Raw genomic sequence first — 72,089 nt, forward strand, 5'->3', positions numbered from 1 at the left:
TACGATAGTTCCGGGCTGTCGCGGGGAGCCTATTATATTCTAAATTCGTCGCTTCAGCTCCTCCGGCCGAGAGGATAAGCAGGGCAACCTTGGGTCGAACCGTGATACCGATTTGCTCGAGTGTCCCAGCTTCTTCTGCGACATCACGGCGCTGGTCGTCGTTAGGCAATCTAGTGCCTGATTCAGGCTCAGCGTGGCATTGCATGTGCCGTTGATTGGCGCACCCCATTTTTCGTTTGGGCGTCCTTATTTAGAACAGCGTCCAACGTTCCAGTGAATGGAGAGCCACAGGTTTTCGTATCTTGTTTCGTGTTTGTTCCTCCAGCTGCGTTGACGTTTGTGGGTAAAGGAAGGACACATTGGCAAAAACAAAACTAGCATCGCAGTTGGTGTTCTTATAAACCGAGGTAGCTATTTGTACGTTAGAAAAAATGCAATTCCCACATTCATGGCAACCGGCAGGGGTGGATATGGCTCTCTACCGACTATGTTTACTACTTCTTGTTCAAACCCTTCCTACATTTGCCACACAGGCGTAACATTCATTAGATTTGCTCGTCTCGCTGTTGATACAAATCTTCTGTCCTTCGCAGAACCCCGAAGCCAATCATCATCAGCCGCTGCACTCCGGGACACGAGTAAATGTCGGGTGAGAAGGACATTATACGCCAACCCGAATACTGACTCCAGGCTGACGTTAAGAATCATTCACGAGCGAATACCCCCCCTCAAGACTTCGACCAGCCAAACGAGGAAGCGGACAGTGTGTGTGTGTGCGTGTGTGTGCAGAGGGCCGTCATATTGTGGCCAACCGCATTCGTCGGAAATGAACGAATCCGCAAAAGGTATCGGTCCTCCTGCTACTGTCGTTGGCGGACAGGGTCCGGTTGCCGGCACGGCCTTAGTGTCCGCCGGAGGGGGCAAGAATGGAGCTAGCCCGGTGCTGACCGACGAGAGGGGGGCCGCCACCGGGTCGATTGTTGCCACGAGAGTCGCTGATCGGCGGACGACCAGCTTGTCGATCGGAAGCTACGATTCGGATGGAGATGAGCTGGGATCCGCTTCCGGCGATAGGAGAGACTCAAGCACGGACCTGAACGATAGTAGCTCCTCCAGGTAAGTGGTGTGATGTTCAAGTTGTCTTTTTTGTTCTTCTTTGCTGTAGCTGTGTCAACCCATTTGTTGTGCCTTTACCTCTTGACAATATGAGTTCATGTTCTCGGAAGTCCTTCAGCTTTACCGCTCGATGTCCAGGTGGTGAAGACCTTTGTGATGGAAAATTGACTTCGAATGGGTTTCGTGTCGCTCCGGTGATTTGCTTGTGCCTCACATATGGGGCTATTGGCATATTTACACTCGTCAATATACATGTTTTTACCAAGACCGCTGTTGAATGTACGCTATATGTGTTGTATGACATTTTATGTTTCTATATTCTATTTTTTTTAACTTTTTTATTTTTGCTAGAATACAATACAATACATTGATGTCAGTAAAATGCTCGTTTGTGAAACGAGGTCGAAGCGCACATTTACCATCGGCCAGCGTATATTTGCATTAATCTATCGATTCGATCGAATTGTTTAGCATGCAGATGAATAGCAAACAACGTCCTATCGATGGGGGCTTTAAATTAACCCTCCGTCCACCGTGGCGACCGAGCTGTTCTAGATGTTCGTTTCCTAGTTAAGTTTCATAGAAAATGAGTGGAGAAGCAATTTTACAAATGGGCGCAATTCTAAATTATACTCGTTTCCCATTAGTCCCCTTATCGTAGGACATTATCAGCGTGAAATAAGCATGTGCGATATTTGTTAAATGGATCGATGGATGTACCGGCACTAACAAGGATACTTCCGTTGCCAAAGATCCGACTGTATCTTGAATAATGACTTAGGTGGGATTATAATTTAGTAAAATCATGCGTGAATTTCGTTTCGAATTTAAAACAATGGGGGCTGGAATCCTTGGCGCTGCTCATTCGAGTGAGGATTGCTTCCAATTTGTGCGTGCCATTTTCGCGTGAAGCACCATCCGCCTCCATCCGCATATGGGAGGGCATATTTTCCGACCAATCACGATGGCACCTCTTAACTTTTTGGTAGATGGGCGCTTGTTACCCAAAACATTGCTGCTATCACCAGTTAGTACATTTTTATATCAACAACGTTCGGTATAGTGAGAACGGACATGCCCGTCTCCTGTTCAAGAGATGTTAATTGTACTAGTACAAAACTACTACTAACTTTTATAGTATATTTAAATATGTTTAAGTTTTGGAACTAAGGTACGAATACTTATATTTAAACCTCCAAATGAACCCCTCCCTTAGTCTGGTTTTAAAAAACTGTTTGATATGAGATCATCGTGAAATCGGTCGTGCAATTTGCGCCAAATGATAGATAAACGGCTTCCTATCCTACCCAAACCTTCTCGACTGCTTCAACCAGTCAAATGCCAAACGAACGGTATCGGCTGCAATATGACTGACGAAACGGATCCGACGGCGTTCGTTTTGGCCACGCTTTGACTCACATTCAGTGCTTGCCAAACAGCTTTTGCCAAAAGTTTTCCCTCCAACCTCCGTCCGGCCGTGCTCACGATCCTCACGGTTCCGTCGGTTCGGTTACCGAATTTCCCACAAACCCAGCGATTCGATGTCAAGCGGGGCTCGGCGGGAGACAACATCGTATCGCATCGCATCTCGTTCATCTGGCGTGCGATTAGGGTTCGGTGGTGACGGGAACGAGACAGCACAACCTGTTCAATAGTCAGCGTGTCTGACGAAAACACAGCATCGGCGGAGCTCGTCGGATATGAGTGCCTTCCGAAATAGGACCGATCTTCGGCCGACCGACGGCAGCTCGCCCCATTCCTCATCGGGGGGGTTGTTTGTGTGATGCCGATGAGCTCAAATCCCCCTTACCAGAGCGGGGGGTTGGTTTGTGGGTTGCTAAACAAGGGGCGCAAAATGGAAGCAACATTCGCGTTCGTCAACAAATGGCAACATTGTGGGCGAGTTATGAATTTATTACGCGGGCTTCGCGCGCACTTGAGCCACACACATAGGCGAAAAACAGCACACAACCACAACCTCCCGTTCGGCAGCGTCCTCCCCCTTGCCACTTCAAGGGGGGAGGTGCCCACTCGTTAGGGGTTGATAATTGAGTGCCGCTAATTTCGTACCGGGGCAGTAGCAAATATTCAAAACTCACCCTCTCGTGGTTTGGTGAGTGCAGCGTTTTTCGTTCTTCCACGCCGTCCGTCCTGCGACCGAAAGGAAATCTCTAGAATGTGCGCGCTCTTGTCGTCAGGGCCGAGGGAAAAGTCGCTGCCCGGCCCGCGTTGTTGTTTTACGGTCGGAAGTTTTCCTTCGATGGTCTTCGATTCGAGCTTGGTGATACGATAACTCGTTTTCCGACATTATTATGGTACGTTCATCAGGTTGATGTGTGTGTGCGTGGGTATTATTGTTTCAAGTATTCTAAAGTGCACCCAGGAACTCATCTAAAATAATCCCAATACGACATTCACCAACCTCCCCGCAATCTTCGTCCCGTGGCTTCCGCTCGGAGTCGGCGAAATTAAAATAAATTAAGCTCAACCTACCATCGGTTGTGACCGCGGGGGGTGGGGTGGGGGTTGTCAAACTCGTCTGAGTGATACCGCCCACCACCCCTTCCCCCTTCAGATGGGTGGGAATTAGAAAAGCTCCATCGTTCGGATCACTTCCACAGGAGCCTCACTTTCTGCTCACACACAGACACGTGAGCCTGAATCTCAAACGTTATCACCAACCCGCGCGCCTTACCCTCTGACAATCTGTCTCCTGTCCACCCGCCTTATCTGCACCTCCCTTTCCGCACGAAGTGGGAGAGCGGTCCGTGCTGAGAGCCGCGATTGCACGGGAGCCTGACGGAAGCCCGAGTCCGAACGGCGTGTCCAACGCGGTTGCCGCTTCAGTCGTATCTCGCACGTGGTACTATCGGGAAGTCGTCGCCTCGAGTCGTTCGTGCCGTCGATCGCAAACGCCAACCGTTTGGAATTCCGCGACGTTTCGCGAACCGGTGGCCTGTTTGAGCTTGAGTGTGTGTCTTTGTTTTTTTTTCACATGTGTTTTTCCCTTAACATCTAGGTGCTTCTTTGTGCTGCGGTATTTAGTTGTTTTGTTTTGTTTTTTGTTTTAGTATCATTCTCTAATCCTCAATCCGTTTGTTGTGGACCATTTTCGATGGGTGGGTTTTTCGTAGGTCGTGTGTGAAGCAAGGTGAAGAAACGTTAAACACGTAAAACGGAAAATTAGTGCCTCAAGTGAAGAACGATGGCCCTTGTGTTTGTTTGCGTGTGAGTGTCTTGGGCTATTTACGTTCTCGTTCTATTCCGCTCCGATAGTCGTACCTGGTGAAGGAAGTGATATCGTGTTCCTTAAAATACGCGAGGATACCTCTTTTAGGTGTTGCTAATCGTTTTTCTTTTTTTCTAAATGTGCCTGCAAGTCAATCACTTCCTATGTCCGGTGTTCGGGAGGGAGAGCCGAACTGTGTGCGGAAGCAAACAATCCCACCTGTTGCGTCACGGCTTATATCACCGCGATCCGCACTGTTAGTCCAGCTTTAGCTGGGAAGAAACGACCGAAGAAACAAAAAGAAAACTGAGCCTCGAATGTGCTTTTGGCGTTGTGAAATTTCTTTCCTTGCTCGCATCTTTTCGGAAGGGTCGGGTCAGTGTCTTCTAGACAGTTTTTCGTCGTGCCGATACGAAGCAAACCGCGTGGGCGTCGCAGCGGCAGGAAGAGCAGGAGGAGCAGGAGGGTAGACACGGATATCCACCCTGCCATTCTGCTATGTGCCATATTTTCACGCTCCTTAGAGTCGTCCTTGTCTTACTGACGCGCCAGAGAATGCCGTTGACAGCAAACCAACGAGAAAAACTGTCGTGGAAAGTTACCGGTCTCCGTTGTCACACGCTTTTGTTTAGAGAGTTGAGCCGTTGTGGTATTTTTGAGGCTTTGATTACTCGGTGGCGATTAATTTTTCATTTTGTACCTTGCAGGAAAATCGTGTCCTTATTTTTAGCAACATTACTATTTGGACATCTAAGTATTTGTGATTTGTTTTGCTGTGTTATAGTTATGTGCATTGCAATTGAAGAATCTACCGAGTTATCAGTTTGAAAAATGGTTCCTTGTTGAATGCACGGATGAAAGGTGAATCCCTAATTTTCAATAATTATTTACAAGCCATCAGGAGAAGCTTGTACTGAAGGAATACCATAATCTAATCTGGTTATAAGCGGAGTGTTTAAAATTCTTTAACTTAGCCAACCATTGGCCACTATTGCAAATACTTGATTGAAACATTTATTGTGACAAAACTATACACACATAATATTTGAAGTGTTTGCGCTGCATCGGTTCATGTGTATTTGGCACTTTTTGCTTGCTTGAAGCCTTTCGTTTTCGTTTTAAATTCACGTATCGTATTAAATTCACCATAGACCAATCGAGTACATTGTTACTGCCAATGCGATAACAGAGTTGGTAAAAACGGCAACGGAGATTACAAAAACTTCCGACAGCTGAAAAACGTTGTAAGCATGTCAGTTTTTTCATGCGATTGATTGGAGATATTTAATACGTTCTACAAATAGGCCATTTGGTACCTCCAACAAATCCTAGAGAATGAGGAGGCCATGTGTATATGGTTTGTCAGTATGTATTTATGAATGTATGGGAGAAAAATGAAAAGGCTCCGCGTTGAGTTCGCAGAACGTTCGTATTTTTTACGTCCTGATAAAATACAGTAGGAAAAAAGCTAGATTATTGTTTACACTAGAGACGAGTATTTATGTTTGTGAAAAAGCAATAACTCGTGTGCGTCGTAAAATATATAAATATGATGTAACCTGAATTTGTAACAATTCCACATGGGTTCTACAATTTGAGATGGACTATGCTTTAAATTGTTATCCAGCTGGTGTTTGTTTTTCATTGGGAATTACTTTCATTTAAAATTTGATAAAAAGAAGGAAAATATTATGGGTTTAAAGCGTTCAACGCAAAGCGAAGCGTTGTTTGAAGTTTTTAAACTGATTGACATTCAGTGATGATTGAATATAACTGGAACCTAGAAGAGATCCTTCGTGCGCATGATAAATTAAAAACCAGCTCTGTGTAGAGTGATGGCCCGTCTTGAGGCTGCTGTGTGTTTCATTTTTTTTGTGAATTTGTTAATTAATTTAATTGATCCTGCCTGTAAATAGGCCTACCGTGGGCCGGTAAAGTGATGTTGAAGAAAAGCTTCGCGGAAAACCAATTCCCCAGGACGACTTGGCATGGAAAACATTCTGTTGATCAAAAGAACTGATTAAAAGGTGCTTCTAGGAAAACGATGAATCCGGCACTGCGCATTGCATTAGGCCTTTTGATACTTCTTGGGAAACTTTGATCTGTTTTGCTTCAACATTGTGCAATTTGTTGTTGTAAAGTTTTCAGTCTTATTCCACACCGTTGGGTAGATATAAGTATAAGTAATTTTTGGAATGGTAATAGATCCAAAAAATAGTGTAGCTTGCTGACGGATAAGGAAAGGGCTTCCGGAATAGCCATACCCGAACGGAAGTTAGAACTTAGACCTCGTTCTATTTTTTACACACTCAACGAAACTGTAATTGTAGAGCGAAATAGTAAATACTTCCACATGGCGATGGAAATGAAGCTTGCATGCGGAAGCAAATGTTACAAACTAGGCTGGTTTAAGATTTAGAAAGCAGCTGCAGCCCGAACTGGAGATAAGAAAACTTACATGTTGTTCCCGTTGAAAATGGTCCTCCCAGGTCATTGCTAATCTGTCCAGCAACAATTGAGCTGATAAGCGAGTCGTACACGTACACCGGAACAATTTGGCAACCATTGCTGTTCTCCACGAAATCGAATCGGAGGCGTAGAGCTTTGATTACCAACTTAGCGTTTCCGTGTGTCGTTACGGGACATAAGCTAGCCACGCTGATACTTGGTGCTGACGGACCTCCTTCGTCTCTGGTGTTTGTCCTGTCGTTTGGCGCTTATCAATTCATCCGTACCAGGACGCGGGACTTCCAGTGGCATTGATAATGCATCATGCTTTGCCCATCGGATGGCCGATGGGTTCCATCGGGCCGGAATCGCGCGCGCCGCTATCAGCGTTTCCCGTGGGTTGTCGGTTCAGCTGTAAAAGCACCCACCGCGTACGAATTTGAAAGTGGAATTAAATGGACAGGAACAAAATATAGAATCATCTACTTCCTGAATGTGTTCATTGTTGGCTGCCCGTACTTTTTTGTGTGCCCGTCAGAGGCACTTTCCTTCGATGGAGCGGCGGTTTGGAATGTCTTTGTTTAACTAAAGTACTTATCTCCTGCAGAACGCCGACAGGCTGTGTCCAAAGAAAAAAGCGTTTCTACAAACGCACAACCTTCATAAGAACCAAATGTTAACAGTGTACTGAACCGGTGGTGTTTAAAAGAGCGTCTCTAGTTACTTCAATCTGTGGAGACGTAAATATTCCTAGTGACCCGCTCCTATCAGTTGTATGCACATCGTTGTACAAACTGAATTATTATAAGTGATTGTCGATCAGTTCGAACCGAGGTCGGCAGAAGCGCGCGACTGTAGTGATCGTTGTTGCAAGCAAAAGTGTTAACTGTGCGCGCTCGGCAGGAGCGACAAGATGTGCGCAAACCTAAAGTCGTACGGTTATTCGCTGTTTCTGCCAGAGCGGAGCTAACTGACCCAAACTGGATCCGTCGAGTGAGCGGGACCGACGCGTGGAAACGACGCCATGCGCACGTTCAGCGGAAACTAGTCGTGCGCCGGTGGAGCTCAACGGGGAAGACCCTTCGGTAGTTCCGGGAGGCGCAGACGGAAACCCTACGATGAACATTTCCACGCAAGGGTACGCACCGGCCGGCGATGGTATGGGCCGGCGGTCGTCCTACTCGAAGCCCTCCTACTTCGGCCACCGACACTTCGGTGGTCCGACTTCCGGCCCCTCTAGCGGTGCTTCTTTCGAGGAGCTCGACGTGAGATCCTTTGATGACCCCGGTCCATCCGCTGGACAACGTATGCGAATCAAAACCCCCTCTAGTGCGCCCGACAATGGGTTTGTCGAGGGGTTCGAAGGGTTCGTCCCGTACGCGGAGGAGAACCGCCCGTTCTTTCCACCCACCTTGCATCCGGCTGCCGGGTCCTATCAACCCGCGCAGGGGTTCAATCCTCATCAGCATCATCATCATCATCACCATCATCCAGGTGGTGGTGCAGGGCGGTATGGTGGTTACCCGCCGTCCGGTGCGCTTCGGATGCAGCAAGAGGTGGGAATGTACGGAGGCAACTACGGCGCGTCGGTCCCTACCTGGTATCAACATCCGGCCGCGCATCAGCATCATCATCCGCATCCTCACGGCGGATACCAGCAGCACCTAGCGCCCCATCAGGCTACACCGCGATGCTATCCGCTGCCACCAGAGCATATGTACAGTATGTTCAACTTCAACAGGTAACGACACCGGGTTTGCGGTAACCACGCCCCACACCCTTCTGTGTAGCAGTGAAATTTTGATGGACCACAAACGCTAGAAAGGTTTATCACTTACCTTCACCCTGCGACAATCGGTTTGCTTCGAGGGGGCAACTAACTGTTTACGTCGGAAGTCTTATCTTTTTTTAGGGTGCGAATCACCCCGATGGTGCGGATTTAGACTCTTTTCCCCCCGCCTTTGGACACCTTAATGCGTGCTGCGGTAATCATCCACATTCAAGCACAAACGGCACGCGGAAAACAATTGTATCGCACACTTTACTCAACACCATTACCAGCTACGGACCACTACTGGTAATCGTTCGCATAAGGCTAACCAACGGATTCGTTTATTTGTTTAACTGTTTAAGACTTTCAGCAGCGTCCGAATGGTCAACGGAGTGATGCTTTTGGGGTTGTTTTATTTTTGTTTTTGCAATGAAGCACCGATTCGATGCTTAGGTTAATGTTCGCTTAAGAAGCAGCTTTCGTGGCAGAACCTCTGGTTTCTCTCGAGCAGAAGCTCTGTTACGTTACGTGCTAATATGTGATGGCCTCAGTTTACATTCAGGTCGCCCGAGCGCAGATATATGTTCCGCATAGCAAATTTATTTTCTCTAACCTGAAGAAACCTTTTCATTGGCCACCTGATGATTCTGTTAAAATATTCAAAGATGTTTGTCAAATTTGTTTTTTTTTTGTAATACATTTCCATGCTGGAAGATTTGGTGTTCAGTTTGGTATTCATAAAATTCAGATAATCGCGTTCAGGATTGAGCAGCATACTGTTCTGCATTGTGTACTCGTTGAATTAACACGCTTCCGTGAAATGTTTAAATGATGATGGATCGAAAGGAATTAAAGCTAGGATTCTGTGCGCCCCCTCCCCTACTCGCTTGTTCGTACGAACATTGCTCTGATATCATAGTGATTGCTTTACAAGCGCTCCCTCCACCGGATGCGATGTTTGGGCGGGCGTACAACAACTTCAAACATGGAAAAGGACCCCCGAATGCAAATACTGTTTGGAAATCAATTCCTGGAAGGTGGCAAAATTCTTCGGAACGTCAAAAAGGTACATTCCCGGCCGCAACCGGCACCAGTTCAGCTTTCAGCTGTGTGTTCGGGAGCAGTAGGACGCTACCAGGACCAAAGTTCGTTTTCAGTTTGGACATTTCGGCAAAGTAATGATTTTTGTATCTTTGAACTTTACGCATGGCAAACGAAAAGAAATGCTCTCTCGAAAAATCTGGGACATTTTCCCGGGCCCTAGAAATCATATGACGAAGTAGATCGCTGGTGTCCTTCGGAACCCCTAAAGGAAATCATCATCAGTACAAAAGTAAACCTTTAAAGTCAGCCACATACAGACAGTAAGGTTGTTGTTATTGCGATTTGTCGGCTAATGCAACGCTCTATTCTGTACGAAACTTTATTCGTACTTAGTAATTTGAACGAGATAGTTTTATGTTTTCCATTAATTATTTGTACGAAGCAGTTTCATTTGAATAATTGTTGGCTTAGTTTTTTCTACGATTCCACTAGCTAATTTCTCTTTTGTTTTGTTAACTTGTTACATTTTGTTGTTATTATTATGAGAGGACTGACTATCCACGTGCACAAAGGGAAAAAGTCTCGTAAGCCCTCAATGGGTAGGCATGACCGATTCGGTCGTTACGCCAAGAAGAAAAAGAGGTGATTCATATTTTACCAAGATAACTACACAACGTATTAAAAAATAGACAATTTTCCATCAGCGATAAGAAAAAATTAAATCAAGCTTATTGAATGAATTACATTTTATTGTAAAGCTACATCTTTTGAGTACTTTCCAAAATAATTCCGACGGCCAGTAAGGCGGCCTTACGGTCCTTTGCCAAAACTTTGGCCATGGTCGACAAAACCTGTCGTGTAGGGAAGTTTTTCAGTTGTGTGGTCTTCATATTCAAATGCTTCTCCGTTTGGGTTTTAAAATGTTGGAATTAGTCCTACCTTTAAGTGGAGGGGTATCAACTTCTCCGATGCTCTTTGCGCATGATTTACTGTGGCCGGGTATGTCCAAACCACTGGATCGTACTCTTTATGATGTTTTCTGATGAAGTTGCTTAATTCTGGAGAGTACTGCACACCATACACTTCTCCATACGCCGGAAGTCTTGAGCGACTTTGTGAGACATCTATGGGAGTTAAGGAACCCCAAATCATTTGAAATGTTCGGTAACATGCTTCAAAATAAGTTTGTCTTAACTGTAAAACCAATTGAAACGATTGACTTTCTGGCCCAACGAAAAAACGAAAAGCCATTTTTCCTTCTGCCTGTCGTTACGGCCTCTTTCGTAATTTGGGCTGGATCAAGGGGTCCAAATGATTTTTAAACCTTTTTCCATAAGTGACCAAATAGACAAAAATCCAAATCAGCTGAGTTCTATAGACAGGAAATGTCTCACAACATCAAACAAGTTCGTTCCGCGATAAAGCTGGATGTTCCAACATATAATCAAGCGTAGTTGGTTTAATGTTTTGGCCACGGTGGATTCAATTTAAATGATAAAGTTGTCAAACTTGTTCTGAACTTAAAAGAAATGCTACTCTTTATTTTGCTTTCAACAAAAAGGTGCTAGCGTTTTCAGTTTTTGCATGAAAAGTCGTTAAAATTTGTCAATTTTTTTATGCAAATTTTATTACCCAAAATGTTTACAGCCCATAAACATTGGTTTTAAAAGATTGTCGTCGTATGGACAGAATCCTCAATTTTTTCGTATCGTTGAAAACCATGCTAGAGTGTCCAAAAAATTAACGAAATGATTGCTATCGTGCGGCCTCAATTCTATTAATCTACATTTTCTATGTTTGAAGAATTTTCTGATCGTAAACGGTTGCAATTAATCATATGTTTAGGCTATCTTTTGGCGTTTTCAATTTTTTGATACACCTCTTTATTATGCCGCTAGCTTTGTGCTTTATTATGCCGTTAGCAAAAAAGATTGAATTAAACGGAGTTGGAATCTCTGTCTATTGTGTTTCAAAATTCAAACGTAAATTCAAATAAAATGTGTGTGCTAGAAAGCTAATATACTAAACCATCTTTGAACAAAATTTCATATTTCAAACTTCACAAATGACGACACGAATTGATCTTAAAGTTGAGGATTTTTTACTTTTCTATAGGTTGTTTCTGTCCTGTGCTTTGTTTGTTTGTATTACTTTGAAAATTGGGGTTATTAAATGTGACTTTATTTTTTAAATGTTAGGGTAACTGTACCAATAGTGGTGCACTTAGTAATGTAAATACCAATTAGGTGTAATTTATGAGTGTTAAGAACACAATATTCTACATATTTGAAACAATTATGATCGAAACATGACTTTTCTTCTCAAAAACATCTATTTTCACCGTAAACCATACAAAATACACGAAAAAAAGCGTATTTTTCTTCGTAGTCGGTTGCTCCTATTATGGTGGTATGGTTCCTATAGTTGTGGTATCGTGTTCCTGTAGTGGTGGTAGTACGAAAAACTTGAATATATTTTGACTTTACTTATTTTTGAAGCATATTTCAAACAGAACGGTAAAATACTCCTTGACCAATGCGTTGTCATTGAAAAGACTGTATTGATTTACCGAAATATGTCCAATTTTAATTCATTAAAAAATGCTCTGAATATTACAGCTTAAACTGTAGTATATGCTTTATAGCGTATCCTTCGCCCGCTTTCTTTTTTCTTTTCTCTGCTTCTTCTTCTGAGCCTTCTCTCCAGTTCCGCTTTGTTTATTTTGTAGAAACAGAATAAAATCACTAAATTTACCTGATTATTTTGGCCAAACCCGGAATAAAAGTAAAATATACTTGTGAAAAAATCTATGGCTACTATAGGAACAACTTGGGTTTTTGTGCCTATAGTGGCACTATAGTAAAAACTATGAAAATGTAATAAAATTATGGTAAAATGCACTAAGTTCGTATAAATCAATTATATTGGGGTATGTCAGTAGCGAAATCAGATAGTTTTAATGATTTTGTAGTGATTTAAAGCCTTAAGGAAATCATGATATTCGTTATAGATTCTTAAGGAATGCAGCATGTTGGGACGACCTGTTTAGAAAATATGAATTTTGGAGCTTCTATATTACGGAATGAGATGATTCATCTTTTGAACACTCCGCAGAAGATCAAAGAACATTTCATAGAAGAACAAATAACTCCATTGTATATATATCGGCGTAGTGCTAGGATTTTATTCCACTACAACCACTATTGGTACTAGCTCCACTATGGGTGCACTTACCCTACCTAATATATTTGATTTATAGCGCACATTTTTTAATGTATAGGGTAACTGTACCAATAGTGGTGCACTTAGTAATGTAAATACCAATTAGGTGTAATTTATAAGTGTTCAGAACACAATATTCAACATATTTAAATTCATTATGATCGAAACATGACTTTTCTTCTGAAAAACATCTATTTTCACCGTAAACCCTACAAAATACACGAAAAAAAGCGTATTTTTCTTCCTAGTCGGTTGCTCCTATTATGGTGGTATGGTTCCTATAGTTGTGGTATCGTGTTCCTATAGTGGCGGTAGTACGAAAAGCTTGAATATATTTTTACTATAACTTATTTTTGAAGCATATTTCAAACAGAACGGTAAAATACTCTTTGACCAATGCGTTGTCATTGAAAAGACTGTATTGTTTTACCGAAATATGTCCAATTTTAATTCATAAAAAATGCTCTGAATATTACAGCTAAAACAATGGTATATGCTTTATAGCGTATCCTTCGCCGGCTTTCTTTTTTCTTTCCTCTGCTTCTTCTGCTGAGCCTTCTCTCCAGTTCCGCTTTGTTTATTTTGTGGAAACAAAATAAAATCACTAAATTTACCTGATTATATTGGCCAAAACCGGAATAAAACTAAAATATACTTGCGAAAAAATCTATGGCTACTATAGGAACAACTTGGGTTTTTGTGCCTATAGTGGCACTATAGTAAAAACTATGAAAATATAATAAAATTATGCTAAAATGCACTAAGCTCGTATAAATCAATTATATTGGAGTATGTAAGTAGCGAAATCATATGGTTTTAATGATTTTGTGGTGATTTATAGCCTTAAGGAAATCATGATATTCGTTATAGATTCTTAAGGAATGCAGCATGTTGGGACAACCTGTTTAGAAAATATGAATTTTGGAGCTTCTATATTACGGAATGAGATGGTTCATCTTTTTAACACTCCGCAGGAGATCAAAGAACGTTTCATAGAAGAACAAATAACTCCTTTGTATATATATTGGCGTAGAGCTAGGATTTTATTCTACTACAACCACTATTGGTACTAGCTCCACTATGGGTGCACTTACCCTATTTAACATTTTTTAAACATAAAATTTAAAAAGAAATTCGCCCTTTTTTGCTGTAAACTGAGCTAGCAGTATGATGGAAAGGAAGATTTAGAAAGTCTTCAAAAATAAAAAAGGGATAGTGTATTAAGAAGAGCGGTCAATATGACCGATAAAAAGCATTATAGGAGTTGTCAGCTTGGTTCTCGGAACTGGTCGAACCGAAAAATCTGAAACTTTTGTTTCAGATGTAGCATTGGATTGTAAGAAAAACCTTGTTTTTTTTTTGGCTGCAAAAATGACCGCTTCTTTTTGGCGCTAATATATTTTTATCTTTGTGGGTAGTGGTATGAATGATCTGTAATATCTGCATGTGTATCCCTTATTGACTTTTTCCTTTTTATACCTTTCTCAATCCAAAAACATTTGCTTTTTAAATAGTATAGCTGGTTTTAAGGCATCCTCTTATAGTAATGCAGGTGATTTTTTCGCCTTATCCCTCCCTTTTCATCGATGATAGACAGCGATGTGGAGCAGCGCAAAATGATTTATCTAACCTAAAAAAAGGCACCTTTCTGGCACTTATGTTCAATAACGATCGCGATAGCACACTGAGGAAGTATTTTGGTGATCAATGCAAAATGCTCTACATAGGGTCTGTGAGAACCCTTTCCCTATCTCCGGATCAGAAGTGGTAGAAATGGCGGATGACATAAACATGCCCTTAAAACATTGGCAGCTACTAAGGGCATGTTAAGTCATTGCTGGTTTTTGCACGTCATCCCTTTGCCCAATGTGTTCTCCCTTTGCAATGGTTTGTTTACTAAGATACGTTCTGATTCCCCTGGCCCGGCGCAGGTGGGTAAGCGAGGTGTCCGTGGCCAGGGTAAGATTTGTATCGATTGCAAAATGATACTTTCCACTTGAGGGTGCTTCCGGGCTACAATGTTGCTCCAACCAAGCACCTTCCAGCCCGAGTCCGAAATGTATACATTACTTCTGTTCCGCTCTCGAAACCAGTCGATCGAATGGCAGTTGGAGTGGGCAATAACAAGAAGCGGGCGGGGTAGTTCGGATGCATGGTTCCGTGCGTCACGATGCACCGATGCGATAATCCTCGCCTACCCCTTACGATGCACAGCAGAGGTGGCCACGCCGGTGCACGCCGTGTCAAGTGTTTAACGAGTGCCTTCGCGCTAGTGTGGTCGTAAATTGATTGGCTTCACTTAGCTTAACCTCACTTTCTTTCATGTCGAAGTGCCGGTAAGGGATGGATTTACCGCGCCGGCGAGAATAAATTGGCCAAAGGGTTGGCGTCATTTTTATTCATTCGTTTGTACACTCTTGCTCATAAACAAACCTACGGAAGACCAAGGACAGTAGAATGCAAGCGCACTCCGATGGATGATTAGTTTTATTCCAAACATTGAAGTCTTTTTATACTTTAAATTTCCATGTCTTACGTAGTTTAATTCTTTATTTAAACAATGTAAACTTTTTATTTAAAAAGCTGCAATTTTCTTATGTTATTTGGTGATTTTTGATTTTCTTGAATTGAATTAACTTTTACAAACTTTACAGCCATTGCCACCTAGTTTTTCCCCTGTTTCGTTTTGATCTCAAAATGATTGGAAATTTGAAGATCATTGGTTTTACTCAAAATTTACTTTGTAAAACTACCTACAAAAAAGTTATGTGGCAAAGTTATTAATAATTATACGGCAGTGGTTTTAAACAAACGAAAAAAGTGTCGTTTATCAGCAATAAACGAAACTTAAACAAAAATGTTCTTGAAAAATCGGTAAAAAATCATGGTAAATGAATGTATGACACGCAAAAGTATGTTTTAAAGCATAAATGAATTAATGTTTATTGGTGTTCCAATCTTATTATCTGGGAAAGTCACAATTATTCCTTTTAGTTTCATATTTTCGGCAAGAGACAAAATTTGAAGAGTTAGAGACGAAGTCAGATGCGTTGCAAACAGAATCGGAGACAACCCCACCTGTTTTCGAGGTAAAATTTTAGTGGCAATGGTTGTATAAAATAAAAGGTTTATGTTTTTCTAAATTTGGAATACATCATCGATCAGCTCATGTTTTTACTAGCAATTGTTTGATTCGGGCAACAGTAACAACTAGTGTTTGTGTTTGTGTAACATCCGTTCATTCTGGGGATTCCTACCAACTCTTTGATGCATTCCTATTCTGCAGCAGTACACAAGGAAAAAAATACCTTTTCTACTATCAACAATGGTTTGCATGTGGCAGGAACGCAAAGAAAATCTGTCGTGGAAAACTGAATGTAACTGGTACACGATGATTCCTGCGTTCGCACCTTTTTCGAGCGAAGGTGTTGGTGTGCGTCCGGTGAGGTGTGGCTGCTTGCTCCTTTTAAAGCGGCTTTAGTTGTTTACAATCTGGGCCAAGGCAACACCGTACAGCAAACGGTGCGAAAAGCAAATGCACCCATCTGATTTTTCCTCCGCCGGCGAGCAAAACGGTAGGACACTCGATCCATCTTGGCACTCGCCGCGTCCAGCGGAACTCACGGTTGGTGTAGCTAGTAAACACATTTCTATTTTCTATTCCGCGTGATATGGGCAACATGGTAGCAAATAGTAATGGTGGTAGTGTCCCGCGAGGGATCAAGTGTGTCGAGCCGATAGTTTTGCGATGATGAAGTCCGGAACGCCGGACGACCTGCTGCTGTTTGTCCTGTAATTATTTGCACATTTACAATGTATTTCCTGAGGCAGAGGGGAACTCTATCTGCGCTGGGTGGTATTTTGTTGGGGGGAAATAGGGCTGTTGCGGGAAGGCCGAGGGGCATTATACAAATGAATTGTGGAAATTTCACCAAACGATACCCGGAGGCAGTAAAGTACGGTAGTAGAATTTGATGTCTACCAGTCACGTCGGCATCCGCTCGCCGGGAATGTCTCGCCCTCGGTAGGGCCCATGTAAACACCCACACACACAAACATAAACCCTCAGTGGGAGGTGGATTTGTTGATCGGCCGGCCATTTGTGCAACACATTGTTGCATGCCAGTGGACACGGCTCACCGCTCCTTGGGCTACCGTTACTTGGCCGCGCACTCCAGTGCAAATGTAATAAGCTGTAATTAGTGTTACCATTGTTCGATTGGCCACTTCAAGTTCTACGCCGTGTCCGTTGCGATCGGAACCGGTGAGCTTGACCGGCACCGGTAAATTGTAAATTGCGCAGTAGCTTCCCTTGGTGGATGCGGTACACCATTTTTCTTCCACTTTGCGTCAGTTTTTCCTACCACGTGACTTCGCGGCTAATGTTCAGTGCGACAGAAGTCACTACAATCAGCTCGGAAAGGATGAGCCTTCCGGATTTGATTCGTTTGCTAGATGGAGTGGACTCGATTTGTAATCTGGAGACAAACGAACGGCGGCGCTGATATGCGTACTCCTGGGAGGTATTTAGTATTAGATTAAGGCGATGGGATTTATACTTGAACGGCTTTCCAATGTTGGTTACAACACCCTTTCGAATCTGTTTCCTCTGTCAGCGGATGTGCATGCCGCCGGGTGATGTCCACTCAATCACGGCTTAGTACTTTGGCGCCCTTATCAGCGATGGCGTACGCGGTAGGGTTTTGCTACAAACTGCGACAAACTTGGAGCGAATCTTTAATTAATCGTGCGATACCCAGTACTCGTTCCGATTCTAGCACTCTCGTTCGTCGACGGGTTCCTCCGATCGATGATCTTGATCGCGTCATAGACAAACACATCGTCCTCTTCTGCCTCGTGAGTTCACATTGCGTGCATTCGCTGGTCGCCCGTCGGTGGAAGATTTTTGCGTCGCTGGTACTTGATTAATTATCGACACGCCACCGCCAGGCGACACGGTAGTTTGATACGGTAGCGGTGCAACTATGTTGCAGGCTGTTGATAATTGCTCTTCGCTCATAAATACAGTGTCGATGCGCATTAGGTAACTTTCATTCTTAACTCTACCGTTTTTTAAACGATCAAAGGGTACGCAACTGTTAGGTGTACAACAAAGGAACAACGAATATTAAATAATTTATATGCAAAAGTTTTGCTTCATCTCACGATAAACTCAATTATCGTCTTCGTTGTAGTACGTTTTAGTTTGTTAGTCTAGCTTCATTTTTATCCAGCTTACAGTTATCCGCACACCTCGTTTCAAAGATCCTTTATTTCTTAAATGAAAGCTATACTGTTTCTGCTTCCTAGGATGATTTTTTCTTTACATTAGATTACATTGATTTAGAATATTGCGATAATGCATTGAGCGGTAATTTAAATCGCTCTTTTTAAGACGCTATAACTTCTCTATTTTTGAAGATTTTTTTTATCCGTAAACTGCGACGGCGTCATATGTGATCTTAAAAATAATAAATGACTTCATAGATAGCTAGACTAGTATATCAGCTTTCTAGTACACCCTTTTTTTAAATTACATTTTATCAATTTTGAAAAATTAAAAGTTAAAAGAAATTCAAATTACGTTCATTTTGAGCTTTTTTGCTTTACACCGACCTAGCAGATAATGGTGGAGTGTATCAATAAATAAAAAAAAACACCAACAGATGATCAACAAATGTACTAAAAAGCAGCCGTTTAAAGAGTTGAACTATTTTCTAAAATAGAAAAGTTACAGCGTTTTAGAACAGAGGTCAAATTTCCGCTGAAAAACAAGACAGCGGTTGTCAATTTGGTTCTCGGAAAAACAGAAAAATCGGAAATTTTTGTTTTAGATGTAGCTTTGGATTTTCAGAAAAGCGTTGTTTTTTTTTATATTCAGCCGCTTTCAAAATATTCAAATAAAAAGTTGCGTTGTGGTCAAAATTGCCGCTGTTTGGATTCTAGTGTTAAATATGATATTTAAGTATCACATCTCATCTTTTTCATAAATATGTGCCTTGATTTGTTCACCTAAAATATCATATTTCAGAAGACGAGTACCAACTACGCACTATTAAAGGCGTTTTAAATGATTGCAACTTTCACTTAACAGCAACTGTCAAACACTCATTTCACTCATGTGAAACCCAACTTAGCACGTCTAAACGCGAAATAAACAAACAATTTGAGTTGCGCAACTAAAATTTCACTTAACGTAGCCGGGCTGTAAATTTCTTTCACAGCAATGAAAGTTTCTTGACAGCTCGTGCAACTGACAGATTTCGAAGGCGTCAACAGTATAAAACCATTTAAAATGATCGTTAAACGAAATAATCAAAGTCGTTTTATGCGATTTAAGTTCACCTGCATGATTCACAACGCTAAATGAGTATTATTATTAATTTTAGAGATGAAATAATACAGCTCATTTACAATTCTACATAGTTTGTTTACCGACTCATCATTGCCGGTTGACAGTTAGCGTTAATTTGTTGTGAGTCGTGTAAACGCGTGATGCGTTCGGAAACTTTCAGTTTAGTGAAATGAAGACGTTTGAAAGTTTCTCTTGCATGAAAGATAATTGCTGTCATTTATCTGCACCTTTATGCTTAGTTTACATGACGCGCAAAGTAACCACCAAACCAAAAGGTAAAATGAGAGAGACTGATAAAGTCGGTCAGTCAACTATCAAAATGGACTTGGTCTGGAGTTCATGCGGATGGGAAATAGTTTATTATGATGATGTAATGTAATATTTGTTGATAAGATTGCGGTGAACAGGTTACCTCTTTACTGTTTGTTTCCAGTTAAACATTCAAATTAATATGTAATGCGATTTTCTTTGCATCGGCTCACGTATGTTGACTGGCCAGGATATTAAATAAAATTTCTCATTATAAACAAAGGTAATCGGATAACTGCTCAATCATTAAATTATTCTCCAATGCACAGACACCTTTTCTACCCATCCGTGGGATTTTGTTCCTGACTTATGCCGCGGTTCTAATCTGACAGAATGGCGGTTAAGCTTCAGAAAATATTTTACGGTATCGGGATGGTTTAAGCTAGCTTCCGTCCCCGGCAGCGCTATCATTCGTTCTGTTTGTGTTAGCTCCTTCTAGGTCGAATAATTTTTCGCTGATCTGAACAACAATAATCAATCCGTAAAGCGCGGGTGTTTCCTCTCCCCCCCCCTCACTACCCCCTGGTGGGTGGTCCGATGGAATTTGCTTTCCTCTTTGTAACAGGCATTGAATAAGTTCTATCGAATTACACTCAATATCCTTGGCGGCACGTGTTCAAGCCGGAGTGGGGTAGTCCAGAAATGTCTACTAGGGTGAAATTGGCCAGTTGTTGTACTGTCCTGTAATATCTCAAATTCTTCACCTTAGAAAATCCTTGCCCACGTTGGGCGGGGGGAAATATGCTGTCCGGTAACGAGCGACCAGTAGCGCAGCTCACTTAACGGATTCATGATACGAGACCCTCGTATTCGGACCCCGCCCCGAGCAACAACGGATGTCTATTTCTTTACCGACGCGATAGGCCTCATTTTGCCTGCCTCGGCCCGGGAATAGCATGGGCAAAGGTTTTCGACCTTGTATTAGCGAATTCCGGGAAATCCATTGAAAATCGTACACTCGAGGCAACGTCCCGGCGAGTCTTCAGCATCCCTGCGAAGCCGTGTGTGCCGAGCCGGCTTCACCGCTCGCGTTTTTCTCGTGGAGCTTTCTCTCTTTCTCCCGTTTTGTACTTGTTCGAGTGTCGGTGGGAGTCCACCGGCTGGCGGCGGCGGCAGCAAGCGAAACAGGGTGGGTGGTTGTCCTTTTTCCCGGCTTCTCATGTCTTTGTACGGTTTGGATCACTTTCTCTTTCACAACAACCATCCCTATCTGGCGCAACGCTCCTCTCCGTTCTCATCTTCCGATTGCCTGGGGCTTCCACAATAACCTCACCATCGACGCGGGCCCATTTTGTTCACCGATAAGCTTAGCGATGTTGCCGCTCTTGACAGCTTTCTTTCAGCGTTTCGGCTCGGACAAACTTTTGCTTGAATGAAATAGACGAAAAAAGGGTCTCTGTGCGTGCGTGCCCAGAGACAACCGGCGAGGTGGGGAGGCTTAAGGGCGGCCACTCTGGATGCTGTAGTGTGCTTCACTGCACGTTCTGGAAGGTCCAAGGTTCGCGAACCGACCGTCTCCCGTAATGCTCAAGCATCCTTCGGTTCGGCTCGAGCATAACTCATCCGCAGCTTCTATCCAGAACTGGCACGCACAGGTGCTCAATCTCGGCGTGGTACGTCGCCGTGGTTCCCGGATACCGCGTACTGATTAGAGATCCTTATCCTTTTATTCATCGCCATTCGCCACACTGTGTCACCGTCGTTTGGTAGCCGATGATTTTGGCGGAAAAACCATCAACAGCCTAGAGCGATCTCTGCGGGGAGATAAATAAGGTGGGCTGCCCGGGGAGGGAACGATTTTCGTGTTATCAAACGAAAAAGCGTCATTGTCGAGAGGGTATGGACGAACCTGTGGATGCTGGGCTAGAGGTTCTCGGAAAATCCTTTGACGTCTTTATGATACGAGAACAACAACAACAACCGAAGAAAACCCGAGAAACGATCGAAGAAAATTCAATGTGCATGTGTGTATGTGTGTGTGAGTCGTTTTTAGCAACCCCCCCTCCGGTACTGAGCACCTACAAACCACCCGCTCTGTCCTGCCAAACAACGGCAGAAAGAAGGTGTGGGTTTTCGTAGCGAAATTTAAAGGATGAAAACATGCCACCCTCAGCGGTATCCCGAAAAGATGGGGTTTTTCAAGGGTGGAAGCATTGGACGGTTGAGTGAGATTCGAATGAAACATTTAATTAATCATCCATTCTACCTTTTTTATCTAGCATTTCTGTGATGATGCAACCATTTCTGTGATGATCCAAGTTTTGGCATTCATTACACGAGGTATAAAAGTAAAATGTATGGCAGAACACAAGATCCTTCGCAAGATGTGGACCGAAATGTGGATATGTTGGAGGAACTTCGTCGCTTATTCTTGCAAGAAATGTATAAATTCTATGAATGCTCAAGAGATTTATCGGATAGACGATGCAGGTAGGGAACCAACATTTAGAGCAAGGCATCATAACATGAAAATTTCTTCACGAGAAGATTTTATACCGTGCTTATTTAGCAGAAACACCTAGAAAGACTACATTCGAAGAAGATTTACCGTGTATGCTTGGTTAATCATTTAAAGTAGAATCATTATGATACCTAAACATTATTTGTTTTCTGACTAATGTATGAAGCAATACATTTCTCAGGATCGTGAAAACTGTGGTAAAAAGATATACATAGTCCTGTTTGAAAAGGTGTTTTAACCTATCATTTGTTTCATTTTGATTGTATTCGTTAACTGTATTTTTCAGTCTCGCAAGGCATTCTCAAATTTAGTCTTGTACATAACTGCTTAATATCCCTTACGCGATGCAATTTGTACTAAATTACAAGTTCGTTCATAATGAATAGAGTTTGACAGCAGATCAAGAAGTTGTATTTATTTTCAAAGAAAGTAGAATTAGAAGTTGGGTTTTCGTTCAGTTTTGTAATTTAAGTTAATAACGCAATGGAGGCTTAGCATCATCGAAACCGCGGGCTCCCTGTGCCAGATTCTGCGTATCGTATTGTGCAACCATGACTAATACCATAATTCTATTTCACATACCACTTAGCCGGCCGGCATTAGCGTGCCTTGCTTGGAGCAAGTGTTCCATCGATGGCAACAATGTTGGGACAACGAATGTGGTAACCGGTAAACAGGTTGGCGGCGCACTGTTTTTGCACCGCTTTTCCCTCCCGCATCCTGCCCCGTTGCACGTCCTCCGACGCCCTGTTCAAGGTTGCTCGTTCGTGAGTGAATGCGTGCCTCTTGGCACGGTAGAAATAGGAAAGCGACGAACAGTTCCCGATGGAAGGCGACAAGGACCGCGGGAGGCGTTCAGGAACGCACCGTATTTTGTGCAAATATAGTTTCCCGATAGAGTCAACCTTGCAGCGGTGGAGATGTCCCGGTCAGTCCGAGCGGAAGACCGATTTCGGATTCGGTTTGGTCGAAACGGTTGTCGCTAAAAATAGTTGGACGCGATCCGCGTCAAATTTCGGGCTGAGAAAACTAGAGGAAAACTGAATGCGAGCGAAGAAAATGCTAGATCGGAGCAGTTGATCTCGATCAGGTGGGAGGTTACGTTCCAGACGCTCGCTAGCGGATCTTCATGCTAATTTCTTTGCCAATTTCTTTACCAGAGTTTCCGTCTGGTTTGACCTTGTCCTCATTTTTGGGTGGGATAGTTACGCGCAGAATCAGGTCGCATTAACGCTCCAATTACGGGAAAGGCATCAGGTTCGCAAATTCCCAGACTTCAAAAGACAGGTCTATCATATCACCTTTTTCCGATGTTCTTATTTTTGGAATAGAACTGAAACGATGGCCAGTTTGTATTACGCGTGTGAACGAATAGTTGAAAAGGCAAATATCATGCCAACGGCAGAGGAAAGAAACATCTTGCCCTCCTTCTAATATCAACAAACGAGCGCTCTTGCTCGCCCAACTCATCTTTCGCTCGTGCCCGGCCGCGTGCCGTGATCATACGAGCGCTCTGTGGCCGCCGACGCCCCCCGTTTGCAACAATGTTGTCCCGAATCGGGGACAAACAAAGTGTTGAGGCGCGCATTAGCGCGATACCAGCGATGCGCCGGTTGCACCAGCCAGTCACTCGATGCCGGTGTGCAACTGCAACCGCAAACACAAACAAACACCCCTCTCGGGCGCGCCCCATCCCACCGCTCCTCCAAGGGACCATTCGCCTAGTCTCCGCGGAACATCTTTGTCCGTCGCCGGAGATTTGTGCAATTGTCGGTGACTGCCTGCTCGAGGTTCTCATGAGAGAACTCGCTGCCTAGTGGCTGTATGCGTGTGTATGTGTGTGTTCCTGGCGGACAAAGTATGTCTGATATTTGAACCTTTTCCATACGCGCAACGTCTGGACTCTCTAGACTTCGGCCAGCTTCACGTGTTTGCTTCGTCGTTCCCTCCAATTTCCTGTTCCTTCCCGGGTTCTACATCAACAGTCTTCTGGACCGCAATGATATTGCGAGACAGCACACTTCACCCACCCCATGGGACCATCGCATCTTTTCCCCATTTCCTCCCGACCACAGAACCATCCTGCCCGGCGGCCGAGACCTACATTCCGTTTCCTTGTGTGTGCCAGTGGGCTTCGTCCAATAGGTGTCATTACAACAGACCCGTACTTCGTTCCCAACGCCATCAAGGTTGATCCGCGTCCTGAGCTGCTCGTGACAGCCGCGTGATGTAAAACATGCCCACATTCGACCTGTACTACTCTGTCGAGAATGTCCCATCCAAATTATGAGCAGTTATTGATGACAACTTAATTTGTACCTTTGCGGTTACTACCGACTGCCAGGCGAGATGCTCATTAAGACATTGATAGGAGATGACGAAAGTGATAGGTTCTCATTTTGTGGCATATCAAGAAGCAGATTTTCCAAAACTTGTAATCTGTCTTGGTAGCGTCGCGCTGCTAACTGGGGTTGACAACTGTCGTTGGTTAATTAGAAGCTCCTTAATGCGATGGTGGGCTGGTTTCTTTTGAATTTATTAAAAGTGCTTTTGCGTGACATCCCACCCAGTTCGACAGAATAAGTTCTTTGATATAAAACCTTTTCGAGCGAATTGTTCGAAAAGGATCGAAACCGTTTGAGGTTCATTATGGTGGATTAAGGCACACGTTAGATATGTGTATGCCATTTCAGCTTTGTTTGTGATCTCGTGTGCTTAGATTAACGAGTTCCGACTGCTCCTGGTTGATCAATTATCCTTCTTCAGTGGGTTTACTGCTTTGTTGCGACGATTGCTTTAGTTATCCCTATATGTTGCCTTGGTTTTCGTTTGAAGCGAATCGAAAAGATTAATTAATATTAGCACATTTTTACTTCGAACATCAAAGTGGCAAACCGGTTAATGTAAACGAGTTTTAGCTAAGCAATTTCGCGTACAGATAATTTACGTTGGTGGTTAGTTTTATGATTAGACGTCTTTTCTAATTCAATTTTAATTGCTCTTGATTATCGCGAATGATCTAATAGACGATTGCGTTTAGCTCCTATTGTTGTGGCTTTTCCAAACAAGCTTTTCAGTTTCTATATATCTCCGGAAGGATGAAGAAACGTACTTCTGAGGTAAAAGCTATCAGATAGTTTGATAGCAAAGAACAAATACATTTTGATTTTCAGCTTTTGATCTATAATAACCTAACCTAATAGTTGTATTAGTGTTGTATATAAGTTCCGTTTTTTTTAATTTCAAGCATCTTTCTTTCAAATTTAGTTGTTTGTGTACTTACGGATTCGATTTGTAAGTCTGGCGGAGGTGTAGAAAAAGTACCTTCTATGTAGTATATCTTTTATTTTAGAAAGCACAATTGAAAGCTCTGTGCTAGAGAACAGACTATCTTCATACTAAATCACCTTCATTTTGCTTGATTCATACCAGACTATTTTAAGGCCACACACTCGGAGTGAAAATGATTTGTTTTCATAGATTTGAAAATGCGTACAAGCGTGATGCGTATAATTGGCAAAAATAAATTAATTACCGATGTGTCACCAGTTTTCCCACCTTTTTGCCACACCGAAGCGTCTAACGCTTGGTTTTCCAGCGCTACCGCTGAAAAGATGATGGGAAAAATAAAATAATATGTACATTGATTCGTCTTTCACAGCTACGTTAGACATTCAGAGCGTCTTAGCGATTCCTGGACTTGCTGCGTCCTATTTCCACGAGTCCCGTGTTTTCGGGATCCTTAAATACACTATCGCTCGAGTAATTATCGATTTCCATTCGAACGTTCCGCGAGTCGTCGCTAAACCTCGCTTGCCGATGCTCATTTTACCATGACCACCGTAGAGCCGCAATGTGCCATGCCACCTCCACGAGGTTGGCACTTTTCACTTGCACGGCGTATGTGGCGGGAGTTTTCCGACAACTGCTCCTTGATAATTACCTCGCAGATGTCGGTACCAGGCTCGAACCTTGCCGAAGTTTCGTACGCACAATTTGCCCGCTCCGCGCGTACTGGAAAAGGACGGAACGCAAATCAAATCAGTATTGATTGCTTTTCCCCGGAACGCATTTAATCTGCAGAAGTTTTTCCGGCCCAAGTTTACCTTCGGACCAAAAAACCAGTCAAACATTTGGTCGCCTAAAAAATATGTTTACTTTCGTTTGCTAATTGCTTGCTTGTGCAGTATCCGATTGGTCCGAAGCCGTGTGCTGATTTACTGATGTTTGAATGGGCTGACCATTTCTTTGTGTAAAATGTAATTCGATTGAAGAAACCCCCCTCGTTGGTATTTCCCAAAAATACCATCTTGTCCGTTCATCTGATCACCGCTGTTGTCCCTTATCAAATCAAATTGATGAATTTAAAAAAAAAACGCATATTCAAATTGTAAACTAAAAACCTACTTACATGAAACTTGATTATTTTATTGCCCCAAACGCACGAAGAAAAACAGTCGCTTATTAATCAAACAGCATAGACGCTGCGGCTACAAACTTTTGACCTTGGCAGCCATACAAGCACCGAGTGTATGATGTTTACATCTTCCCGGTTTCGGGGCCATCCTTTTTCGAATCGTCATCCGATGATGCAGCAGTTATCAGCGCTCCATGCTAATTTTGCTCCGACATTACGGTGGTTTCCCTCCGGGGGAACGGTTTGTCGATAATGTATTCTTAAACAGCGTGATCATTTAGCACCAGTGGATTAGGTCGAATGACCGAAACAGTTCCGGTGTGTTATAGCAACAGATGAAACACAACTTCCCCTGTACTGGATGTAATGTACACGGTGTCCAATATATTCTCATACAAATTCAAACATCAATTATTTTATAACATAATTTCGGATTACATTTTTATAAATCATTCACAACATAATTTCGCATTCACGTACAACTTCTATCGTTATTTTGTCGCATATTCCAATATTGTTGATATTCATTTAAATAATTCATTTAATTGCTATCCAGTGAATTGGGAGGGCAGACTTCTGGATTTAAAAAAGGTAGTCAAACTTGTTCATTTACAGAAATGGGTCAAATTAGTAGTATAATAAATAATGACAAAAAAAACAAAAATTTTATGTCTTATGTAAACACATTAGAATGATTAAAAATATGTCACACAGTGTTTGACCTGCGGCATCGGCACTACGGCTCGGTGCAAAAAATGTATGAGAATTTATTGGACACCGTGTACATTGGTCGGGGTGGAGTTTACAATCACCGTTGCCCATGAAAAGATGCGTAACACAGTTCGGAGTAGAATCATTTTGTTTTTTTTAGCAAACTCCGTTTTCCACTCCGCAAACTCCGCAAAGTTTCAAACGTTTGGTTTGGTTTGGTTTGAAATTTGTTTAACTGCTTTTTGATGAGTTTTTTTTTGTTCCAATCTATTTCACAGAAATGGGCGCGAGGCACGCAACCGAGCGGAAAAGAATCGGCGCGACAAGCTTAATGGATCGATACAGGAACTGTCCGCGATGGTGCCGCATGTGGCCGAGTCTCCGAGGCGTGTGGACAAAACTGCCGTACTGCGCTTCTCGGCCCACGGTCTGCGGGTGGACTATGGTAAGTCTATGGAACTATGTTTTCTGCTTTAATCTTTATCTCTTCCTGCATTGTGTGTTTTGATTTGGTTTTCATTAAACGATGATCCATGAGCATCGTTTTACATGATTTTAAACCCCTTTTGAACGGCAATGGTAATGGAACAGAAATGGTTTTTCTGTTTACGAAATATCGGTGCTGTTAAATTGTTGTATATGTTAAATTACATACACTTTTTCCTTTTTTTTTTTTCCTTTGACCTTGCTCGATGATTTATAAGAACATTAATCTACCTTTCACTCCGCAGTGTTTGGCAAGTCGAAACCGGAAGAAACGTTCAAACCCGAAGCCCAGGACTCGCTGTTCCGCATGCTGAACGGGTTTCTGCTGACCGTAACTTGCCGAGGCCAGATCGTGCTGGTGTCCCCTTCCGTGGAGCAGTTTTTGGGACACTGTCAGGTGAGTGTTACTATCAACCAGCTTCCCACCTACATTACTCATGGGTTAGTGTTACTGAAAAAAAATTTTAAAACAAATCTTCTCAACAAACCCCCATTCCTACCCCATCTGGCTTTACACAGATGTGTTGTGTATGTTATTTTTTCTCTCTGTTGCTCTTGTGTTTCTTATCGCCTTTTCATGTTGTTTTTTGTTTTTTTGATACCGACATTAAATTATTCTGTGATTACGTCAACATAGCTTGCGAAAAAGTGAGTCGCACTCCAACCGAGTTTGATTGCAATAATTTTAATTTCTTCAGAATCTAAACATTCCAAATGGAGCGGAGGCAAATGTTTTGATTTAGATTTTTTTCCCAGCCATAACAAGTCAATCTTCAGCACAATCACTTCTTGGGCGGTGGAGGAATCCCAGCTCCATAAATGGTTGGTGCGGTCGAAATCGGTTTACACTGTGGTGGCATTCGGCAATCTGCTAAATCATGTGCTAACGCGACCGACCCGGCTTAATCTTAGCCAAAATGACAAATCATTTTGCTAAAAGTATGAATGCTTCAAACACTATTCGATTCGATTTCGATTCAAACACAAACGCGATTCCTATCACTTCCTTTCTAAATCATGTTCCTCTGGTTGGCAGCAATATTCGAAAGCGAAAGGAAAACGGACCTGCTCGTACGTTGTACCGGTTCGCGGTTTTGTATTTGTCTTATTTTTGGCTATCTCACCTGTTCAGGGTGTTTGCGAAATAAGTTTTTTTTTTATGCCAGAGGCATCGAATGCAGCAAAAACAAAAATTATATGACCCAGATTTGATCTCACAATTCCCACTTACCGCCCGGTATTTAAGCTAAGCGATCGTTTGAACTGACGATTGGTTGTGCTTAGTGAGAAGTGATTGTAAACTTGACATTATGGTGCTTGATTTGATTTGGAATTCTTTCGCTTTGCCTTGTGTCGTTTACCTTCTTATTATGCACGGGTTATACATAGTAAAAGTAAATACCTTTCGATAAAGCCTGCCATCTTATTGACGCGTTTATTTTGGACTTCTCAAAGTACTCTAATTTTATAAATGATATGTTATATGTGTACGGATATATCTGGCTCAATCTAAACGTTTTTTTGTGAAGAGGCTGGAAAATATTACCAAAATGTATTATCGTATGTTAAGAAAACAACTAATAATCTGCGTTGTTTTTTGTAATGTTTCGTATGTTCACAATGATTTTGCATGGCAATCGATTGTTGTTCTTGAAACAATATATATCCAAATAACAAAAATATGCGAAGCACGCAGATTTGTGGTCTTAACATGGCCTTGTCTTCCAATAAAATTACTGTAGCAAAACAGTACTATAAAAATTCAACGCAATACAAACCAATTTTATTTGTTTTCTTGTTGGGACACAAATAATACATGAAATATTCTCTCGAATCGTCCCGCTGGATGGCAACTATTTGTCTCGCTGTGGAGAAAAGTGATTGTGAGAGGGGCGGAGATGAGTGGAAGGGAGGGTGATCTTTGCCTTCTAGCACAAGCGACCTTTACCAGCATTTCCTCCCGTGGTGCCAATTTGCTTAGTTGGAAATGTTTTCAAACCGAGTTTTTCCGCGCTCTGCAATTTGCATCTCGCAAATGCGCCCACTTGCACACCGGGACAAAGTGCAGCTCCTGTAGCCGGTTGCATCTTTATCGGGCCTTTCAAGGTTCCCGCAGGTCGCGCCTCGCAACATTCCTAGGTCGACTTGCCTTGTCCGGCTAGCGGTGGAAACCTGGAGGGGGGAGAGCTGCGTGTGGGCTGGTTCTGAAGCGTAAACATTCGTGACTACGTGCCTGACGGAAGGATGTCTTCGCTTGTTGTGCTACTACCAACCGCAACGAAGTGATTGCCTCGCTTCTTTTCTAACGGGGCAACACTCAAGGTCAGGTCTGTTTTTCGCGAACAAACGGAGACCGCTCCATTTATGCATCGTGGTGCAGCACCACGGCTACCGAAGCCCCCGCACAGGACATATTCTATTTAGCTAGCGAAGAGGAATTTGTTGACAACAAAGATCGAATGTACACGAGCAAATGAATTATGATGAAACGTGGCGTTGCGTTTTGCGAAACGCGATCACATTTCCGGATCGCATGAAGATTGCCGGAGCGTGGCGAATTTGTGCGTGAATGTAGTTTTGCAACCATTATGTATGAGTTGTTGCTTGTTTTCATCTGTTTCATTCGTATCTTTTATCGTGGCGATAAATCAGACGTGCTAATACGCTTGTGCTAATAAGGTCCGTTTATTTTCGTGTCTATGATGGTTCCACGCTATTTTTATTGCGCCACGTGGTAGGCGGCAGGCGGGTTTGTGAAAAATAAAATGATTAAAATTTGACTTGAAACTAACACAATAAACACAATGTAGCACCAGTACAATTTCAAGCTGTTGGAAGATTATCGTATTCGACGAGTTACTTTAAGTTTTTTTTTTCTAAAAGAAAATCCCTCGTACAATCACAAATATTGTGGTTTTTTTGCTTTTTACGTTAGAACTACCGGGATTAGGACGCGAGAAACTCTGTCGCGATTAGTCAATATGGCCGATGGTTCCGGTGGCAATTTCAACGAACCGATATATGATTAATGTTTATGTAGATAAAATTGGTTTTTTGAATCATACATTGAGCTGGCCTTGATATGAATTTGTATTTGAAAAACAATGTAACAATGAGTGCGGCGAATTTTTACAGTTTCTCAATTATGCTTTTTTAACTATTGTATTTGAATGGTTTGCCTTTGATTACTTCTAGACTGATCTGTACGGGCAGAACCTGTTCAATCTAACTCACCCGGACGATCACGCGCTGCTGAAGCAACAGCTGGTACCAACGAATCTGGTGAACTTGTTCGATGGAGCCGCTTCGCCAGGGAGTGGACCGTTGGGGACGAGCGGTAGCAGTAGCGGTGGATCCTCGCTTGCCATGCTCAGCCCACCGTTAGAGGGCAAACCCGGCGACGAGCAGGAAACGGGGAGCGACGAAAGGCGCTCCCAGCGCGAGGAGGAGGAGGAAATTGACAGGAGACTACGGAGCGATAGCCGGAAGTTTACCATCAGGTAAGTGATGCCTTCCGCGCCTCCAATTCTGACTCGAGCGAGGCTAATAATAATCGCAATCATAATAATGATATTTCCTTCCAACCAAACAGGATGGCCCGGGCTGGACCCCGATCGGAGGCAACGACGTACGAGCTCGTCACGATCGATGGCTGCTTCCGGCGCGCCGATTTGGCTCCACGCGGAACGGCCAAGTCCGGCGGTGGAACGTCCGGTATGCAAATGATACGGCGGGCGCGTGGTCGGGACGAAGCCATACCGCTACATAGCATCAACGGGAACGACATCGTAAGTGATAAGAACGTGCGGATTGTTCTGCTTTCTGTCGAGCACGTCACGGTTGCTGGTTGCGTGTGGTTCGAATGTTGTAACAGCTGCACTGACACGCGCACCTGAAAACATTCATTGAAACATATTTTCTCGACGATCTAGTTTGTCAAGAATGTTGAACCTTTTCCTTTCGCTTAACTTGTTAGTCATATTTCACACACACAAACGAAACACATCAGGAAAAGGCACATCAACATGATAGGTGTTGACAACAATTAGGCTGTTAGAATAATTAGACTATCCCACGATCTTAACACTCTCTATCTTATCTTATCTCGCCCGCAACCCCAGGTTCTCATTGGCCTAGCACGAGTGATGAAGGTGCCATCTATCTGTGATCGTTTGATTGAGGCTTGCAAGTATGAGTACAAAACTCGCCACCTGATCGACGGGCGTATCGTGCAGTGCGATCAGCGGATATCGATAGTGGCCGGCTACCTTACGGACGAAGTGTCCGGCCTGTCCCCGTTCACCTTCATGCACCGGGATGACGTCCGATGGGTGATAGTAGCGTTGCGACAGAGTAAGATCACGGGGTTGTTGCTCTCTTGCGAGTGCACGTTGCGTTGGTGGTACCAATGAAGGCTAACTGTTTTTTGTTTCTTTTTTTATAGTGTACGATTATAACCAGAATGGCGAATCCTGCTACAGGCTGATGTCACGCACCGGGGATTTTATCTATCTGAAAACGCGTGGCTACCTGGAGGTGGATAGCGATACCAAAGTGGTGCAGTCGTTCGTCTGCATTAATACGCTCGTGTCGGAGGAGGAGGGTCAACGGTTGGTGCGCGAGATGAAGCGCAAGTTCTCGGTGATCGTGGACAAGGTGGAGCTACCGGACGAGAGCGGTGAACCGGTGGTCGAAAATCCGATGCAAATTGAGGAAGCGGTCATGAATCTGATCACCAACTTGGACGGCGAAGAGAAACTGCTCTCCACGATGCCAGCATCCCCCGCCACCAGCGTAAAGTCGGGCCCGGGTGACGGTATGTCCGGGTTGGCAATCGTTGCACCAGAAAAGAGCTCGATCAAGTCGGCGATCGTGAAAAGCATCAACGTCGTGTCGATCGCGTCGAAAACGATACGTGAGTCACGCGGTTCGCCCGGCGACTGGTCGCCGCTGAACGGTGACCAGCAGAGCAGTAACGATAGCAGTAGTACCGGTGGTACAGCAGGCATGGCCAGTGACGATCCAATGTCACCGTCGCAAGTGGCATCGCCGTCCCCTGGCGGGGGATCTCGGGCAGGCTTCTTTTCTACAGCACCACCCCAAAGAGCGATGGTTGTACAGAAGCGCGAGTCTGCATCACCGCAACCGTCGGGTTCGGGCAGCGTTGAACAGCGTGTGCCACCATTGCCCAACTCGGAACACTACTTTACACAACCTTTCTCACCCTCGGGTGGTGGAGGAACGTCCGTTTTATCGCCAGCCTCTTCGCAACACAGTCAACGAAATGTCAGGAGTCCACACGGTTACGGAGGCAGTGTACCTTCTCCGCCGTCAAATGCCTTCTCGAGGGCAGGTGACGGTGGTACGACACTCGTAAGCCCGGTAAGCCACAGTGGAGGACCGACACGTACCACGAGCGTTCTAAAGCGCACCTACAGCAACAGCAGCATATGCAGTCTAACGGGTTCGGACGGGGAGTACAATAGCCTGAACAGTGGAAACCCAGGGGGGAATAAACGATGTAAGAGTGGTTCTCCCGATCTGGCCAGTTGCTTCCACGAGCTTATGAATCCTGCTTCTGGTGAGTTGTGGGGGGGGGACATTATTTTCCAGGAAAACCGTTCCTATTATTTTGTGTTGCTCTTTTTGTAGATCTTACATCCTTCCTACCAAGCTCTTTCGACGCCGTGGATCAGTCGCTAACGTTGATGGAAACAACCACGACTATTATTCGCGAACAAGTTAGCAACTTCCCAAACCTTCACGAGTCGCATAATCAGTTGGAACGGATAGCGGTAAGTTCGTGAGCCAATGCTCATTTTCAGTTAATCAGGGAAAGAAAACATGCTTCCTATGTTCACTAAAACATTCGTAATATTTAAAAAAAATACATTACCGGCAAAGAGCAGCTTGATACGGACAAACTAGCCCTGAAAACAGTGTAATCCTCAAATTTGTTTAGGATCTTCATAGTAGTTGTAATCCAAACCAAATAGTGATACCAATCAATAAGAAAAATGGTATTCTGTAGAGCCAAATATACGAAAGTTGTGTCTTATGAATCTTTTGGCGAAGTTCATTCAAATTATTTTTTCACCTAAGATTCATTCAGATTGATTCACGCATCTTTGTGGATTTAAATCTCAAAGTTTGATAAAATTTTTCCAAACATTCATGAATCTTAATTAATTTTTAATTTATGTTCCATGAATCTTCACGATTCGTCAATGGACATGGGCTCTATCAAAGCAGGCGGTCTTCTGTTAGTATTTTAGTTACTTTTTGGGCTTAACGTAACTGAAAATAGCATTTGATCCATAAACGCCATGAAAAATGGGATAACAAGAAACATTGAACACCACACACGAAATGAATCGTTAATATAGGAGATTTTAAATAAATTTAACTAATATTACGTTCTTCTTGATCCATGCTGCAAATAGGAAGAACACCAGGAGCAGCGGCAAATGCTGCAGTCAATTCAGGAGGAATTTCAAATACAAATGTCTAACGGCGTAGGAAGCAGGTCGGCGGCGGGCAGACAAGGTCCCGGTGGCGGCAGCGGTAGGAATGACCACGGAACTAGTATGGTAACGGTGACAACGCCATCGACGACGTCATCGACCACGTCGTATCTGCTCGCCGGTTCCGTCGAGGATTCCGATGCCATCTTCTGCAGCACTGGACCGCACGGACGGCAGTCGACTGGTTCGTCGAGTACCGTTTCTTCGATGATGGCTTCGGTTATCACTCCCAACATTGCGCGGTCCCAGGCGCATGGTTCCACCTTGGATGGAGGAAGTTAATATCAGTACTCGACGGGATTGCTATCCATCTGTATGCTTCTCTTCGGCGACAGCCGACGAGTTATGGATAGCGTACAAGTTCCTGAGCGCAACCGGAACACCGAAACCGATTTCCCAAACCACCCCTGTCAGCCTGAACCCGATCGTCCGGATGTCTCTTCTCAACTCCAGGCCTCCGTCCGCTGATACGTGCGCACCACGCGCGAAGCTCTTAACTGATTGTGTATATTAAAAGTAAAACAAAACAAATAACTTCAATGTCTTTACTCTCGACCGCACGAGGGCTTAATGGTCGCGCCATAATATAAGATGTTTGTACGTGTGCGAGTCTGTGTGTATGTCTGAGTGTGTATAACAAATGGTCTAGAATTCGCAGATAGATTTGTACGCCATGAAACGGAATGCACTAGAAAATGTTACGGTGGTATATAAGCGTTGTCACTCGTTGGATGGTCGTGGCATGGTCGAACGATGTTGATAAGTCTTGTTTAATTTAATTTGATTTTTTATCCCGCTTCCATTCGCCGCGCAAAACTGAACAACAAATCGAGCACACACTGAGCCATTCAACAAATTAGTGTGTTTAAAGAGTAATTGTTTTTAAAATTAACGTACATATATTTACACGATTAGGAAGTGATGATTGAAAGTATTCTCTTATTAGCAAATTTAATTCTCAAACATGTTTCTGTCTGTGGCCGCCTCTTAAGGAGGCGCGTTGCTGTTTCATTGTGTCATTCAAATAATAACTGGAAGCGAGAGATGTTAAGTCTGTTTGTTCTATTGTTATTCCCGGGTTTTGTGTCGTTGTACATATGGAAACGCTGTTTGTTATTTTAGTTTTTACTCTGAGATTTCACTTGTTCTGTGTGAATACGAAAAGAAGAAAAAATATCAAAATTCAACAACGAACCGATTACTCTTTTGTCTGACTGAAGGAATCTATGAGCGAAAGATCGATGGGGTCCGTGGGCTTGCGTTTTGTTTGTGCTTAACCACAAGGAAGGTTTATGTTAGTTGTGTATTTTGCATCATATTTACCCCCTTTTTCCACCTAATTCCCCCCATATGCACACTGAGGTCATCATATTGCTGGCCGTAGTATAGGTAAATTGGAGGCTGAGCGACATGAGAATTCCTATGCAGAATAATAAAATTCCGATGGGTTTCGGTTGAATCGATTTTCTCTCTGAAATGTATAAAATTATGTATTTTTTAAATCTTCTCCGGTTTTAGTTGTAGAAGGAAAATACTAAAAATTACTTTGTTAGATAGTCTAATCCCCGATAGCACTTGTGAAGTCAGTGGGAACCACCAGAAATGATATATTGTAACGAAGATGGTAGGGAAAAACAAAAAGGAACGTAAGGGCTTGATCCAAAGCAGAAAATGTTGCGTAGCTTTAGGCATAGCATTGAGCAACGAAATAAAGTTACTGATCTAATAAGTTTGTAATAATTTACCGCTGTATGTGTGTGTAGTAATGCTGAGTGATAAATGAGAGGAAGAACTGGAATAGTGTTGCAGTGGCAATGTGCAGTTTTAAAAGTTTAATTGTTGGAATTTCACAAATGTAAAAGAAAAATGGCTAAGGGAAGTGCAACAAGGAGGCGGACGGATATCCATATATGACATTTGTTTTTGTATTGGATTTGCTACTACTGTCTACTTCAGAGTTCTGTACATTGTTTCGAATTTACCCGAATACCAACAGACCGTGGTTTACCATATTGCTAGCGATGCATGTTCGATTCCGATTAATGAGACAGCCCTCGAAATACCCTCAGCTTAAATGAGCTTACTTGTTAACTATCGTTCTTTCCTTCGTTTACCTTACACGAAAGATCACCTCTTTATCCTTCCGGGTGTATGACAATATTATTTGACCAGAACAAACACAAAATCCCGTTTTAGCGAATAACCAACTAGGAGATCAGATGTTCATGAAATTATGTGTAATACAAGTTTTTTCCTCCGCGACATCTTGCCCCAAACACAACGAGACCGTTATAGAAGATTGCTGGATGCCCTTTCCTGAAAGTTCGCGTTGGAACAGTTTTTTTTCTAATATGTTATGGCCGTAGAAAAAATAAAGGCCGTTGGATAGAGTTTCTAGCAATCCGTTGCTGGCCCGTTAGCGCTCGGGAATATCCGTGGCGAAGGCGAAAGGTTTCTCTTGCTAAGTCTCTTGATCGTCATACACTAAAACCAAAAATCAAATTAACAAACACACAAATAAGATATACAACAGTCAATAAACAAAAGAAAAACCAATTCAATTAACTCTTTAACTTATTTCTCACCTGTGGGTCCGAAATTGTGGGAAGCAAATTGATTCTTTCTTGCTACACAAATCGGAGAAAAAAATCACTTTAAGTAGAGTTATGGGTTCATGTTAGACTTTTCACAGTTATTTATTTGCTTGTACATTTTGCACTGTAGTATTGTAGGCATTTCTTCTCCCATCATAATCCGACCGAGCCATCTCTTCAAACACACACGCACGTACACGCCTCAAGCACCAACCTTACACAAGACACTTTTCATGAATTCATACATTTCATCCTGTTCCCTGACAATAAACACATGAGTATTCTTGGTTGTTATCGCCCGCAATTGTGTTATAGGAAAAAACGTGTTTCAATGTTAGTCGTCTCATATGTTTTAAGAATGTTAAACATTCGCGTTGTTTCTTGCAGTTTGTTCATTTTTATTTCGTATGTTATAATACTCACTTTCCAACTTTATTGTTCATTAGATTGTTGTAGTAGAATTTTAACAGATAAATGAGATTTTCGTGTGCTTTTCTTTCCAATGCAGCTGGATAAATATATATTTATTTTGTATGTTATAATTATGTGGTTTGTGTATTTGTGTTGAAATTTTTCCGTTACTCGTATGTTCGCCCTCGTGTTAGTTTTAATCATGATAAATCAGCTCATTGATTACAGTTGAACGTCATCATTTTTTGCAGTTGTTGCTTACATTATGCTTGAATATTCGTGAGTTTACTTGGTTTCTTTTAATGCTTCTTACTTAAATGTTAGTACTTTCCATTTTTTTACGTACAGGATAAACAGTAGTTTGTCGAGGTTGATGTTGAGTGATCAATTTAACTAGTAATTGCTGTGTATGTCTTTTTTGCCTTGTTGTGGAATGCGTTTGGAGAAGGTAATAAGAAAAGCTTTAGCGTTTATTCTCCACGACTTGCGTTTGCTACCATTTTTTGCAACATCCCGCGCAAGCACTGTCGCCACATTCAAACGAAATAATTGAATAAACATACAGTATTACACTTAAAACCGTCAGCAGTAAGTATCACGTGTGTAGTTTGTTTATTTTTTTTATTTCTTCGATCAATACAATTTGCCATTAACATAGGAGTATGTAACAGAGGGCTTTGATTTTTTTTTTTCAAAAACTAGACATTTGCTGTAGCTCTGTTATTATTTCTGTTCTGGAAATAAAAGCGATCGGTAATATTCTTCAGCCCTTCTCTGCAAAGCAGTGTTTATCTATGTTGCCGCTTTCGTTTATATTCCCTCTAAAGCCGTTTTTTCATTGCATTACTATTCTTTCTGTGCTATAAATATAGTTTTGTTTCGTTTCCGTTTAACTGTTCCTTCCGGGCTGCTTCTGCTAATCCTGCCTGCTTCACTTGTTAGCCATTCGAGTTCAAGTTGCTTATTTTATCTACTGGTATGTACAGGAAAAACAAAAATGTACGAAGAATTTGCAAAGAGTTCGCGAGTAAGTTATTGTGTTGCATGATTCAGTTTCTTAGAGGTTTTTTGTAAGATTTATGTTGTGTGTGTGATTTCTTCTTGTGGTTACGTACTGTTTATTTAACGCACTGTAAAGTGCCCATTTTTTGTACATTTCATCAGATGAAATGTACTTCTATTAGTTCTACCATCTTTGTATTCCCCTTGCTTGACTTTTGCTAATTTGGATGGTGATCCTACTTTCAAATTTCGCATGGAAGTAAAACAAAGCCTGACCAACTTTGTCAAATGTGTGCTAACAGCGATATTTTGAACGTATTCGGTCCCATTGATTCGATAAGCCTGAAGATGCTGTTGAGTTGCTGGCCAGAATCTCGAACGAAATCGTCGGCAAGCATCCGACCATCAGTGATCCACTAAACGGTGTTTTGTTCTTAGATGCTTTGAGATTCCAGATAATTTAACATTGACCGATCGTTTGTTGAAACGACATTGATTCCGAATCGTCCGACCATGGTTTGTGAAATAATATAACGTTCTGATGTGCCCCAGTTAGAGTCGTCCCTATTCCTCTCATCTCCTCGCATTACTATATCACTAGTTGTACATGAAAAAAGGAGAAAACATGTGTATCAACTGGAGAATATTAAGTTCTATCCACTAGCTGCCCCACTACTCCTTGTTCATGCAAAAATCCTTCCCCGTATGAAAAATTCGCCTACTCCACTATCTCTCTGAGCACAAAAATCCTTCACAAAATTTACAAAGCTTTCAACACACTGGAAATAACTTTCACCTGCAGCTCGCTTGATCAGCAGTATGTTGAATTTTAAACAGCCCAAGTAAATGTGCGGACCATTCTAGGCGGGAGGTTTGCTAGCGTCACTAGGTGCAATCATGCAATATAAATAACCGATAACCCCTGTTGTTTCTACCACCAATGAAAATTATTGGCAAAAGTGTCCTCCAAGCAGGTGCTAGAAAAGCAGACTTTTCTTTAAGCTACTTGCGTCCTTTTCCTACCAAAATGATAAACCAAATCAAAACGTTCAGATAAATACACACTAACAACGTAACTGTCGCCCACGCTAAAGCGACCCCTGCTATTTTTCTAACATTTATTTTCTTTGGTTTTCTTTGCTCACGGTTTTGGTTCCTTAGCTAGTACGGGAAAACACTGGTTTTAATGATACACGTGATGTTACACTTTTGCAAACTTAAACTTTATAAGCCTCAGTGCCAAGGGATTTTTTTTTCTAGTTCTGAAAAGTTTGTCGAATAAAATTTGCAGAACAAATGTACGTAATGTAAAACTCCCCAAAAAATGCAACATAACGTGGGATGCAACTAATCACTACTTTACAGCACCGAAAGCGATGGACAGTTTGATGAGGAGAATATCTTCGTTGGTAATAAGGTGATCTGTCTCTCTCTTTCTCTCTCTATTCTGTTTCGTCTCGCGTACACTTTTTTCCCACTGTAACTTTTGGATACCGCATTCCGTCAACCATTTAATCTATGTAGATGTCCTCGATTGGATATGCTGTTTCTATGAACTTCTGGTAGAACCGCTGAAATGCTCGACTGCAACGAAGGAAACGTCGACCGGAGGTTAGTTGTTTCGGTGCGAGATTCAATATTCATGCTTCCAGAAGGTATGCCTACTTACCCTACGGCTTCCGCGACCGGCCGGGTCGATTCGGTCCCCTGGAATACGTGACACGCGAACCGCTGCACCGTCGGGTGCTTCGTGATGAAGCCGATGTAGCGATGGTCTCGCGGGTGGAACGCGCAGAACGATACGTTCTTCAGCGAGTAGAAGTAGTCTATGCACGGCCCTTTGGATTTTTTGTTCTGCACCACCGGAAAGGATATCGAAAAAAACACACAGAAGTGCACAAACAATAAAAGAAACATTAATTTTTCATGCCGACGGTTGGGGAAGACGCTTGAGAAGGGTTTCATTAGTGTATTATTAACAAATGATAAAATACTTTCCCAAGAGTGATGTAATATTGTGAAACATACACATAGTGACTTATGGAAAAACTTCTTTTTATTGTGCTGTAGTATATGTCCATGCGTTACATCCGCTTTGCATTCTAACTACGTTTCATAATTAATAAAAATATACTACATCAAATAATGTAGCAGTATTCAGTATAAAGTCAATCTTAAAAAGCCTCAATATCAATAAAAACTTGTGGCTTTATACAGACACGTTAAGTGAGAATTATATGTGTTTAAATTTGGAAGTTGGATTTTTTTAGTTTTTTCAAGAAAAATTGCTTCTCGTATCAACTGTGTAATGAGTTTAAAATTTACTTTCGACTGCATGTACATAAATGAAAAATAAAAAAGGTTGAGAACGGTGCATCTGAATTATCTGAATTTTGTTTTTGTGAGGAAGAAAAGGTCATTAAGTGTCACGTTTTTGTATTGTGTTTCTTTGTGCTAATGCACTAACGTGTACTATATTACAGAGATGAGGGTAAATATTTTATCAAAAAAGAGGAAAATTCTCAGAATTTGAGGATGATATACGTGGAATTGTGTCTTAAAACGTAGTATGTTAGTTTTGTGCGCTCTATTCTGGAATTTAATAGTGTAATATGGTTTCCGCATTTCAACTGTTGGCACGATAGGATTGAGAACACTTAGAAAAGGTTTACGAGATTAGCGATACGGTCGCTCCCCTGGCGAAACTCGGATACATATCCTTCTTACCGCTCGCGTTGCCTTCCTTTAGGACTGCAAACACTCAAACAACGACTGATACTACAGGCAGTGTTTGTGGGTAATCTGATTCAGGGTGAGATTGATGCCCCAAACCTACTAGAACTAGTTAACTTCAGCGCACCTTGTAGACGGTTTCGTAATTCTGATTTTCTAAGATTATCCTCTAACAGTACGCGTTATGGCCAGTTTGCTCCAATGACCGCTATGAGCAATACTTTTAATAGAGCTCACTACGCTTTCAATTTCTGTGATGACGCTAATACCTTTAAGTTACGCCTAACAATGGACCCGAATTTTTTATAAGTTTGTTCACATGCGTCTACACTAGTTTTAGTTTTAGTTTTAGTTTTAGATACTCATTGGGACTCTGTTTGGTCCGTTGAGTTTTACATTATAATTAACATAATAATAAACATAAAAATATTAAACAACCACTGTGGAACCCCGTGCAGAAAAGCTTCGAAGTGTTTCGGAAGGAGTCAACTGAAAGACTATGTTTTTTTTACCGAACCAATACTCACCCTCGATCGGTCGACCATCCGCAAGCCCTGATCGGAGATCTCCAGTATGCAGGGTTGTGCTTTCGGCGACTCGGACCCATTCCCGACGATCTTCCGCACCGCCTGGCACACCACGCCCGTGCCCTTGTGAGCCATCGTCTCCACCGAGCCGAGGTACCCGAGCAAGTACCGCTCGCGCTTCATCTCGATCGACGTCGGGTCGAAGTCGTTGTAGTCCAGATCGACGGCGTACGCCGACGGGAAGATGCCCTGGCGCCCGGTGCGCAGGTTGACTCCCTCGCACCACAAATCTTCCGCCTCCTTCTGCACGTAGATCGGGTCCCCAATCTCCACCTCGATCTCGTCGTGATGCCGCGGGACGAACTTGTGCAGGGCGCGGTGCGTGGCCTCCAGCATCTCGAGCTGGCTGAACGGCACGCCTCCGTACGGCGGCGGGAAGGGTGAGGTGACGGGCGAGGCGGCCTGCGGGGGTGGCGGAGACATGCTCTTGTAGTCGTTCGGCGAGTGGGCCGTACTGTGGCCGCTGTCCACGTCCCCCAGACTCTGCAGCCGCTCCGAATCCGGGCTGGAGTCCTCGTCCAGCAGGTAGCTGCACTTGAGCGCCAGCAGCGAGCTCTGCTTGAAGAAGGTGGTGTGCTGCGGAGGTCCCCCGCTTGCCGCCGCCGGGTAGTGGCCATTTAGCTTGCGGTTGCTGGCGCTCAGCTCGTCCGCCAGCGATGTCTGTCCGGCTAAAAGTTGCAGAACGGAAGCTACAAGTAAGATCGACAGAAAACCGATCGTTATATAGGCAAAGGTGTTTGTTTTCGTAAAGTATAAAAATTTAATTTATATTTTTCCAAACCTAAATAAATTTTGGGAATTGTGCCAATAAAATGTTCTGAAAATCTAAATAGCTTCACAATTTTGTGAAGCAAGATGCAGGTCTTCAAAAATAAATTGGTTATCGTAAAAGTCCTGTTTTACAGCATTATAATCGTGCTGTGACTATAGGCACCATATAAACTATCCACTTTAAAACGGAAATTTTGACCGCTAAGCAGATTCTGAATTTAATTGAGGTATTAAAGGTTGAATATTTAAAGAAAAGGTAGTTCATAAAATTTTATGCTACATCTAGAGCACATATTTCAGATTTTTCTGTACAACCAGTTTCAAGAATCAAGTTGACTATAATCTTGACCGCTCTTCTTAAGACACTTTAATTTTTCTTTTCAAATATGCGCTATAAATCATTACACAACATTAAAAAAATAAAGTCATAGTTTTGTGATTACAAATCACATCCTAAGGTGACCACACAAATCAAAAATGTTGGGGTAAGAGGATGGGACTAATCATCAAAATAGCACCAATTTTCGTAGCAACGCATCCCGCATAACGCATCGAAACGCTAGCGTACGGAATAGTGGAACATAGCCCATTACGGAAACAACCTACGGAAATTAAAAACAATCACAACTTCAAGGTCAAATTGTGGCGTGATCTTAAAAATATTAAAGATGTTTTTTCATAGATGGTTTTGTATATTAGCTTTCTAGCGCACACTGTTGAATTTACATTTTCAATAAAAAAAAAGTTGACAAGGATTCAAAGTCCATTTAATTCAATCTTTTTAGCTTTACATCAAGCTGGCAGAATAATGAATTGGTGCATAACAAATTAAAATCGCCAAAAGATAGCCAAGAAATAGTATACTAAAAAGTAACCGTTATGAATTTTTAAAATCTTCAACAACGGTGAAGTTATAGCTAAAGACGCTAAACAGTTGTAAAATGATCACTTAAAAGCATTACCGCAAGATGTATTCTAATGTTCATAACTTAGAGCCAGTCTGTATAGCAAAATCATTCAGGACGAATTATCTTTCGTGTAGCAATGTACGGTCCTTCAACTCCACGGTTTTCTAAATTTCTTCGACTATTTTAAGCTATTGAGAACATGTTGCTTGTTGTAAAATAATAAAAAATAAAGAACACCATCGGCATAAACCGATTGAAAAACTATACATGACACATTTGCCAAGAAGGTCAGCAGATCTATAACTGATACCAAAATAAAACCGAAACAAAAGAATTCGTCTCATTGATTGCGTCACGTTGGCTTACATTTACGATTTTTAGGAATTTCCGGTAGTTTGCGTCTTCTCCTCTCCACCTGCCCGGGAATCCAGGGCAGCGAACTGGTTCGGGCGAGATGGGCGCTGTTTATTCCAGCTGGCATCATGCCAACACCTCCCGCTGGATGCTGTCCCGCGATCCCGTGCATCTCATTCGCCGTTCCTGTTGTTCCGGGAACTCCCGGAGTCGGTCCAGTGACGGCCGCAATTCCAGCCGTACACTGTCCATCCGCCGATGTGTGCTGTCCGTGTGACGGCGTCAGCTGTAACTGTAGTAAACTTTCCGGACCTGATCCTGCCACTACCACAAGCAGCTGCTCGTCGTCCGCCCCTAGCGAAGACTTCCTGGCGGCGACGTGCGCCACCGTCCGCAACCCATCGCCGATCTCGTCGTCCTCGCCCGTGCTGCTGCTGCTGCTGATCGTGCTGATGGTCTGGATGAGCTGCTGCGTTTTGCTGGGCGTTCCCTTGAGCACCGAGTCCACCGTGCCGTCGCTGGCCGACTGTGGACAGTCTTCTTCGTGGTCGGACGAGTCACTCTTCGACGACGGACTGTCCTCGTCCAAGTCCAGACCAGCGACTAGCCTGTGAATGTTGGCAGAAAGGATGGCAGGAGAAAGTGAATAAAAGTCCCGAGACGACTATAGGATTGGATTGAGGTGGCATAATTAATTTAACTCTAATTTCGTTGACTCGCGGATGACAAATCTCATCGCAACGAGAAGTCCGAGCCCTAACCTAATTGTGCTTTCATTTGATTTTAAATAAATTTAAAACAACCGCATTCCATCCCCGGCTTTCCATCGAGCCACAACGGACACCGTCATGGCCTCGGATGGACGCAGGCTCCATCTTGTTGACCCATTTAGATGGCATTGGCTCGTGGCAGTTTTCAAAAACTGCACACGAAAGACGACGCTCGAAACGAGCAAAGAGTGTTCCAAACTGCCAGTATCGAAGCATCCGCACGTTTGGCGTCTTACGTCGAGCGGAATGTGTGTTTTTTGTGTGTTCCATCCATTTCGTCTAAATATTGATCGGATTTTATCTCCTCCGGGTGACATCAGTCCGGCAAAATACGGCCGACCATGCGGATCTCTTCCACTCAGGCTCGTAAAGCGGCATCAACATGGCCGCCGGAACCGATCAACAAGGCGCCCCCGGATGTGTCGCAAATGAAGGTTTATGGCGAACCGGCGGCACGACGAAACAGAAGGTCCTCCACCGAGCCACGACTTACGCCTTGTTGGGAAAACGCATCAATTTAGAAGCTTCTGAGGAGAACAAGTGGAAACCGCCGAATCCGGCCGGATCCAAAATTCGATTAATTTTAGTACTCTCGATTAAATGGCGAAAGAAGGCAGAGTGTAGTAGTGGTAAACGTTCTTTATTATTTTTGTTTTCTGCTCTCATGCTCCATTCTCACTTTTCCGGTTTTTGTTGCGCTTTTTTTGCTTCTTTTTACCATCCATAGCGGCTATCAGCGACAGAATATCTTCAATATTTAATGCATCCAAACGACTTTCATCGCGCTTCAGACGGATGGAAATTGTTTTCCCGAGGCGTTTTGGAAAGCCCTATAAGCTTTGCTGAGCTCTGCGGGACCTCATTTTGGTATCGATCCCAATTGATACGCCGCAATCAACTGACTGAAAGTGCTCGTAGCAATTAGAAAACAATCAGATTAAAATGGAACCGTTCTCTGAATTAGTGATGAGTTAAACAATTCAAAAAGGTTCATGCAAAATGCGTGAATCAATATCTTAACATCAAGAATAAACTTTGATAAATTTGATCCAACGAACAACAGAAATATCAACTAGAGCATTGATAAGGTACGGTGTAATAGTGAATAGTTTTTAGCAAAACATTTGTATTTACATAGACAATAATGATGCGAAATAATTTGACCATTCCTGAGCGGCGGTCCGTTCTGAAAAAATAAATAAATAAACAATTTTACAATTCACTAGACCCATTATAATATGTGAATGAACAAAAACACCTAAGAAAAATTAAATGAATGGTCCTTTTGAAATGAAAAAATACGAATATGTAAAACAGAAAAAATATTCAAATAAACACCAGCTACAAAATGTTAAAGGCTGCTAAGTTTCGTTTCATTCAAAGCAAACAAGAAAATAAAGGACCTCATTAAGACTAGTGCCATGACCTACACCACCCCAAGTTGGTTTATTTGACTGGAATTATAAATGTTGCAATGCAAGAGTCACGCTCAACCGTGACTCATTAGTTGGAAAGTGCATTTGTACCACCCCCAAAACACATTATACTTCCTTCCTCTGCTGCGTCCTACGGTTCATGTGAAACCTTTTTACCGGCGAGTAGATGAGTAAGTGTATTTTAATTGAAAAGCAGATCCTACATTCTTCCCGCGGATCCGGCGGGAAAGTGTTTGTAGGAGGAGAGCGGCTTTCCGTTTTGTCCGCCCATGGACATTATGCCGTCCACCATAACGAACGCCGGGGCGGAAAAATCATTCGCCACAAGTTGGCGCTGGAACATTCATCGTTGTCGTCGACAATAAAAGTCCCGGTCCGGTGCCATCACTTGCAGCCCATGAAAAAAGGAACACGGTTCTTCGGTGCCATCCATCTGTGTGCTTTTTCATTTCCAACAGTGCGTCCTGTGCACGACAGTAGAATGAGCATTCGATGGGGGGAGCGTTGAAGTGGGTAGGATGTTCGGCGAGGTTTCCCACGTCCACTTTGGAAAATGTTTTTTCCTAGTCGTAAAAGCGAAACCGTCTTTTTCATCATCAAGAGCCCAACGAAGACAGGTGAATAAACTATTTTTAAAACCTACTCCATAAATCACTTCCTACGATGCTTTTATTATTGCGCTCGGCAACATTGTGAGAGATACACACACACACACACGCACGCACACACAAAACACACGCAAGAACATGTCATAGGTTGACGATGGACAGTTTTCAATCCATCCCGTTTGACGCTCTCCTGTTTTGTTCGCCGTACTAAAGGTTGCAACAATAATAACAACACATGCTGTTCAGCATCCCAGCGATGGAGACGGATGGTCTCACGTCATATGAATGCTGTTCAGGACAAACACCACACCTACACACACGTACACGCAGCGGGAAGCTGATGTCCCTGCACTCATTTCCTGCTCATCCGGAGCAAAAACCCCGACAGCGGCAGAAGAAGATGGCGCACTGGAGGCGACACATGGACTGAATCTGATACGCAAAACACCCTGCAGTGGCCCATTTCCGTCCGCATGAGGTTCTGGGCTTCCCGTAACCCCTTTTCCGCAGGTTCCGTGCATATTTTCATGGGATAATTTCCTCCGAACTCGACAGCCTGCTATTACTACCCGGTTAGAACGCGTTTTTATGCATCACTTAGGCTCGCTTGAACGTCGTGTCAAGGATTCGTGGCGAATGTCGTGCCGTGAATAAGCAGTTGGTGGTTAGGGTTGTTCCTTGGTTGTTTTTCTCTACTTCTTCTTTTTTGTTATCGTTGGTTTCTCTTAGAAGAACTTATGAAAACTGATTTGATACACAAGCACACGCGCATGCACACATCCGAACGCACGGTTCACGAGGTGATGGAGGAATTTTCACAGATCGCATTGAAGCTCTGCATGAACATTTTTTCCATACTTTTGCGCAAATGAGGGAAGATTCTATACCTCCTTTTTAATATTTTCAATATACTTACGAGTAAAACGGTGCAGGAGTCTTCCGGAACGTTGGCAACGCATCCAGGTTCTGGCGGAGTTCCTCAAACTCCGTGTCCGCCATGGCAGCAGCAAGTTTCTGTATGTGTGTGGGTATATTTGTGAGGTGCGTTTTCTTGCTTGCTGTACGGGGTGGCCGGGTTGGTTGCCTAACGTCGTCGACGGGAAATTTCGATTCGGCCAACCCTCACACAGGACACACCAAGGATTCGCATGAATCCAGATTCACCGAACCTTCTGACGGTGTCGCTTTTTCCCTCTGTTTCTCACTGCTGGCCCATCGTTTTTGCCGAGCTACACATACGCAAATTTTCACTATCCCAGCGTGTGGACGCAACACGCGCACTCACAACGCCACGGCACCCGTTCCGGACTGAGGAAAATCGTCAGCAGGGAACGGGAATTTTCTGAACTGCGTGTCACCCCGTACTTGCACCGACGTTTGCGATACCGTGTTCGAAATATGTGGTCTGTGGAAAAATGGAGTCGACGGGCTCGAGCAGGGTTTTTTCACTTCTTCGGATCCACCAAACTTTGGCCCGTCGTTCCGCGAGTTGTGCGCTGCACTATGGAGTTGGTCGACTACGATTTTCTCCGTCACGCAAAGGACGGCTGGCTCTCGCGTCTGCCAGCGCGCTTGACGTTTGCGAACACGCAATCTCCGCCCAAGGATGCCACTTCCGTTGACAGCTGGAGAAAAGCGGCGATTTGAGAGTGGGCGAGCGTAGAGTCAACAAAACCCTCCTCCGGACGCAACATATCTCGTATTTTCCGTGGAAGTACTCACTCGAGCGAGAGTGAGGCCATGTGCAAGGATCACCCCATTGATGATGGCGGCCAACGAGAGAGCGTAGGGGAAACGCGAGGGCACATGCGCATTGGGGTCCGCAGTAGGGTTTCCTTCGCCTGGCGTCCGCTGGATTGCTGCATGGCGCCCCGAGTAGCACAGTGAGCGAAGGCCGGTGTTATGTGTTGATGGTTGGTTATGCAAAAACTCATAAGCAATTGATTAGCACAGTTTTCATCCCCAAAATAAATATGTTGAGCTACCTATTAAATTCTGAACAAGTACGTCGAACTTCAACGTAATACAAAGTGTGCAAACAGGTTCTTCTTTAGAAAATAAACTGCTGAGGACTTGTACATCATGGCCTATAGTGTTCGAATATGCTGCAAAAAAGTGCCCATCAGATGGCGCCATTTTTAGGGGGTAAACTTTGAGAGAAAGTGTTGGGTGAAAGCTTATTATTTGCTATAAAATAATGTTCTACGTAAGTATTTTCCTGCGGAATTGAATAAATCGTTGCTCAAATGAAGAGCGTTTGAATGAGTATTACTGAATAAATAAGAAAAATTACGGAATGTTTTCATGTATTAAATTGGTACTTCGGGAACATCGCGACTTCTAGGGACAGGATTTGTAAGTACTGTAAGCATGTTAATATTTATGAGATACTAAGTTTATTTACTCAAATGAAAAAAACAAAAACTAAAAGAAAAACATAGCCAAAATATGACTTGAAAATACGGCTCATTAAAAATTGTAATTTATGCGTAGCGTTCAAAACAATACATACAGATGGTTGTGAATGATTTTGTTTGGAAATTCATGAGTTTTCAATACTAAAAAGTAGTAAATAAAAATAAAAAACATAACGAAAACTCATTCAGTAGAAACAGAAATATAGAAATAAAAGATGTTTACAATTAAAGTTTGCATTTAAAATAATGGATCAATTTGATCGCTGTGGTATCAGAAAATAAGAAAACCTAGCATTTCTGTTTAGAAAGCTTCATCAAGAGCAGCATTTTTTTATGGCCAGAACAAGTATGACAGAGTAATGATTTAAATTGAATCCAGCGTGGATAAAACAGTAAATCAATCTACGCTTGATAGAGACACTTAGAGTCTGCCGAACTCAGCTAATGTGGTTTACTTAGTAATTTGTTTCTTATGGAGATATCTTTAAACTAATTTGGAAGGCTGGTTCTGATCACGAATGGTTCTATAGGTTTAAAGTGCAACAGGAGGCAAAGCAACAGAGAGAAGGAAAAAACTCCGACTAACTCTGTCTGAAAACACTATTATGTTAGCTGGAACGTTCAAAATAAGAAAATTGTGCCACCTCGTGGGCTTCTATCCCAAAATTGGGTTCCGATTGGTTGGAGGATCACGATCTCCTTTTTCGATCTCTTCAATGTTCCCAAGCTGAGTTATAGAACTAAACTCCTATAGATCCCCATAGTATGGCTAAAAATCAGCGAGAATCCAATACTGTTCTTTCATTCAAGACAGACTGCTTATGGCGAGGTATATATCGTTTCGAGAGTGGTCAACATCAAAAAAAGTACCATCAGTGCATTAGAACTACCTGCACACAGTAAATCCTGCACAAGGATAACTAGAAGAGTGCCTAAACGGAGCAGCAGGTGATCTTAAAGGCCACACAAGAACCAAAAAGATATCAACATATTTCGCTTCGTCGGTTATGACTAAAGTTTCGGTCAACTATCATATGGTCACTTGGCAGCTGGTTGAAATCGGTTTTTTGAGGTTAATTCTCTAAAATATCAATTAAAATGTTAATGTATAATAAAATCTACTTTATTCAATTATTTGCACATGAAAGTATGTTTGTTTTTATGCGAACTGATTACTTGAGGCGCTTTAAAACCCAATTTCCGACAAATGATTGTTGGAGGACATAGAACTGTATTTCTTACTATTATTGTAGAATTGAACTGTCTCAAAAAGTGTTGCTGACGTAAACATAAATCAGATTAATTCGGCATACAACGAGAGCGTGTTCCAACAATTCTTCACTAAATTTCTATTCCAGAACTCGTTGTAATATCTTTCTTTCAAGAATCTTCGATTAAACGCCCAAAGGCAACATTCAATCAACAAGTGTTCCGTAAGAAACATACCAGCACTTATTTCTTCTTAGCATTATACAACTGCTCGCCAGCTTTCTCATGCATATATTCATTAGTCTATGTCCGTCACTAGCATCAATGTTCCTATACCGAAACCTCTGCTTCCCGCAAACCCGAAACTGAGGAAATCGTTGGATTAAGTGAATCGATAGCAGTTCACTTCTTCCTTCGGTAATCAATCGATTGCAATCGACAGGGAAAACGAACGTTCCCATATCAAGAAGAGTGTGAAAGAGAAGCTTTTTTTTGGATTCAGCCCGATTCAATCTACTTTGGCTTTTGAGTTTTTTTCCTGTTCATACATTGAAGGTGTAGAAAAAACTATCGACTGGCAGCGGTATACTTTCCTGCATCAAAGAAAATCACTTTGCCAGAACACGGGAAATATTCTACATCGATTCAGTCCTATTTCTCGACAGGCTCCGGTCGCTATTTCACTGTTCACGGTCGTCCCTTTCCGGCTAGCAACAAGTGGAAACTGGTGGCGGCATTGTTACACGGTTTTTCCTTATCATCACTATCATTATCCTCCTAGGGTTGCTGAAGTTCTGCAAAACCCAAACCCGCACGGAATAAGAACGCTTGTCTCGATTGAAGCGTGTCTGTTTGTCTGCCCCTCAGAAGTGTGCTCTTGAGTGCGTTCCAGTGCTCCGCTTTTCAAACAGTTCGTGTCCATTGACGTCCTTCGTCTGGTGGCGGGTTTCAACAGGGCTGGGTGCGTGATTCGCACGTCAGATGTGAAGTCAATCTACAAGAAAACCAAAACAGCGGCAAGGTATTCCTCCGCTTCAGTCTGAAAAGCGGCCATGACTCGGTCGCATGTGAAAGTACCCGAATAGAAACGGAAGCCAATGTGAGAAGAAATTAATTCAACTCCCTTGCGAAAAGGTTCACCAGTCCTTCCTTTCCCGTAATGAATTTCACCACCAACAACCGTCGCGTCCACGTGTCGGTGAAGACAGCTGAGAAACGGAGAGAAATAAATGGCGCCAAGCCACGGAACAAATAGTGATTTTATACAGAATACCCTTCCCAAGTAAGAGCCCCTGCGTTAAGTTGGTAGATAAACACTCGGACGAGATTCGCCATCGCTACAGCTGAGCGTTGCTTTCAAAGGCAGCGTTTGTAGCAGGTTGAGCTTGGCTTTTCCGAACATACGTTGTCGGAGGATACGTTGGTTTAATCCACCGCACAGCGCAGTTAAAGTATGTCTCTCATCCTTAGCCAATGAAGCTTCAATGAACTTCAAAATTAAGTCCCAGGGTATCCTTATCTCTGAATTTTAGCTTTAGCATGATCTACAAGTGAATTCGAACATGTTTCAGTGTTTTTAATGAGTTTTACTTTATAAAATATTTTCGTTTGAAAAACATAATAAATTAAGCTCATCGTAACTTAAATTTGACTTACAATAGATTGTATGGAAGTAGTTTAAAAATAAAAGCAGCATCGAGACTTGGAGCGTCATACTAAAAACAGATCCATCATCATCATCATTATCCTTCCCGGTAGCAACCGTTGGATCATCCGATGTCCCATCCCACCGTAGTGGTCATAACCTGCTGGTTGTGTTGATTTCCATTGCTTCACCATCCCACCCTGTTAGCCCTCCAGCTACGTCTCCGCCACGTGGCTTGAGCATTTCCTTCTATCCCGAAACACAGCCAGCATAAAATCAGACGACGATAAAGTTTAGATTATTCCTGACATTATCGTGATTCAGCCAATCGAGAGCGAAATTTTCTTAAGCACGATGACGAGAAAGAACATCCACCAGTTGGACGCCCCAACCGTTTGCCATTGCGTTCCGTGGAGTTGGGCGTTGGAGGTGAAAATGTGTGTGTCGAAAGGAAAAGATTTTATGCTGGCACTGGTAAACGCCCGAAGGAAAGGTGGCGAAGGGGGCTGGGGTTGAGAATTGAATGGCGAGCATCCTAGAATCTCCGCCCCACCACCGCTCCACTTACTCTGTTTGCGAATCCTGTTGGCGCCTCCATCTCTCAAACGCTAGGGAGGTTTTTCCTTCGAGCGTGGGATGGAAAACCCATCCTCACCTTCTCGGGGATGGGACAGGATCTCTGGACAGGCTATAAAAGCGCCATTAGTGATTGGAAAACTCACCAGTTGATTCTCGTGTGTCGTGCGTGTCGTGTCGGCAGTTCATCCGCGTTCTCGTTTACAGGAAGTGTATTTGGTCCCATCCTGCCCTGACCCATTGGATTTTTCTTGCAAATTGGCTTTCGCTTACCAGTGTTGCATTCGGGTTTTGCGGGGATTCGTGCGTGAAGTTATAAATACTTGCACAATAAAATCGGGCACAAGTGATCTTCAAAAAGTGCAACATCATGAGTGGTTCCGGCAAAGGATTATTGGGATTATGGCTGTACCACAGTGGCGATCAGGAATGGGCCGTCAAAGAGGGTAGCCCGTTGCACCGGCGAAAAGAGTTTGCTGTAAATATCAATCTCCGTTCTTACCCACTGTACATATTTATGAAAGTTTCACTATAACCACTGCTGGTGGACCGAAATCTGGATAAACCGTTGCACCTGAGTGTTCGTGTAGTGAATTTGTTACATTGTACATTGTGAATACAGTTTTGCATCAAAGAGCCAGAAAAGTGTAGTTTTCTATTTATCTTTTCTATTATTTCTATCAAATCGATTTTAGAGATACAGTGATCACACTTAATCAAATACAAACTGAAACTATTTCATTGTGAAAATATAATTTAGCAAATCCAGCAAATGAGTTTCCAAAGAATCATTGGCAATATGAATGAATGTGTTAATCAAATAGTATTTTATTTTGAGTTATGTTTGAGTAATTAAGAAAACAATTTTATTTTTTAATGCAAATTTATAAAGGACATGTAAAGTTATAGTTCACTATAGTAAAACTAAAAAACTTGCAATAAAATTAATATAAGGGCATCCTTGATTCGTTTTCATTACCATGATTGAAAAATATGAATATTTTAGAAAATTTACATTGCAAACTCATTTAATTTTTGACAATATTTTTAAGTTTCGTAACGTGTAGAGCATTTTTATAATCTGCTTCAATGACACCTTTAGTAGGACTAAACTCGTCAGTTGTTTGGAGATTTAGAATTTAGCATTTGCTAGAAAGGTTTTATACTGAGATGGTGCCCCGTTTAATTTACAGCAATTTATCAACTTGCAAGACATGTTCTTCTATGAATTTATGAGATGTATTCGAGAACACATATTCTTAAAATCGCTCAAAATGGTATGGAATCAAACTTTATAGGGATTATATTTCATCCACAGCATTGTTAAATAATTAGTCAGTTAGAAAAAAGGTCCTCGTTAGGACCTATGCTTATAAGATTGAAATGGATCGGCCCCACAGTCACACCTAGGGTGTAGGGATTCATTTTGTTCTTTAAACTTAAAATTATATTGGAAACTTATTGAGGGCGACTTTGAAAAAATATGGGCAAAGTGAATGAAGTCATTTGTGTGATGGAATAAAAATGTCGAAAATATACTCAATTTTGGAGTATTTCAAACCCTCAGAACGATTCCTTAACACGTTGGTTGACCAAGCCAAGACTTAGCTTTCCAAAGAGTTATATATTAATTTTTCTATAATTTTTATGTTTGATTTTCATTTATTTATGGGGCAAACATTTTAAACCTAATGACAGCTAGCTATCAAAAATTAAAGCCATGGTAGCCGGCGTGTCAATTATTATTTTTTATTATTATTATTTAATCCAAATTCATTGAGTATATTGTCTAATTTGAACTTCAGTTTATAGACATAATTTACAATTGCAGTCTTCGGTTAACCAATAAATCTTAATAGCAACGCCAACGTTGTGTTAGTGATTCTTTTATAGTAGCAGTGGCAATATAAAAATCGATTGTATAATTAAATCTTTAACCAGAACGACTCATAGCGAGAATCGGAGTATTTTGAGCGTACATCGTTGTAGTTGGATTAACATATAAAATGTTATATTGGCGTAGACAGCAAAGAAACACGAATAAAACTTTGATGTATTTTTATACATTGGTTTCGATCGACATGGTGCGATTTTTAATTGAAGTTAAATAATAAAAACAGTATATTTTGAATATTTCTAGGATAAGTAACTGGGTTTTTCAGAACAGTTGTGTATCCTAATGTTTTAAATATAGCGCTGATGTTATTTCTTCTACCTTCGTTTCATTGCCAGAAATCGGTCGATCACAGCAATGGAAACGAGCGTACGGTTCACGGCGACCGGACGTCGATCATTTTCACGCTGAAAAACCAAATCGGTGGCCTGGCCGGAGCGTTGCGCGTGTTTCAGGAGCTCGGCATAAACGTGCTGCACGTCGAGCTGAACAAGAGTGGTGAGGCGTGCGATCTCGCGGACGTCCTCGTCGACATCGAGTGCGACGCGAACCGGCTCGAGCAAGTGCTCAGATTGCTGAAGCGCGAGGTCCAGTCGGTGAACTATGCGGCCCAAGTGAACGCCGATGGACCACCGCCAACGCCACTGTCCGCTTGTGGAAGCTTCGGTAGGGCGAGGGTTTTTCTTCCTGCTGCCCTACAATACTAACGAAAACTTTATTTGTGGCAGACTTTGGTGAGATGCACTGGTTCCCGAGGAAAATCTCCGACCTCGATCGGGCGCAAAACGTGCTGATGTATGGCAGTGAGCTGGATGCGGACCATCCTGGCTTCAAGGATCCGGTGTACCGCAAGCGTCGGGAGCAATTCTCGGCCATCGCCACCTCCTACAAGCAGTACGTCGACAAGCAACCGTTGTAGAGAAACAGACTCTGGTTTTCTCCGAGACGCTTATTTTCGTTCTTTTTCCATCTTTTCCAAAAACAAGTGGCAACCCGATCCCGAGAGTGCAGTATACACCGGAAGAAATCAAAACATGGTAAATTTAATTTGCATGCTTCTGGAAATTCTCAATCCTCAAGATATCCACTCCCAAAGTCATCAACGCCTTTCCGAGCTGGTTGTAGTCAATTTTAAAAGCTGCTTTAGACTGTTTCCGGTGGTCGGTGGTTTCTAGTAGAGGAAAGGATGTGGATGTCTATCAATCCGATCCTTTTCTCAACCTAACGAGCCTCCCATTCAAACAGGGGTTAATTGAGTTTGGCAAGAGGTTTATTCCAATCTCGTCCCGTGTTTGCACCGGACGGATCGTGTGAGAAGTCTGGTCGTCGGTTCAACATAAGATGATAGCTTTCGCCTGTCTTATCGATTGACCCGTGGTCTTTATGCCTGCTCTTTTCTCTCTCTCACTGCCACTCACCATACGCCGCACAGGGGGACCGTCTTCCGCGAGCTGCACAAACTCTACATCAAGCACGCCGTCCCGGAGTACCTGGAGAACTGGCCGGAGCTGGTGAAGTACTGCGGCTACCGGGAGGACAATCTGCCGCAGCTGCAGGACATCAACGTGTTCCTGAAGCGCAAGACCGGCTTCCAGATTCGACCCGTCGCCGGATACCTCTCACCCCGGGACTTCCTGTCCGGGCTGGCGTTCCGTGTGTTCCACTGCACGCAGTACATCCGCCACTCGTCCGATCCGTTCTACACGCCGGAGCCGTAAATTGAAATTTCGAATTATACCGTCCATACGAGCTCGCTGCAATCGTCAAATGGCATAATTTGAAATTTTGTATTTCCAGCGACTGCTGCCACGAGCTGCTCGGCCACATGCCGCTGCTGGCCAACGCCAGCTTCGCGCAGTTCTCACAGGAGATCGGGCTGGCCTCGCTCGGAGCCTCCGAGGACGACATCAACCGGCTGGCGACGCTGTACTTCTTCACGGTTGAGTTCGGGCTCTGCCGGCAGCAGGACGGTAGCTTCAAGGTGTTCGGGGCGGGTCTGCTGTCGTCGGTGGCGGAGCTGCAGCATGCGATCACAACGCCGGAGAAGATCAAGCGGTTCGATCCGGAGGTGACGTGCCAGGAGGAGTGCATTATCACGGCGTACCAGAACGCTTACTACTACACCGACTCGTTCGAGGAGGCCAAGGAAAAGATGAGGTGAGAATGAACTGGCGATGGGAAGTTGCGCATGCAAACTTCAAGTACCTTAAACATTTGAACTGCTACGAAACGTTTGTGAGGAATCATTATTTTAGAAAAGTTAAAATGAAGGATAGTTCTTTACACTGTTCTTTTCTTATTTATACACATTTGGATACGTCACGAGTTTTGACTACCGCACCAAAAAAATATATATATGCTCTCATATGCATCAAAATAAAGAAAACAGTGACAAGAACAATTTATCAGTTTTACATTTCTAAAATAATTGTTCCTCACGAAGCAAATGTTTCTGCTTTAGCCTCTTGTGTACTGACTTGGGTGTAGTGTTTATCTTTCGGAAAGTTTGGTTTCGAAAAAACGGTGGTGTAACAAATTCTATAACCAAATTTGGTCAAAACTATTTTAAAGATTGTACTATAAATTGAAACAGCGTGGCAGGCAATGTGTTAAGACTTTTTCTGCCAAGCACTATTAACATTATTTTAGTAAAAATATTTTTTTATATGTATATATATAAAATATACTGTATACTGTTTTTAAACCAACAACAAATATATTAAGCTTGCCTAGCGTTAATTTCTTACGTCTATTACAGTCTATTACAATAAGATTGCAATATTATATGAGTTTCGTGACAATTCTGAATTCCTTGTGTGGGTCATTAGCAGTCAAAATGTTAAAGTGTACACGATTATTACTTTATTAATATTATGTGCAAGTTTCATGTTCATATCTATTTTTTATAAATCTTGACCATTTTGTAGGGGTTCGAATGGGATTCACTGACATGATTAATAATATTTTAAATATAAAAATAAAAAATATAAAGGTAAAAATCGTGTACCGCTATCGTGGGAAATGAAATTAGTCAGATTCTGATTACTCCAGTAAAAATTTGTTGCTTTAAAAACTTGTTTAATAGTAAATGTAGAGCACACAAATTTAAATTGTTCTTCTTCAAGGATTTTATATTGCATAAAAAACAAAATATTGTGTTTCGCTCACAGTTTTAATTTGAGTAAGAAAAATTTGATAATTTGTTCTTTGATGAAAACCAGGGTCATTCAAACGTTTGTTTTTAATCACTATCGACTTTTGACAAATTCTCAAATGAATCACTGTTCCATTTCAGAGCATTCGCAGAAAACATTCAACGACCCTTCGGTGTGCGTTACAACCCATACACGCAAACGGTGGAGGTGTTGAGCAACGCGAAGAAAATCACCGCTGTCGTCAGTGAACTTCGCGGAGACCTCAGCATCGTTTCATCCGCGCTGAAGAAAGTGTCAGCCCTAGATGAAAATCTCGATGTCGAGTCGATCGAAAAGCTGCTTTCTAGTAGTTTACACGTGCGTGAAACCTCTAGGAGGAAACAATGATAGTGGTAGATTAACTAGTAAAATATCCTACTTTGTTTTTAACTGATCCATTTTAGGTAACCGATAAGAGCCCCAATTCGGAAAGCTCAGACTCAAATGATAAAGCAACCACACCGAATCCGGAATGAATACTCCATACTTTTATGGTTAACATTGTAAGAACTGGCTAAATATATTGTCCTTCAATAAATATTCTATCACTGTTCAATGAAAGCCGCTATGCATTTTTTAAATCTCATATCGCACTTGAAAAATAAACAAAACATTCAATCATCTTTCTTATGAAACATTGTGGTTTTACAAAACACACGCTATTCTTCGAGAACTATTGTCAATGTATGTGTTGATTCCGCAAGGGATCGTTAGTAACTTAAAAATAATAGAAACATGTTTATTACACTTTTTTATTGAGTAGCGTTTTGTTTTGCAGTTGCTATTTCTTCTTAATTAATTATTTAAAAGAAATGATTTCTAAGCATCCGAATATAGTTGATAAAGATCAAGCAACAAACTACCAAATTTTCAAAAACACAGAATAGTGATTTTAAATAGTCTATATTGATAAATATCGTGGAAACATCAGTCTTTTCTTTGAAAAGATAATTTGGATTATTTGCAATTCAGAATATCACTGATTATAACTCGATTGTGATTTGAAAACAAAATTACAATTCAGAACATAACAAAGAAATAATTGATAGAACATAGTAATACAGTTGGTCCCCGCAGTACGCTATACTCGATATACGCGAATTCGCAATACGCAATTTTTTACAACTGACAGAGCTCATAGCGTTGCTTAAGTTCTGATTAGTCAATTTTACTTTGTTTTGGTAGAATGAAATTTTTAATATGCACTTCTTAACAGAGACATAATTATGCAATGTAAGAAATGGAACACTTATTAGTGATTTGGATGGAAGATATGTTAAATAAGCGGTTCCCTCTCAGTGTCAACTCTTCAATATGAGGTATAAACGATATGGCAGAGGAAATCCGCAATACGCGAAAATTCGAAATACGCTATTGCGTTCGGTCCCAAACATTCGCATACTGCGGGGACCAACTGTATATTCAAAATATAAATTCAAAATCAGTCCGTTGGAACATTCGAAGTTTCTCTTTTGCGATACTTGCGCCATCTACAACTTTTAAATACCTTCGGTATTTGAACAGTACAACCAATTTGAACAGATTTACTCTGCTGATACTCTTCGAACTTAATTCTTATTCTTCGTTGAAAACTCAAACAATTCTCATAACGTCCCAATTGATAATGGACATAATTCTCGCATTAATCAGAAAAAAAAACCAAAGTAATGGTATTTGTTTCACATTCGAAAACTTGAAGGAATGACGAAAACTTGGTTTGTAAATGAGGATAAACTTAAATCTGAAAACGGTTTGTGTTAACTAATGCTCAGGATATTCAAAATCAAACGTACACAAAACTTTCTCTATTACTTGAAGCTTTATGAAAGCTTTGATTGGTATAACATAGCAGAAAATGTTCCAATATGCATCGTAAACGTATGCCAACAATATCTTAGGCAACAAACAGATAAAACAAGAATCGCAAATCGTAACAAATAGTTTGAATCACATCTTCCGATCACAAAAATTAAAACGATTGGTTTAGGCTGCTCGATTTATTTTTAGCCTTGCGGCACTTTATAAACCAATTCAGTGCAGTTTCCTTCTGTTTTTGTTTCTTACGATAACCAAAACTGATATTCAACTTACTGACCCAACTTGTTTTCCTTTTGGAAAGTCAGTAATACATTAGAAATCGATAATAAAAGCTGAATGACAAGGGTCATAGGAGCACAACTGTTGTTGTTTAATTGAGTCCTACGCTACTTTAATCAAACTTCACTTATAATAAATACCAAACCTAACAAATATTTTCATACAATTTACATTTACCTTCGTTTAATTTGACAAGGTAAAAAATATTTTGTGTCTTTTCGTCAATTATGTGAATGCTATTCCATTTAAATATACCCAGTTTTTTTATTGATGTAGACTTTTATTTTATTCATGTGTTCTCCGCATATGTTTTTCAAATGAGCAAGTCTCTTTTTATGAAAGTTGCTTAATTTTCTATGACTCATACTGGTACTGTAACAAAACCTGCTTCTTTCGTATTCGCTGAGATGTTCTTCTCTATGATGAAGAATTTAGTACAACAGAAGTATGAAAAAACAGTGGATAACGCATCTCCAATTTCAATGTACCTTGTTAGGTGCACGCCGTACATAGTTTAAATTGTTCTAGATCAAAAGATAAGTACAAATCCTGTAATGTATTTATGTATAGAACTATTCATGTCCAAAATTTCTATCCCAATGAGGTTAACCAATGACGTGAGTATTTTCGATTTCAGCGTATCACTTTCCACTACGACTGGAGGCTATTTTTTAGCGGACAGCATCCTCGCCATCTGGACAGCCGCGATGTTCCCTGCAGCATCTTTACGTTCCCTCCATGTGGCACAGCACAAACAAGCATCACTCAAACGGCCGGTTTTGTTTTTCCTCTGCTTCCGCGCGGAAACGTGTCCCTTCGCGGTCATTGTGTGCGCGCCCGTCAGTGAAAAACAGCGACGCCACGAATCAGAAAGACGTCCACCGTTGGTTCGTGGTACATCCGCGGGACGCGAATAACTTGCCGGACGCGACGGAACACCGTTAGCGATGCTGGCACGCGTCCCCGACTGCTACCCCGTGGATCACGAGAAGGGGGTAGAATCGGCCATTTATCACCCTACCGTTTAGAAGTGTGACGGTGGCGCTGCACTGTCCCGCGATCCCTTTTCCCCCTATTGTTTTCGCGTCTCTCCAGGCCAGGTGATGGCGTGCGACTTGCCGGACTGCCTTCGTCGTGGGTTGTACTTGCACCCCACGATGTCGAACCTTCCCTCCGATGACGGTCGAGCAGGGCATGAGAGGGCCGTCAGGCTGACGGCTGATCTCAATTAGGAATTCGCGAAAACAAAACAAATAAAACGGAAAAGCAGCAGGGAACCGCACGGAGGAGAGCAAAAAATTGAAACACAGCATCAAAATAGAGGCACACACAAAAAAATAAATAAATAAACCAAAATAAAACAAAGCTGTCCATGGCCGAACAACACACACGGAAAAAAAGCCACCTCAGTAAAAACCCACCCTTCGGACGCAGGAAGTCTTTACAGGACACCGGAACTTCTCGTTTTGCATCCTCCAGTGCGGTCCTGAATTGCAGCAAGGTTGGCCCGCTGCTTGGCGTGGCAAGGAAACTGAGAGAGTTTTAGAATCAATATAACATCACATCACCCTCACCGGCACTCGCCTCTCGTGTCGCTCGAACCCTTTTGCCACTGTTTCGTTCCTGTTGCTTGTTTTCACAACTCGGAATATATATACATATTTTATGTAATATCCGTTTTGTTCGGCGTTTTATTCAAAAATTGTTTCTGTTTTGTTTTGATTTTATTCGCTTAATTTATACTTTTCTACAAAAGAGCGTTATTTTGATTTCTTTTTCATCGACCACGCTTGTCCGCCTTGCCAAACCATTCAGTGCTAACCCCTTTTCGATGGTTAATTTTTACACAATTTTTTCCGCATCGAGATGGTATTGTAGCAGAGGGGATTTTTTGTCTCAGCCATGTTTTGTAATTTGCTTGTAACGTGCTTGTTTTAATTTTGTTTTCATTATTTTTAAATTAAATTCGATCCTTCGCAACCACGAATCGTTTTGAACATGCGGATCCGCGCAGTTTGTTCAGCGGAAAGTTGCCATCGTTGCCAGGCATTTTAGTCTTACTGTTTGTTCTATGTTATACATTCTGGGATGTGCGGCTGCATGTTGAAAACAGTTACCCGAGCCGATTTCAGAACAATTTTAATATTTATTTTATCTACAAAATTGGACTTAACATCAATCGCGTACATGTAAAAAATACGTTACCAGTAATATTGAACACACGTTAGATCTTAGAAATAGTTGACAAGAATTATATAAACATGAACTTAAACTTGGTCACCCTAATCATTTGTTTTCCTTTTAGAACATGATATAATTTTCTTGATTTAAATTTTGTTTGGGTGAGAAGATTGGACTGGGATTGTTCTTTTCATATTTGTATTTGCTTGAATATTAAAAACCATGCCAGATGTAGTCTGTACCATATTTTCAAAATAGCAGTCGCTCTACTTTAAGATTGTAGTTATTACAAACTAGTAGAAACAAATATTTTGTTTAAGAAAACGTCGCTGAAATTTAACTCTTGCTTTGCTTGCTAATAATTTAAACAATCATATAATAACTTTCAAACATTCGACTAGAACTGAGACCTATGGCTACATGCTTGAAACACTGTAGCGAACTCTAAAACTATTGCTGATCCCTAACCATAGCTTTCGGAAACAATCGTCCCACAAGCAAGGCTCACGCAGGAAATACCTATTTTGACTGCCATTGGCTAAAGAAGAGAAAAATGCATCCGCAAATTCGTAAAAACTAGGAAGATCTGTATAGAACTGAACAGAAACACCCACTCGGTAAGGGCGTTGGCGTTCGCTCCATCGAGAGGAAACACTAGCACAAAAAAAGCGAGCTTTCCTTACTCGCGGAACTTTTACCGTGTAGGGTGGAGCGGTTGTTGAAAATGCTTCTTCTTTCACAACCGTTCCCTTTTTTTGTCTAAAACAAATTCAGCGTTCGCGAGCCTTCCATCCCGGGGACGGTGTTTTGTTTTCTTTTCCCAACGCAGTAAGGGCTGTCTTGTCCCGGTCGCGTTCATAATGATTTCAATGCGTTCCCTGCACTCAGGCAGCTCACCTCGCCGCCGTATTTCGATGTCGATTTTGCCAGAGGAGCCTTCCGGGGCGATACGTGCACCACGATTAGATTGATTCCGGTGCAAAAAGAAACCGATCGGCGCGGAAAGGGAGCGGAGGGCCAGCGTGCAGCGGTGAGCGATGAGCGATCGGGCGCATTTTTCTTGCCACTTTTTCGCCAACAACACGACATCAGAGGTGCGCGACAACGAGTTGGGAAAAAATCTATATCTCCGAAATTGGACGACTCCGGAAGGGTTTCGGTCCCGCGAAAACGTTCGCACAATCGCACATGACATCGATCGGGTGACCGCGCACCGCCAGAACCGCGGCCGGGCCCCACGAGTGGAGAATTTGCTTTTGGAACATTTTGGGAAAAATAAAATCAACCGTTGCATCCTCCTTTTGCGAGCATAACGAACGAAATGCGGTCCACCTCCCGTTTCACGAGGCCTGGATTTCTTGTGAAAGGACGGCCCACACAAAGTCAAAACCTATAAGCCTTTGGTTTCTTCCTTTTGTTTTTTATCTAAAAAAAAAACAGGTTCATCCCCACATCTCCTCCCAAGAGCCGTCCTTCCTTCCGGTTCTTCGGAACCGTCGTCATCGTCGTTCGGGTGTGGAATCGAATTCTAAAACTTGCAAGCATCCATCGTATGTCCCGGGGACGAGGTTTAATTTTTCACTCTTCGCTTGGTGTGTATCTACTCCTTTCTTGCCGGCTGTTTCGCCCGTCTTCCTCCACCCGAATCCATCCCTCTTCCGCAGCTTCCCCAAACTCACCCAAACGTCACAAATGATTGCAGCGCGGTTTTCTGCGAGGTGAGTTTTTTGTGCGTTATGTCATCGCACACGTGCAAAACAAAAAAGAGCGAAACAAAAATGGGAGGAAAACTAAAAGCAGTGGAAAACCCAACGGGTAACGGTAGCCCTCCGAATGCTTCGATCATTTGCGCATCCTCGTGCGTCGGCCAGCATCGAAGTTTCCCTGCCAGAAGGAATCAAACCGACGTGCGATAACACCCCGCGGGACGGCCTGGTGACTGTAGGTGGCCGCAGGAGGGGAACCTTAAAATATGTGGGGTTTTTTTTTACCACCACCGCACTTTTCTTTCGCTTTTTTACGCTTCCCTTCGCCCCGATCCGAACTTCCACTCGCGCGCGTTCTGTGCATCGTTCCATTTTTCTGCGCCGGTACTCTACGTACGCATCTTTGGTCAGCGCTTGGAGTCAAATTTTTTCCCCATCAAAGGCAGGCGGGCTGAATTGAATTGTGCAGAAGGATGGTGAGAGTAAAAATTCAATCCCATCCCTTCCACGCACATGATCAGTGCGGGTGAACTGCGCTTGGTTGGAATGATTTTCTCTATTCTATTCCAGTCTGTTCGACCGGTTCGGGAAAGGGAAACTGAAAATTGAACATGACTACGATTCGACCTACAGCACTAACGGTGACTTAGGAGGAATGTAGAAGACGCATGGGGTTTGATTTTTAAGTTTCAAACTTTTTTCTCACGATTCTTGTGTTAAGATAAAATTGAACCAAAACTATTTGGTGTTTTGACCCAATGACATTTAAAATATTAAAAAAACTAAATTAATTTATTTTGAATATTAATGAAACTAATAAAGTAATTTGAAACTCAATTATGTAAATGATGTCAATGTAAAGGTTAAAAAATTCAAATTATTTTGTCTCAAAAGTCGATAAACATTAAAAAAAACAACAATTTGATATACTAACCTTCTAAGCTACAAAATACTATACAGTGGAATATATTTTTCTTACTACCATAACATGTGTCTCACATAGTTAACCATATTAAACCATAAAACCATTAGCGATGTAAAAAACTAGTTTCACTTTAAAGCACCAGAAAGCCACAAACTTTTTCCTGCCGAATAGGATACTCTTCTCAGCGACTACAAACTGCCCTGCTTGACTTGTAACCAACCTTGCACGCTTGCAAAAGCAACAGAGCTTTGTAGTTTTTGTTTTTTTAGCTGGATGGAAAGCCTGCACGCACAATGGCTTTTTCCGATGGCTTATGCATATTATTGCTACGGCGAAAGGGGCAGTTTCTAGCGAACATGCAAAAAAATAAGGTCCCACCCTTGACGGTACACGGAAGGTTGAAGGTTTCTGACGGCGAAACGGAGAGGCTGGTCGCCCCAAATGTAACTTCAAAACGAACACATTTAGGCGGCGTAAAGTTCCCCTCATCCCCGTGGGATGGCCAGAAGGGGTTCCGGGACAAGGGACTAGTCGTTTTTCTAGCTTTTACACTACCCGGCGCCTCGCAATCGGCGATGGCTGAGAAAGACACACGATCATTTCGAAGTGCACAAAAAGCAGAACATGTCCTGGGCGCTCATCGATTCGACGCTTAACTGAAGAAAGGCAGCCAAGGTGTGGAGCGGTGCGCTGTAATGTAATTGATTTTGCACAATGTCCGTACGCATTCTAGAACAAGTCAGGTTGGCCCTTCGTAGTCCAACTTCGTTAAGTCGTGTGTGTGGTTGTGTGGAAGGGTCTGCATCACCTTTCACGCTGCATTTTGAAGCTCAGCCTTTTTTTCATTGCAAACGGCAAGAAATCCCACCATCGGACGGAATTGAATTAGAAGAGCGCTTTGACATAAAGAAGACAAAACCTGTGCAAATACTTTCTCCGGAAAAAAATCTTTTGTCCTTTGTGTTTTCCTTTCAGTCCCAATGCCCTGACCATATAAAGGATCAAATTTTGCATCTTTGAAAGTAAATATCTTTGTAATTTGAAATTCCAGCAACATAAGAAAACATGCTAAAGAGCAGTGCAAATGATTTGGAAACAAGTGGCCTTTAACCGTCCCAATCTAGTTCGACATGTGAGGAAAATTTTCACTTGATTTGGAAAATAGATGTGTTTAAAATGTGGAAAATAGATGTGTGTCGGGGGTCCGCGACAGCCGAGCGGTGGCGCCGGTTAGAAAATCAGCCACCCCCTGTACGAGAGGACTGGCATGACCAATAGGTCATTACGCCAAGAATAAGAATAAGAAGAAGATGTGTTAAAAAAAAAATTGTGCAATCCCCTTTAAATTGTAAATATTAACTTCATATAATTTTTGGTGCAATTTAGAGAAGAGATAAACTAATGAAATTATGTGATGAAATACATCATTGCATTGCATTTATAAACTTTCAATATCTTTTGAATCGCTCCTGTTCTGATGAAAGTTCGTTCGTGGAAGAAAAAACCTAACTTAATGATGTAACAAACATTTAAAAATTCATTAACTTCGAAAAAATTATGAAATAATCAACTTCTTCATTTTAAAGGTGGTATAAAAATTGGAAAAGTATTTTTATAAGAGCCACGAAATGCTCATGACATGCAGCATTCATCATTTGAACCACCCTTCCTAATACTGGTAGAAGTTTGAAGCCGAAAAACTTGTTTTAATTAACATTTTTATACTCTGGCGTGAGTAATAGGTGTAGATAATCTTGCTTTTTTGATAGTGGTTAAAAATAAGTTATTTAGTAACTAAAAACGTCGTATTGTCATGTGTTTAAAGACACTTATTCTAATAATGGGGTTTTTCCACTGTGTTCTTGTATGTGACTACACCATTTAATATAAAATTACTACTTATTGCACAGTGCTTCAGACGGTTTCTTATGTAGGATCAAATCGCATTAATTTCGAACAAAACAGACCTGTTTTTGCATTCAGCACCGACAAAGCACCGTTGTTTTACGTGGCTTTCAAGGATCATCCAAATCCATTGTTTCCACCAGATAAACTTCTCCCTACACAAACTGAGAAACGGTACAGCATGCTGAACTAACATCCTGCCAGGATCGGGCTTTTCGGGCTCAACTTTTCCCCGGCAATCGACAAAAGATGGTTCAACATTTCCCGGGAAAACCGAGTCTAAGAATAAAACCGCGATATGCTAGCTAGCGTAAGAGGAAAAAAGGGGGAGGGGGCTGAGAGATGTCGGTCAAATTGGAAATTTTGCTGTTCAAACGTTGATGCATTTGGCAAAACGTTTCTCGGATGCACGGGGCACTCCATCGCTTGCTTTGGGCTTTTTACAATCAAAATCCACGAATCGTGTGATATCTCCTGATCCTGAGGTAGCCGCAACCCCTTTGCATCAGGAACAAGGCGGTAAATAGACCGTTTTTTCTTCTTCTAATATACATATTTGGTACCATAACAGGAGCGATTTTCGGTGCAGCCTACTGGACGAAACAAACCTGAGTTTACATTGAATTGCACGAACGAAATTTACTCGTTCCGTTCTGCTGGAGGAATCTCCCGCTCTACGCGGAGTTGGGGGCGGAAATGTTCAACTACAGCCTGCACGAACGAAAATGAATGCTCTGCATCGAGGCTTCTCCGGTGCCGCGGGATTCAAGAAAATTCTAACGCACGTCCATTGCAGCTGCACTAATCTTTGCGCCGGCTGCGATCCTTCGGTCGCCGGAAGTGAAGCACCATCGGTGCACAAATGCAGATGCGTATTTCCCATCGGGTTGGAAGCCGGGAAGGAAATGAACAAGCAAACGAAACAACAACAAAAAATGCTACGGCGAACTAATTCGCGCACGAAACTAAATTCTTGAGCCACCGGACAAACGGGTGGGCGCGGGTTGGCGAATACTTTTCAATTCCGGCCCGGCCGAAGCGGTGGAGCCCGGATGCAAGCGTGCACTGGACGTGCGCCAGCATAAGACTGAGGGACGGCCGGATCGGCCCGGTAAAAACGGGAACGGGATGACTCCTCAGAAACGGCTTCCGTTCCGTGCATCGGACGGCTGGAAACAAACGATAAGAGCGGCCCAGTCCCAGTCCACAAACGCGCTCCACTTGGAGCGGATTTTGCGAATCTTGAGAACCGAAGCGACACGGACAGACCTTTTGCTCGCACACGTTCGCCGGCGTTGGAGTGGGAATGGGGCGGCTCTTGGTGGGTGGAGGTCCGGTTTCGACGCGGATCGTATTCGCGACGCCCGGAACATCAACCTATGGCGTCATGTCCGGACACTAGAGGCAGCGGCAAAAGGCACCATCATCTCCATCAAACGCACCGAGCGCACACACGGAGAAAAAGAGTTGTGCGCGTGAGAGTTTCCTCCTGGAAACCCCCCGGGGTGGAGAAAAGGGGAAAGATTCGGAGGAAATAGTGCAAAAGGAAACCGTCGAACAAGCGGGCTGCTGTGCAGTATTCAGCCGCATCCCGGGCAGATGCTGCGTCGAGAGCCGTTTCTGTCCGGTGCATAACGCATAAGACCGAGTGTCCGTTCGGCCGCGGTTTCGGCTCGAGGGAAATGGATGAGTTTTCCTCCAAACAACACGCACCGGACGGCGAAAAAGGAAACCGCGCGCTGAAGACGCACCGGGACGGGACTAGCAAAGGGTCTGGAGATTAAATTTGGGAGTCTCGAGAGGGCCTGCCTGGGATGAATATTGGCTTCAGTGACTCTTCGGGTCGCTCGGAGGAAAAAGAAAAGCGGGACGCCGACCGACGCTGGGGGTCGTTTGTCAAAAACATGCACCCGAAATGCATTCCGGTGCATACGTGCGTGCTCGTTCACTCGCTCGCCACACTTCAAGAGTCCTCCAAGGGGCCCGGCAGCGGTCCGCTTCCCCATGGCGTACGCGCTTGGCCGTGTTCTTGACCGTTTCGGCATCTCGCCCGGTGCGTGACGGAGGCGCAGACATGCGCGAACGTTCAAAGCGCCTTTGATAGATAAGGGCCGCGGCCGTCCGGGCCAGCGAAATTGCCGTGGACGCGAGAAATGCGTTCAAGCATGTTTTTTGATCCTCCGTCGGTTCGGCTTTCCACGGGATGGGTGGTTCGCTTTCCCGGGCAGGCATCAGTTTAGAACCGTTTGGTAACACTCAGCAAGGGAGGAGAAAAAATCATACATGAAAAGAAACATATACACGCCGAACGATACATCTGACTCCTTCCGTGGGACGAGAAGTGCATCGGGCGAAGAAAAACCCCGCTTTGATTGCGAAAAAAAGAGATGTGAATGAGAAAAATGTTCGATCGCATATTTATTGAAACAACTTGCGCGTAGCGAAAGCAGCTCGACGGAGAAAAAACTAAAACCAACGAATCATTCAAATGGGAAATTTCTTTCCGATTTTGATTGAGGGCTTTCGGATCGGCTTAGGCTTTTCAGGCAAAGCCGGCATGTTTCAAACAACCGCCCATCTTTGCGTACGTTGATTTTTGGGGCTGGCTCGATCGGTTCAGCTCGGCGCGGCAAACGACGGAAAGTCGGCCTCTCGAGCAGCCCGAAATTTCAATCAGAATCGCTTTGTTTGCGAACGAATTAGCAGCTGTCGGATGCTGATTTTTTTTTGCATTCCTCACCTGCATTGCATGCAATCATTAATGTTGGAAAACTTTCGATCAATCTTTATGTGACGACGGGGCAAAAAAAGTTACGACCGTTATTGAACTGTAAGACAATCAATCTTTTGTTTCGTTCAATTCGTCCTTCAATATTGTTCCTGCTGTTTTGCGGCACATGTCCAAATGAAATGCTTTTGTTCATGACAGGGTACCTTCACAATCATCTAGAGAAATTATGCATACGAAGAACAGGTCTATCGAACAACTTTGCTTTTTGTCTTCTTTGTTTTTCTTGTATTTTCATATGTATTTTTCAATTGTTTCGCCTGGCAACATACTAAGCAACCAAAAACGAAGCAGTGTTTCAAAACATATATATTTATGCATTTTACTGACTTAGACAGCATTCCCTTTCGTTACAATAACTACACCCCAGCAATTTTCGCTGTGCATTTTTCTTTTTTTCTAAATGTTTTCCTAAGGAAAAAATCAAACTGGAGAAAACCGTCCTGGGAGAAAAGTGATAAGATAAAGGTTACTCTTACATCACATCATGATGAAAACCCGTGTGAAATGCACATTCGTTAATAAATCCCTAAAATCATTATTTAGGGCAGATAATAAGCGATAAAAATATATTGAATATTGCATGTATTCTAACTTGCAATTGAAAAACAACTTTCACACAGTTTACGATTGAATTAAATCAAATTAAATGAAAATTACTCCTGAAACAAAAACAATAAAGTAAAAAAGTAATGTTCTCAATAATACACAATGAACTTTTCGAATGATGGCCAATGATATGCGCTAGAGAAAAGAATATTTACTAATCAAACGAATCAACGTCAATAAAATCATTTTTGTTTTCATTTGACTAAAATAAAAAAATATTTAAAGTATTTACATGTAATGTTAGCCATCACTCTCATTTGACACAACATCTTGTGTGTCTGAAAACACAAAATAATATTGTTCCGTATTCTCGAAAACGTAAATATAGTAAAACAAGGGAAACGTCACGAAATGTTTTAATAGAGATACAATGTGTTAATAAGTTAGTTGCTTGTTTGACACAATGTGTAAGCTGCAAAATGGGATAATCAAGAAAATAATTACATTTAGCAGAAACTATATCGTATGTTATTTTAAATCCTTCTCCAAATAAAATCACAATATTTAACTGCGAATTGATATACCCTTTTCTAATTAATTCATTCGATCACTGGACTCAAACTGTTATAGAAAGCGCCTTGTGCCTAATTTAAAATCGCGTCGAAGGTTTCATCACCACCAGAAGCATCGTCGGAACGTTTTCTCAGACAGTGAAAACCACCAGTCCGGCTGATCGGGCAAGAAATCTACTGAACTTCCTTATACCCATACCATCTCCAACGCTCCAAGCTTCAGCATCTGGCAGACAAAATGGTTCTAAACGGCAGAAGTGTGTTTAAACTGTTGCCTTCTTGTCGTACACCGAGACAAGTGCGCCAAGGCATCACCATCGTCGTGCAGCTTGGTCTGGTAACAGTTTGCTTTTTCTCCAGCGTCGTCGTTGTGGGTTGATGCCTTGGCTTCGAGATACGTCCGCCAGAAGAGAACGGGAAACCTATTGAGTGGGAGCGAAAGAAAAGGTCGAGTTGGGTTTGCTTAATGTGTTTTCCTTCATGTCCTTTTTTGCGGTGCGCCAGCAAACGGCATCCTGTTGCTTCTGATCTGGGTGTATCTGCCGGAACATGTGTTTGCCGAAGTGGGAAAGACGTGGGGTAGAAGCAAGAAACTGCCACCAACAGTGGGGGAGTTAGGAAACGTCTCACTTTTCCGGTTTTTCAGCATAAGGCGGGGAAAGGTTTGAAATGTGACGTTGTGGGAGATGCTGAAATACCACCGGCTGATCCTTACGATCCTTCCTTCGGGTTGTAGCTGTGCTAATGTGTGTTTGTGTGTGAGTTGGCTTGCGTCACGAGGGAATTCCGAACCATCCTTAACGTGCTTTCCTCCATCAAGAGGTTGAAAGGATGTGGTTTCATTGAGTGAAAATTTACTCTCACTTTTTGGGAAGGATGCAACCTCCAGCTTATTCGTCCTTGCCGTACCATTGAAATCGTTGTAGCCGTCTGCAACATCCCTCGAAGTCTTGGCAGACGACGGCATTGACTTCGTACCAATGCGTTGCTCAACCGGCAACGACGAAAATGAGTATTCCATCTGGGAAATTGAAGTCACAACAACGGGTGGTAGGAAAATAGAGGGAAGATTAAGATTTCCCCACTCAATTCAGCATTGGATAAGGTCGGTCCTTGGGCATCTCGCCAGATGCGGACGGTGAGCCAAGAATGTTCGGTGAAGGTCGCCCCTTAACGTTCAGGAAATTTATGGCACCCTGTCGGAGGATGATGTTGATGATTGTGGTTGTGGATTTTCCCCATCCACCGAAGTAAGCTAACGGCGCGTGGCATTTTCTGCTAAGTAGGTTTACGATTGACAAATCCAAAATGAAACCACTCCTTGTCGGTTTGGCCACAGACAATTTCCCACGATTTTCCCCGGGCCATGGGGGAAGGATTCGGAAAAATGAGAAACCAGAATTGATCATGTCTCAGAAGGTGGGTTGTTGATTGTGTGGAACTTGCAATTGATATAGATGCATTTCAATTCTGTTACTTGGTATTATTATGGTATATATTAGACACTTATAACAGTTGTAATTTTAACTCACAATTTTACTCTAAACAGGTGTTTTGGGGTTTTACTTTAATTTTTAATTTAATCATTTAATTTAAACACCAAACACAACTGTCCTTTTCGCAAATATAGTTGTAGAAGCATATATGGCAACTAGCATTTAAAAATCCTCAAATAAATACGCATGAGCATGCTTGAGCAATTTGATTCAATCCCATTAATTTCCTCTCTGCTGGTTCTTGAATCTACCTCAAATTCGTTTATTACAACTTTTCCTACATCCGGACCCTGTCGCGTTGTCAGACCCCTTTTTCAAATATCAACCGAACGCAATTTTTCAAAATCACTAACGAAATCAGCAGGTGTTCAACATGGTAGCCGAAAAGGAAATCTGCCTTGGCCTCCCGTTGGGCATGTTACAATGCCCTCGAGGTACATTTTATATTTATTTTATTTCCTACCCTCCGACATACCTCTCCACTATCCTCTTCAAATGGTTTAGATTTTACGGCAGTCTGCGAAACCATTTTTTCTCTTCTCCACCCATACACTTGCGGCTTCCACGAGCTCGACCCCAGAACCCTTATGGTCCTTGTTCGTCGCAATTGGGAAGGAGGGTACTTTTCAGTTGTTGTTATTATAGGTCGTTTTTACGCATACCAATTG

The 72,089-nt window shown here is 42.5% G+C and overlaps 3 protein-coding genes across 3 annotated transcripts; 2 read left to right on the forward strand and 1 right to left on the reverse strand.

Moving 5' to 3' along the window:
• Positions 1–7,911: 7,911 nt before the first annotated feature.
• Positions 7,912–35,404, forward strand: LOC131293926 (protein trachealess-like). The gene is made up of 10 exons (XM_058321975.1): positions 7,912–8,534; positions 27,362–27,528; positions 27,815–27,966; positions 30,765–31,069; positions 31,162–31,357; positions 31,691–31,922; positions 32,014–32,899; positions 32,948–33,150; positions 33,222–33,364; positions 34,013–35,404. Exons 1-10 carry the CDS (start codon positions 7,912–7,914, stop codon positions 34,373–34,375), a joined length of 3,270 nt encoding a protein of 1,089 aa, XP_058177958.1. The 3' UTR covers positions 34,376–35,404.
• A 4,149-nt stretch (positions 35,405–39,553) lies between these two features.
• Positions 39,554–47,266, reverse strand: LOC131281569 (JNK-interacting protein 1). Its single transcript, XM_058310910.1, has 5 exons — positions 47,184–47,266; positions 43,466–44,061; positions 41,361–42,109; positions 39,770–39,954; positions 39,554–39,684 (listed from the first exon to the last, which is right to left on the reverse strand). The coding sequence occupies exons 1-5, from the start codon at positions 47,264–47,266 to the stop codon at positions 39,612–39,614; spliced, it is 1,686 nt and encodes a 561-aa protein (XP_058166893.1). The 3' UTR covers positions 39,554–39,611.
• A 5,218-nt stretch (positions 47,267–52,484) lies between these two features.
• On the forward strand, positions 52,485–57,678 carry LOC131293927 (tryptophan 5-hydroxylase 1). The gene is made up of 9 exons (XM_058321976.1): positions 52,485–52,592; positions 52,756–52,761; positions 54,347–54,674; positions 54,737–54,902; positions 54,995–55,045; positions 55,441–55,722; positions 55,806–56,165; positions 57,304–57,520; positions 57,607–57,678. Exons 1-9 carry the CDS (start codon positions 52,485–52,487, stop codon positions 57,676–57,678), a joined length of 1,590 nt encoding a protein of 529 aa, XP_058177959.1.
• The last annotated feature ends 14,411 nt before the right edge of the window (positions 57,679–72,089 follow it).

This window comes from Anopheles ziemanni, chromosome 2 (genome assembly GCF_943734765.1).
Source record: "Anopheles ziemanni chromosome 2, idAnoZiCoDA_A2_x.2, whole genome shotgun sequence".
NCBI classification, from domain to species: domain Eukaryota; kingdom Metazoa; phylum Arthropoda; class Insecta; order Diptera; family Culicidae; genus Anopheles; species Anopheles ziemanni.

What these genes read in the sequence shown, in the direction of transcription:
- LOC131293926 (XM_058321975.1), top strand. Translation starts at nt 7,912, where the DNA reads ATGAACATTTCCACGCAAGGGTACGCACCGGCCGGCGATGGTATGGGC. An exon ending in GGCAGTGTACCTTCTCCGCC is followed by an intron (nt 32,900 to 32,947) that starts GTCAAATGCCTT and finishes GACACTCGTAAG; the next exon opens with CCCGGTAAGCCACAGTGGAG. An exon ending in GCTTATGAATCCTGCTTCTG is followed by an intron (nt 33,151 to 33,221) that starts GTGAGTTGTGGG and finishes CTCTTTTTGTAG; the next exon opens with ATCTTACATCCTTCCTACCA.
- LOC131281569 (XM_058310910.1), bottom strand. Translation starts at nt 47,266, where the DNA reads ATGGCGGACACGGAGTTTGAGGAACTCCGCCAGAACCTGGATGCGTTG. An exon ending in AATTCCTAAAAATCGTAAAT is followed by an intron (nt 42,110 to 43,465) that starts GTAAGCCAACGT and finishes TCTTACTTGTAG; the next exon opens with CTTCCGTTCTGCAACTTTTA. An exon ending in CCGGTCGCGGAAGCCGTAGG is followed by an intron (nt 39,685 to 39,769) that starts GTAAGTAGGCAT and finishes CCTTCGTTGCAG; the next exon opens with TCGAGCATTTCAGCGGTTCT.
- LOC131293927 (XM_058321976.1), top strand. Translation starts at nt 52,485, where the DNA reads ATGAGTGGTTCCGGCAAAGGATTATTGGGATTATGGCTGTACCACAGT. An exon ending in GTCCGCTTGTGGAAGCTTCG is followed by an intron (nt 54,675 to 54,736) that starts GTAGGGCGAGGG and finishes TATTTGTGGCAG; the next exon opens with ACTTTGGTGAGATGCACTGG. An exon ending in CCGGAAGAAATCAAAACATG is followed by an intron (nt 55,046 to 55,440) that starts GTAAATTTAATT and finishes TACGCCGCACAG; the next exon opens with GGGGACCGTCTTCCGCGAGC.